Source organism: Alosa sapidissima, chromosome 18, assembly GCF_018492685.1.
Source record: "Alosa sapidissima isolate fAloSap1 chromosome 18, fAloSap1.pri, whole genome shotgun sequence".
Taxonomy (NCBI): Eukaryota; Metazoa; Chordata; class Actinopteri; order Clupeiformes; family Clupeidae; genus Alosa; species Alosa sapidissima.
Window position 1 is genome coordinate 2,628,068 of NC_055974.1, and position 72,089 is coordinate 2,700,156.

The 72,089-nt window shown below is 39.7% G+C and overlaps 2 protein-coding genes and 1 long non-coding RNA gene across 9 annotated transcripts in view; 1 reads left to right on the forward strand and 2 right to left on the reverse strand.

Annotated features, from left to right (window-relative positions):
• Positions 1-16,612: 16,612 nt before the first annotated feature.
• On the reverse strand, positions 16,613-19,369 carry LOC121689606. The gene is made up of 2 exons (XR_006024829.1): positions 17,707-19,369; positions 16,613-17,154 (listed from the first exon to the last, which is right to left on the reverse strand). It is a non-coding gene; the product is annotated as an uncharacterized LOC121689606 (long non-coding RNA).
• A 19,953-nt stretch (positions 19,370-39,322) lies between these two features.
• LOC121690479 (E3 ubiquitin-protein ligase TRIM38-like) lies at positions 39,323-57,226 on the reverse strand. 5 transcript variants are annotated; one of them, XM_042071067.1, is made up of 5 exons: positions 57,155-57,226; positions 42,345-42,577; positions 41,073-41,840; positions 40,399-40,422; positions 39,323-39,936 (listed from the first exon to the last, which is right to left on the reverse strand). In XM_042071067.1, the coding sequence occupies exons 2-5, from the start codon at positions 42,496-42,498 to the stop codon at positions 39,407-39,409; spliced, it is 1,476 nt and encodes a 491-aa protein (XP_041927001.1). In that variant the 5' UTR covers positions 42,499-42,577; positions 57,155-57,226; the 3' UTR covers positions 39,323-39,406. The 5 variants fall into 5 exon arrangements, with proteins under 5 accessions (XP_041927001.1, XP_041927000.1, XP_041926999.1 ...); XM_042071066.1 differs by having other exon boundaries at positions 42,345-42,592; positions 57,155-57,221; XM_042071065.1 differs by having other exon boundaries at positions 42,345-42,619; positions 57,155-57,167.
• A 3,862-nt stretch (positions 57,227-61,088) lies between these two features.
• LOC121689969 overlaps positions 61,089-72,089 on the forward strand; it is a 16,439-nt gene continuing 5,438 nt past the window's right edge. Inside the window, exons 1-10 of one of the 3 annotated variants that reach the window (XR_006024950.1) lie at positions 61,089-61,507; positions 62,384-62,630; positions 63,893-63,932; positions 64,045-64,314; positions 65,202-65,489; positions 66,152-66,217; positions 68,746-68,931; positions 69,649-69,853; positions 69,996-70,081; positions 70,565-70,633. Coding sequence is in view for 1 of the 3 variants with exons in the window: in XM_042070229.1 (XP_041926163.1) it covers positions 61,464-61,507; positions 62,384-62,630; positions 63,893-63,932; positions 64,045-64,314; positions 65,223-65,489; positions 66,152-66,217; positions 68,746-68,931; positions 69,649-69,849; positions 69,996-70,081 (1,407 nt within the window). In the remaining 2 variants the exon portion in view is untranslated. Of the gene's footprint in view, positions 61,508-62,383; positions 62,631-63,892; positions 63,933-64,044; positions 64,315-65,201; positions 65,490-66,151; positions 66,218-68,745; positions 68,932-69,648; positions 69,854-69,995; positions 70,082-70,564; positions 70,634-72,089 lie in introns of those variants that run through there. The other 2 variants (XR_006024949.1, XM_042070229.1) reach the window with 2 other exon arrangements.

A 72,089-nucleotide genomic window follows, 5' to 3' on the forward strand; every position in this document is an offset into this window, starting at 1 on the left:
AGTAACAGTTACAATGGCTGAACAGTTAAAAAGTTCAGTAGTTTAAAGGGTTAAATTGTTTAACAGTGAAATATTGTAGTGAGGACTTTTATTTTGAAACAGTTTTTGGCAGAGGAAGCAGTTGAACTGGATGTGTAGTCTTAATAGGGCCAGTTTGTATGCTTAAAGCCTGAGACTGGCAGTTGGTCCAGGTGGCCCGAACACCTGCCATAGGATTCTAATTGCTTAACGGCTCTATTGTGATGTCATCAGCCCATGTTAAGTCTATGGGGAAATTTTGATTAGTTTTTAATTAATAGTTTAAAAAGTATAAAAGTTACAAAGCTGAAAAATACATAGCACCCATGTCCTAAGTAAGACCTACGTAACATAGTTTGAATGAAGTTTCTACGTTAAACGGTTGAAGCTGCATTAAATGCGTTAGAAGAAGAATAAGAACTAGAAAAGCATTTCCTGAAGGAAATACAGTGCATGAAAATGCAAAAATATGATGTAAAAATATCATACAGAGTAAAAACAAACTATATTGGTTGCTAAGTAGATGAGGTTTAATATAGTTGGAATGACTGAACAGTTAAATAGGTGGATAGTTTAAATGGTTAAATGGTTAAATTATTTAGGTAGATAGTTGACGATAACTGACAGTTGGAATGGCTCTAATGTTTGCTAGCAGTTATGCTAACTATGTTAACAAAGATAATAATGTTAACAAAGTTACTATGCTAACTAGCATGCTAACATGCTAGCATGCTAACTATGCTAACCATGTTACTTAGCTAATCGTTTTTAGTAGTTTTGCTAAAAATGCTAACTAGCATGCTAACATGCTAGCGCTAGCATGCTAACTATGCTAACCACGTTACTTAGCTGACTTAGCTAATCGTTTTTAGCGGTTTTGCTAAAAATGCTAACTAGCATGCTAGCATGCTAACTATGCTAACCACGTTACTTAGCTGACTTAGCTAATCATTTTTAGCAGTTTTGCTAAAAATGCTAACTAGCATGCTAACATGCTAGCATGCTAACTATGCTAACCATGTGACTTAGCTAACTTAGCTAATCATTTTAAGCAGTTTTGCTAAAAATGCTAACTAGCATGCTAACATGCTAGCATGCTAACATGCTAGCATGCTAACTATGCTAACCATGTGACTTAGCTAACTTAGCTAATCATTTTAAGCAGTTTTGCTAAAAATGCTAACTAGCATGCTAACATGCTAGCATGCTAACTATGCTAACCATGTGACTTAGCTAACTTAGCTAATCATTTTAAGCAGTTTTGCTAAAAATGCTAACTAGCATGCTAACATGCTAACTATGCTAACCATGTTACTTAGCTAACTTAGCTAACTAGCTACAGTGGGTAGGAGTCATAGTTGATGACAAGTAACAGTTACAATGGCCGAACAGTTAGTAGTTTAAAGGGTTAAATTGTTTAACAGTAAAATATTATAGAGAGGACTTTTATTTTGAAACAGTTTTTGGCAGAGGAAGCAGTTGAACAGGATGTGTAGTCTTAATAGGGCCAGTTTGTATGCTTAAAGCCTGAGACTGGCAGTTGGTCCAGGTGGCCCGAACACCTGCCATAGGATTCTAATTGCTTAACGGCTCTATTGTGATGTCATCAGCCCATGTTAAGTCTATGGGGAAATTTTGACTAGTTTTTAATTAATAGTTTAAAAAGTATAAAAGTTACAAAGCTGAAAAATACATAGCACCCATGTCCCAAGTAAGACCTACGTAACATAGTTTGAATGAAGTTTCTACGTTAAACGGTTGAAGCTGCATTAAATGCGTTAGAAGAAGAATAAGAATAAGAACTAGAAAAGCATTTCCTGAAGGAAATACAGTGCATGAAAATGCAAAAATATGATGTAAAATATCATACAGAGTAAAAGCAAACTATATTGGTTGCTAGGTAGATGAGGTTTAATATAGTTGGAATGACTGAACAGTTAAATAAGTGGATAGTTTAAATGGTTAAATTATTTAGGTAGATAGTTGACGATAACTGACACTTGGAATGGCTCTAATGTTGGCTAGCAGTTATGCTAACTATGTTAACAAAGATAATAATGTTAACCAAATTACTATGCTAACTAGCATGCTAACAATGTTAAAATGCTAAGTATGTTAACCATGTGACTTAGCTAACTTAGCTAATCATTTTAAGCAGTTTTGCTAAAAATGCTAACTAGCATGCTAACATGCTAACTATGCTAACCATGTGACTTAGCTAACTTAGCTAATCATTTTTAGCAGTTTTGCTAAAAATGCTAACTAGCATGCTAACATGCTAGCATGCTAACTATGCTAACCATGTTACTTAGCTAACTTAGCTAACTAGCTACAGTGGGTAGGAGTCATAGTTGATGACAAGTAACAGTTACAATGGCTGAACAGTTAAAAAGTTCAGTAGTTTAAAGGGTTGAATTGTTTAACAGTGAAATATTGTAGTGAGGACTTTTATTTTGAAACAGTTTTTGGCAGAGGAAGCAGTTGAACAGGATGTGTAGTCTTAATAGGGCCAGTTTGTATGCTTAAAGCCTGAGACTGGCAGTTGGTCCAGGTGGCCCGAACACCTGCCATAGGATTCTAATTGCTGTGATGTCATAAAGGCCCAATGTTAAGTCAATGGGGAAATTTTGAGTAGTTTTTAATTAATAGTTTAAAAAGTATAAAAGTTACAAAGCTGAAAAATACATAGCACCCATGTCCTAAGTAAGACCTACGTAACATAGTTTGAATGAAGTTTCTACGTTAAACGGTTGAAGCTGCATTAAGTGCGTTAGAAGAAGAAGAAGAATAAGAACTAGAAAAGCATTTCCTGAAGGAAATACAGTGCATGAAAATGCAAAAAATATAATTTAAAATATCATACAGAGTAAAAACAAACTATATTGGTTGCTAGGTAGATGAGGTTTAATATAGTTGGCATGACTGAACAGTTAAATAGGTGGATAGTTTATATAGGTAAATGATTTACTTGGTAGATAAGGTTTAATATAGTTGGAATGATTGAACGGTTAAATAAGTGGATAGTTTAAATGGTTAAATTATTTAGGTAGATAGTTGACGATAACTGACACTTGGAATGGCTCTAATGTTTGCTAGCAGTTATGCTAACTATGTTAACAAAGATAATAATGTTAACCAAGTTACTATGCTAACTAGCATGCTAACAATGTTAAAATGCTAAGTATGTTAACCATGTTACTTAGCTGACTTAGCTCATCATTTTAAGCAGTTTTGCTAAAACTGTTAACTAGCATGCTAACATGGGACTTAGCTAACTTAGCTAATCATTTTAAGCAGTTTTGCTAAAAATGTTAACTAGCATGCTAATATATTAGCATGCTAACTATGCTAACCATGTGACTTAGCTAACTTAACTAATCATTTTAAGCAGTTTTGCTAAAAATGTTAACTAGCATGCTAATATGTTAGCATGCTAACTATGCTAACCATGTGACTTAGCTAACTTAGCTAATCATTTTAAGCAGTTTTGCTAAAAATGCTAACTAGCATGCTAACATGCTAGCATGATAACTATGCTAACCATGTGACTTAGCTAACTAGCTACAGTAGGTAGGAGTCATAGTTGATGACAAGTAACAGTTACAATGGCTAAACAGTTAAAAAGTTCAGTAGTTTAAAGGGTTAAATTGTTTAACAGTAAAATATTATAGTGAGGACTTTTATTTTGAAACAGTTTTTGGCAGAGGAAGCAGTTGAACAGGATGTGTAGTCTTAATAGGGCCAGTTTGTATGCTTAAAGCCTGAGACTGGCAGTTGGTCCAGGTGGCCCGAACACCTGCCATAGGATTCTAATTGCTTAACGGCCGTATTGTGATGTCATAATCATAATGTTAAGTCAATGGGGAAATTTTGATAGTTTTTAATTAATAGTTTAAAAAGTATAAAAGTTACAAAGATGAAAAATACAAAGCCCACATGTCCTAATTAAGACCTACGCGTCAATGTTTGAATGAAGTTTCTACGTTAAACGGTTGAAGCTGCATTAGCTGCGTTAGAAGAAGAATAATAATAACTAGAAAAGCATTTCCTGAAGGAAATACAGTGCATGAAAATGCAAAAATATGATGTAAAATATCATACAGAGTAAAAACAAACTATATTGGTTGCTAAGTAGATGAGGTTTAATATAGTTGGAATGACTGAACAGTTAAATAGGTGGATAGTTTAAATGGTTAAATTATTTAGGTAGATAGTTGACGATAACTGACAGTTGGAATGGCTCTAATGTTTGCTAGCAGTTATGCTAACTATGTTAACAAAGATAATAATGTTAACAAAGTTACTATGCTAACTAGCATGCTAGCATGCTAACTATGCTAACCATGTTACTTAGCTAACTTAGCTAATTGTTTTTAGTAGTTTTGCTAAAAATGCTAACTAGCATGCTAACATGCTAGCGCTAGCATGCTAACTATGCTAACCACGTTACTTAGTTAACATAGCTAATCATTTTTAGCAGTTTTGCTAAAATTGCTAACTAGCATGCTAACATGCTAACTATGCTAACAATATGACTTAGCTAACTTAGCTAATCATTTTAAGCAGTTTTGCTAAAAATGCTAACTAGCATGCTAACATGCTAGCATGCTAACTATGCTAACCATATGACTTAGCTAACTTAGCTAATCATTTTAAGAGGTTTTGCTAAAAATGCTAACTAGCATGCTAACATGCTAGCATGCTAACTACGCTAACCATGTGACTTAGCTAACTTAGCTAATCATTTTAAGCAGTTTTGCTAAAAATGCTAACTAACATGCTAACATGCTAGCATGCTAACTATGCTAACCATGTTACTTAGCTAACTTAGCTAACTAGCTACAGTGGGTAGGAGTCATAGTTGATGACAAGTAACAGTTACAATGGCTGAACAGTTAAAAAGTTCAGTAGTTTAAAGGGTTAAATTGTTTAACAGTAAAATATTATAGTGAGGACTTTTATTTTGAAACAGTTTTTGGCAGAGGAAGCAGTTGAACAGGATGTGTAGTCTTAATAGGGCCAGTTTGTATGCTTAAAGCCTGAGACTGGCAGTTGGTCCAGGTGGCCCGAACACCTGCCATAGGATTCTAATTGCTTAACGGCTCTATTGTGATGTCATCAGCCCATGTTAAGTCTATGGGGAAATTTTGACTAGTTTTTAATTAATAGTTTAAAAAGTATAAAAGTTACAAAGTTGAAAAATACAAAGCCCACATGTCCTAAGTAAGACCTACGTAACATAGTTTGAATGAAGTTTCTACGTTAAACGGTTTAAGCTGCATTAACTGCGTTAGAAGAAGAAGAATAAGAAGAAGAAAAAGCCTTGGAAGAACAGTACAGTGCATTTTCATGCACTGTAATAATAAAATGCCTTGGAATAACAGTACAGTGCATTTTCATGCACTGTAATAAGAAGAAGCCTAGGAAGAACAGTACAGTGCATTTTCATGCACTGTAATAAGAAGCCTAGGAAGAACAGTACAGTGCATTTTCATGCACTGTAATAAGAAGCCTAGGAAGAACAGTACAGTGCATTTTCATGCACTGTAACTAGAAAAGCATTTCCTGAAGGAAATACAGTGCATGAAAATGCAAAAATATGATGTAAAATATCATACAGAGTAAAAACAAACTATATTGGTTGCTAAGTAGATGAGGTTTAATATAGTTGGAATGACTGAACAGTTAAATAGGTGGATAGTTTAAATGGTTAAATGGTTAAATTATTTAGGTAGATAGTTGACGATAACTGACAGTTGGAATGGCTCTAATGTTTGCTAGCAGTTATGCTAACTATGTTAACAAAGATAATAATGTTAACAAAGTTACTATGCTAACTAGCATGCTAGCATGCTAACTATGCTAACCATGTTACTTAGCTAATCGTTTTTAGTAGTTTTGCTAAAAATGCTAACTAGCATGCTAACATGCTAGCATGCTAACTATGCTAACCATGTGACTTAGCTAACTTAGCTAATCATTTTAAGCAGTTTTGCTAAAAATGCTAACTAGCATGCTAACATGCTAGCATGCTAACTATGCTAACCATGTGACTTAGCTAACTTAGCTAATCATTTTAAGCAGTTTTGCTAAAAATGCTAACTAGCATGCTAACATGCTAGCATGCTAACCATGTTACTTAGCTAACTTAGCTAACTAGCTACAGTGGGTAGGAGTCATAGTTGATGACAAGTAACAGTTACAATGGCTGAACAGTTAAAAAGTTCAGTAGTTTAAAGGGTTAAATTGTTTAACAGTGAAATATTGTAGTGAGGACTTTTATTTTGAAACAGTTTTTGGCAGAGGAAGCAGTTGAACAGGATGTGTAGTCTTAATAGGGCCAGTTTGTATGCTTAAAGCCTGAGACTGGCAGTTGGTCCAGGTGGCCCGAACACCTGCCATAGGATTCTAATTGCTTAACGGCTCTATTGTGATGTCATCAGCCCATGTTAAGTCTATGGGGAAATTTTGACTAGTTTTTAATTAATAGTTTAAAAAGTATAAAAGTTACAAAGTTGAAAAATACAAAGCCCACATGTCCTAAGTAAGACCTACGTAACATAGTTTGAATGAAATTTCTACGTTAAACGGTTTAAGCTGCATTAACTGCGTTAGAAGAAGAAGAATAAGAAGAAGAAGAAAAAGCCTTGGAAGAACAGTACAGTGCATTTTCATGCACTGTAATAAGAAGAAGCCTAGGAAGAACAGTACAGTGCATTTTCATGCACTGTAATAAGAAGAAGAAGCCTAGGAAGAACAGTACAGTGCATTTTCATGCACTGTAATAAGAAGAAGCCTAGGAAGAACAGTACAGTGCATTTTCATGCACTGTAACTAGAAAAGCATTTCCTGAAGGAAATACAGTGCATGAAAATGCAAAAATGCAAAGATGTGAAATTGAATTCAGATGTAAAGTAAGAGATTCAATTTATAATATAGTTCATGCACCACAATGAGGGAGTAAGAGAGAGAGAGAAATTTAGTTTTAACATCCAATGTCATTTTCCTTCATATGGTATCAAATGAGATCAGTAAAAAATATATGGATTGTTTGTTTAATTGATTAATGCAATATATAATTTTAAAGGTTATGATTTGTAGACAAACTTCTATTTCAAATTGTCAGCGTGTCAGCTAGTTGGGGTTGATTGGACAGCCCTTAAAAGATGGGGTTAGTTCAGTGCCTTTTGAGCCCGCCAGCATTGGTTGTGTGAGAGCCATGGATGGCTGTGTGTAGTGTGTACAGTATGTTTTATATTGGGTCTTGTCCTCAGCTGCTGTCATGCTGTGAGATCTTGACCTGCTCATTTTAAAGGTACTACAGTGGTAGTGTGTGCTGAGTGCCGCAACTACTCTCCCAGTGGGGAGATTGAGTGACTATGATGTAGCACATCCTGGCCTAGTGTGGCAAAAAAGCTCCTCGCGGGGAGTTTGTGTGGCCATTTTATAGCCTGGATGGCTTGTTTGTTTGTTTGTTGATTGTTACGGTATGTGTACATTGTCATGGGCCAAGCCTACAATTACCTTAGCTTTGTTATTGTCCGTTTGAACTTTTATTTTGGTAATAAACCGGTCAATTAATTCATTTACTTCCTTGTTTGTGTTTTCTACTTACAAGGTTGGTAGTTTGGTAGGTCAAATGTTCCAAACAGTCTTCTTTTGCTTTATTCATTATTTGCTGACACGTTTTCATGCATTGTTGGTGTTTCTGGATTGAACTTTTAGTTCAAATCAGCAGAATTCTTCATTTTGGACTTCAGTAGATGTTTGTCCCACTACATTATCAACATGATTACATTAAATTGGTTGTTCATACAGTGTTCTATTAGCATACTGCATATTTACCATTATGTTGTATTGCACCTCTGGACTGTCATCTAGTTGGAAAGTTTCATTGCAATTAAATGCTATGCCGATTCTAAAAAAACAAGAATTGCCCTTAATAATGCTGAAAAGCAAAAGTTACTTTATTAGTTTCCCCAGGGAGAAATTTGACCTGGTCACCAGGAAAATTGCTGCAATAAATGCTAAACAGATACACAACCAGCACAAAAAAAGAAAAAGAAAAAAAAAAACGTTAAAGGGAAAATGTTCAGTAAACATTTGGGCTACTCAAAATGTGCTGTGTAAATTGCCATCCTTCATGTATTCTTCTATTCTACCATATACGTTACAAACTTTCATAAACATCCATGCATTCAGTCTTACAAATACCTTAATTTATCCATTCATAAATATTCATATATTCAATCATAGATATGCATTAATTCCTGTATTCATAACCATACATACATTGTCAGTCATAAACATACATTCATTCATACATTCATTGACATACATTCACCGAAAGGGAGAAATGTGTGTTTATACCTATTATATTTGCACAAAGGAACCCTGTAATGTCTAACAATCAATCTTTAGTAGTGAGTCTGAGACACTCAAGAAGATATTTGCAAGTAAAAAGGCTTTATTGAGCTTGACTATCAATTAAAATTGTGACAGTATGTTTTGGTCAAAGAACAATCAATCTAGCAATCAATATTCAAATTTATTTTATTTTAGTTAACTCTGCATAATATACTTTGTGTAACTTGTTTAATGTTGATCTGTATTTGTCAGCTCCACTATAAAGGCACAACTCTTCCATGAATACCTCCTCTCCTTGTGCTTTTGACAACCTCACACACCGTAGTCTTCTCTTCATTGTAGTTTAAATTTTGTTTTAATGCTGTAGTTATAACTGCTGTTTAAAAGTTTAAATGTTACAATTCTTGAATGTTAATAGCTTAAATGTAATTATATTGTTGTAGTTATAGCTCTGTATCTTAAATGTTTAAATGCTTCAATGTTAATAGCTTAAATGTTATTCTATTGCTATAAGTCGCTTTGGACAAATGCATCTGCCAAATTAATGAATGTTATCATACTTCTTGACACACCATGCACATCGATATTTCATACATTGTGTCTAACCTAATTCTGAAGCTGATATAATGGATTGGAGGAATGTAAAATTAGCTGATGTATTTAAATTAATGAAGAATACAGAAAACAGGATCATGATAACTGTAATATGTTTGTAGAACACCTGAATGGGCACAGTGCTGAGGATCAGAGATGAAGATGTTATCCAACAACGTGTTCTTCTCAGTGGTGGAGGTAGTAATGAGATTTGTGAATCCTTTTGACTGGAACAACTCATAGATTGGCTTCCTTCCATTGGTCAACATGTCCTCATTAAAATCCCCACAGACTATAACTGGACTATCAGCAATAACATGTAAAGACTCCAGTAGATGGCAGAGATTTGGCAAAAATAGATTTGTATTGTAATCCGGCGGTCTGTAAATCACTGCAATTAATAGTGGAACTGGAGCAACAACTTTCAATACCAGGAATTCGAGATCAGTCACACCCTGTATGTATGGAATGTGATGGGCTAGAACATGGCTTTTTACAAACATAGCAACTCCCCCACCATTTTTCTGTACAAAATGTGAAAGAGTAGTGTATGACACATGTCTATTGCGCTTATACATTTGATAGTTCTCCAACTGGATATTTTCTGGGACAAATGTGCCAAAAAGGTGTGTTTCAGTAAAGCACAAAATATCTGCGAGGCACAGTTCATGATGTCTCTTCACGTCATCGATGTGGGCTGACAGTCCTTCAGTGTTGTGATGGACCAGTGTTAAAGATGGTGATCTCAGAGTGGGGAGGCAGTGAAGAAGGGGCATGGTGTTTCCAAATTCAACTTTTTGCATACTGTCCACAGAAACCGTGACTTCTGGATCAGCATATATTTGGTTTTCATCAAAATCAACTATGCGTAGACCATGTAGTGAGGTCGTTCTGCTGAGAGCAACGTATGCCATACCAGGTTCAAATATGCGCTGCAACGAGACCACTGCAGAAACTGTCGTCATGCCTTGACATTTGTGTATGGTACAACCAAAGGCTAGAGTCATTGGAAATTGGTGACAAACCACTCCCTTTTTACTAAGAGGTTCCTCTACTCTTTCAATGTACACCAAATTGTCCGGTCCTTCTGGTCCTTTATTGCGATGTCTTTGCCCTGCATTGGGACTGTCCAATTCAACACCAAGCATTTTTACAAGTGATCTGCCATCTTGGTCGTGATAAACAATTTTACCAATCTTTCCAAATGAACCATTCACAAGTCCATCTTCTACATTTATGTTTCTCATGAGCATCACACGGGCACCGTTAGCAACTTGTAGTCTGTCTGGTAAATCCCCTTTACGTCCTTCAAAAGGTGCTCTCTGCCTTTCCATCCGACCAGTTTGTAGATCTTTCTTATAGTCATGTGCATCAATGTTGACCAGTTCAGAGTATAGATATAGATATAGATATAGATATAGATATAGATATAGATATTGTGTTTGCATTGTGTTGGTTTACTTGTTTATTTGTAGCAAAAACATGCAGAATGTCTTTGGGACAGTCATCAGCTTGACATATGGCCTGGCCAAGTAGAGCTCTGTCTGCTTCAGATAATGCCTCTCCTTTGCGTTTCACCCTTATCCTGTTGAGCAGCTCAGCAAATGGCACATCATCTTTCTGGCGCATGATTTCTGTGAGAGTGACTACTTGGAATCGATCTTTCCAGATATCAAGAACATGATCCTCAAACACACAGAGAGGTTTGGCTTTACCAGGGGGACTTATCTGGTTGAAATCACCACAGGCCAGGATTGAGACTCCGCCAAAGGGTTTCTTGCTGCCTTTGATTTCTTGCAATCTCCAATTGACATATGCAAAGAGTGATTTTGATATCATGGACACTTCATCAATGACAATTATTTCAACATTGGACAAGGTTGCTCTCACTTCATCTAGACGGTTTCCAAGGCACTGATAAGGTGGTTTAAGGCTTCTTGGCAGTTTCAGGACAGAATGCAGTGTCTTGCCAGATATGTTAAAAGCTGCTGTGCCGGTAAATGCTGTGAGAAGGACAGTGGGCATGGACATGTCTCTTTCCTCTGTGATGCGGGGTAACTTGCGGAGTATCTTTGATGCCTCTGAGTAGATGCATTTGATAAGGTGAGATTTGCCAGTTCCAGCTCCACCAGTGACAAAGTAAAAAAACTGATCGGCACTCTGTCCACACACTCGTCTCATGCACCACTTACGCACTGTATAGAATATAGATGCCTGCGTTTGATTTAGATTTTGATACATGTTACGGACTACAGTAGGGTCTATTTGAGGAGCCTCAAACATTGGTGCTGCACTTCCTCTGTCTGTGGTACTTGAGCTATATTCAGGAATGTCATCCCGTTCATTCATTTCGTCTGGATTTATTTCCTCACGCTCAGAAATGCACTCAAGCCGAAGAAGCTCTGTCTCAGGTGCAAGTGTTGTCCATGCATCCTCCATAGGTCCATTTTCTTCTATGTTCTCAATAGCTTTCTCTATTGCATCACTGTTCTTTTCAAATTGTGACCTGTTCTCCTTGACAACAGAAACTACTCTCTCATTATAGTCTCTTCCAGGAAGACGTATAGAACCTGATGTGTAAAATGACTCATATGTTGGAAAACCTCTGGGTTTCAGCTGTGAATCTGAACGATAAGGGAGGTACAGTTTGAGCAATGTGCCATAGAATTTCTCTGGAGCTTTTTGCTCAGAAAATCGGGCATATCTGATAATGGCAGGCTTTCCTTTCGTTCGCTTCTGAATGAAGCCCATTTCATTTTGAAGTGGCAAAACCTTTTTTCCTTCTTTCTGCCTTCCATACACAACTCTATAAGTGGAAGCAAACTCTGCCATAAACATTGTCGCAAACTCTGGTGTATCTGGTCTGTTTTTGTATTTATCTGCCATTCCGGACATCCAAACATTCTCTGAATCAGGGATTCTGTCATTCAGGTACCTTAAAGGGACGCTCATTTTCAAAGCATTGTCATCAGTGGGTATAAATATCACGTTTCGAGAGCAAGACTTCAGTTTCAAGCTACAGACTCGTGCAACAGCCTCTTGAACACTAACCTCTCTGTTTTTGGAGTATGCTTGCATGATTTGTTTCATTTCCTCACAGTCAGAGGTATTTGATTGAGAAGCATCAGAGACAACTCTTTTCAAATACTCACTCATCTCATGTTCAGCTTTGGAAATGTATGACAAGATGTACATCAGACAGGAATAAGGGTTCAGGATGAACTGAATATCAATGTTTGCATTCCAGGCCCTTAACAAATGTTCATTATAGCCATTAATCCAGCAGTCCTTTGGTTGACGTTTCATTACTAGCACACTGGACGTTGTTAATGAACTGACACAGTTTAGGTATTCCTCATAGCCTAAGTTGCATTGGGCAAGTAGCTGTGGGATGCTTTCAAATGATGTTGTTGGATTATTCAGCAATTCCCATAAAGGCCTCAGCTTAGTTTTGGCGTCTTCAGGAGACATGGAAGAGCGGTCATGATCAGATTCATCGTCAGATTCGTCCATGAGCTCTGCTGGCATTGGGCGTGTTATAAATGTGCTCTCGACAGGCTGTTTCGGAAATCCAAACCGACAGTGCTTATTTCCTTTCTTACATGACTTGGAGTGCCTTTTGCTGTGGGTTTGCACCTCTGTCACTATTTTGAAAAGCTCAGGGTCTGTATTTGGGTCAGGCAGCTGACATGTTATGTACTTGTCCACAAATTCACACACTTTCTCATCTGGGTCCTCCTCAAATACAGGTGCGTTGTTACACCAAACCAACATATGTATATGAGGCGAACCTCTAGCTTGATACTCCACTCGAAAAAAGTAGTCAATGACCTCACCGATGGGCTGTGCTGGTGACAAAAGTAGGTGTCTGAGAAGTGCATCAACACGCTTGTCAAACATGCGCATGGTGGTGACAGGGTTGCTACGTAGAATCTCACATTTTGATGCCCAGTCGAGCTCAGAAAAGTCAACCTGCTCTCCTTGCTGTGCCTTTATTGTTTGTATGACCTCTGGCCATCTCATTTCGGCAGCACTAAATGTACAGAAGAATGTTGGGGTACCCAGCTGGCGAAGCATTGCAAAGAGGTCTCTGAGGGTTTTTTCCCAGTAGGCAGGTGTTCCTCTCAAAGGCTGCATGAATCGAGTGGCATCTCTGTTGTGTACCAGTTTTTCCACTTCACGTTTGTCTTGTAGCATTCTTGCAGTGATTTTGCGTCCATCTCTGGTCATAGGTTTTCCTTTACGCAGTTGAATAGACATAGAAGACTTTGCCAAATGCATTTCTGTGATAAATTGTGCGAAAAAAATATAATTGGAGTCGAGAGCAAATCGATTGTCAACACAAAAGAGACGTGCATTGAAATATCTGCTTGGCGATAATTTCATTGGTCTTTGTGTTTCATCCAAAGTGTTCATTCCAGTGGGAAACTGCACAGGGAAAGCCATTGCCTCTAGTTTAGGAACTCTGAAAAAACTCACTGGTCTGTTTCCTTCAGCTGGTGCCACAGTGAATATACCTTCACCAAATGTTATCATTTCCTGTGCAATATCAGCTGGCTGTAAGCATGAATCTATAGAGCATCCACCATTTTGCTGACTTGTGTCCTGCTCAGTGTCAAGTGAATCTTGGTTATCATGTAACTCATGGGTTTCATTATTAGGCTGATTGTCTTCACTATTTATTTCTGAATGTCCTGGGTCAGTAATGTCAAACTCATCCACTGCATCAGTCTCCATTAGATCAACCTCCCCTGCAGCACTGACATCGTTTTCATTTGCCAAGCTATTTATTCCATCCCCAAAAGCTTGTGTTTCATTAGTTATGGTTATGTCCTTGTACTCTGAATGCATCTCTTTCAGTTTTGATAAGGCACGTAATACTTTGGTCATGTCTACAGTTTGGAACTGGTAATGCCCTGTATAGTTCATTCTTCTTTTCAACTTCACTTTCAAAAGCTGTGACTGGCTGCTGGGTCTAGGCAAAGCATTGACTGTTGCCTCAATCTCTGAAGCTACACAGACAATTCCACCATGTATTAATTTCTGCTGGCCTTTAGGAAGACTAATTATTTTTGCAAATGGTATGTACCGTGCTATGATGTGCCTTTCAAGTATATTAAGATTACTGAGCTCTGGAGGAATTGGTGATAGCTCTAACATATTGTTTACAGCAATGGCCGGCATTTTCCCCATCTTCAAGTTTTCATCACAGCTGTAACAAATCCACTCTGTTTTTTCATCTGGTGCACAACATGATTCAAGTGCACTGCACTGCTCGCTGCATGTATGTACATATTTGCCTGTTAAGCATTGATCAACCATGGCTCGATTCTTTTTATAACATTCATGATTGCACTCTTTTACCTGATTATAAAACAAAGCTCTGTGACACACTGTGCAAACAAAAGTAGGGCCGTTCTGTACATCCATTCGAAAAGATGCAATGGCATCATGCAAAATGGTGCTTTCTGTTGGTGTTGACTGTTGTTCAACCTCATGCTCTGATTGATGTCCAGACAGGCGTGTAAGATTCCGATATTTACGCTGTATATGTAAAGCACAACGCATTTTGTGAATAATTCTCTGAAAACTGTTATTTATGCCCACACCTGCATTCTTCTTTTTTTGTAGAGAACGATAATGCCTGAATAAAGGGTCATTTCTGTATCTGTCAGTGAAAGTTTCCTTTTTTTTCTGCCTGTATGTTGGATCATTTGCATAGTGATGTTTTATGGTCAACTTCTTTCTTGAACGATAGGTTGGATCATTTGCATAGTGATGTTTCATGGTCAACTTCTTTCTTGAACGATAGGTTGGATCATTTGCATAGTGATGTTTCATGGTCAACTTCTGTCTTGAACGATAGGTCGGATCATTTGCATAGTGATGTTTTATGGTCAACTTCTTTCTTGAACAATAGGTCGGGTCATTTGCATACTTATGTTTTATGGTCAACTTCTTTCTTGAACGATAGGTTGGATCATTTGCATAATGTTTCTTCATGTAAGCCTGTTTCCTCAATCTAAAACTCTCATTCATGTAACGGTCTCTGAGGTACGATTTCTTATTGTCTTGAATGCAGTGTGCATACCTCTTTTTTTCATATTCAATTTTTTTCATTCTATTCTGTTCATAATATTTTCGCTGTCTGATTCTGTTGTTCTCACTGCAGGATATATCCTTTTGTGCTTTGGCAGCTTTTCTGCGCCTGCGATCCTTACTATGTTTGGTAGTAGGCCTAAGTGAATTCTCAGAAATGGCTGCTGGGAACTCTGCAGTCTGAGCAGGTTGCACATTGTCAGTGTGGCTTCCTTGTTCATTATTACACTCAGATGTAAATAACACTGGCATTAACTCATAAATCCATGCATCAGATGATTCAAGTAATGTCCAGAATGCAAGCAGATGATCAATCACGTCACTCAAGCTGACAAAGGTCAACATCACAGCAGTGCCATTGTTTGCTGGAAATCCATGAGGTGTTCTTGAATGTGGATCAAAAACTCCATATTTATCATCATCTCTAAACAAAGCTATTGTTGAGCTACCTACAGTTAGCAGTGCAAACTTTACATCATTTGACAAACAATGCAGTCTTTCAGAGAGCTGTAGGAAGTCCACACCATCAGGTCCATCTTGCCTTAGATAACCAAACCGTGACGGGCACTTTTCAATATGATACATCTGTCCATAGATCTCAACACTATCAGGTAATTCATCAAGAGCCAAGTGGTCGGGTGCTTCCTTGCCTCTCGCGCTCAACCTTACCAGTGCTTCACTGTACATCAAGTTACCTTTTTGCAAAACGTAGTCAAGATCATCACTGTTGAGCTCAGTTCTGTAATGGAGAGTTGCCAGAAATACCAGGGAATTGCAGGTGCACTGCTTGTTACTGTTATTCCCATACCTTACATCACGTTGGCTATGAGTTGCTTGAACACATGTGATGGCTCTCTGCTCCATGTTCATGCGGAAAACACTAGTTACCTCATTTACATGTTCTCTCTCATTCAAGTCACTCTGGTCTAATGAAGACTGATGTGGTTCAACTTCAGAGAGGTCCAACTTACGCCAACGTCTCTTTTGAGCCTCTGAGCGACGGCCTTTCCTTGGCATGTTTCAAAATGCTACAATCTTTGCTTAATATAGTCTACTGGTCAAGTTTAGTTAAGTCTAATATGGGTTGTACAAATTATTGTTTATCAGATTATACAATAGCACTTACTGTTCTACTCACAGGTTACTTAATCAACTTAATCTGAGTATACAAAAACAGTTAGATGAGATTGAATGTTAATTAACTCAATATCCAAACACTAGTATTTATTTCAGTGGTTTATTACAATAAATAGTGGGCCCAAAAATGAAATGTTGCTAAGCAAAGAATTAAAACAAAATTATTAGAATATGTTTGACACCCAATAAATAACAAGCTGGCTGTCAAAAGTACAAAATGACAAATTTCACCTTCACACACAATATTTACTTTAATTTAATTATTGATTAAATTCTGAAATTATCCTCAATTTTATCTTAATGCGTATTTTGTTTATCAGTGGCAATTCTGAATATGGCACTGGAATGGCTACGTAGAGGTAACACTTGATGACACTGATGAAGAATGAGAGGAAGCTCTTGAGATGATCAGTTTTATGCAGAACTAGGATGGAATCTCGAAGTCCTCACACAGCTCAGATTCAGTCTTGCAGCACAGCCCAGGTCTAAAAGTAGGTATAACAGCAAAGACAACTTTGACAGGTATTATTGAAATATATAGTAGCAAGGTATGCGTGATCAGAAAGTGGTCAATTCTTGTCAGAAATATGTCTGCAGGTATGTTTAGAGTGGGTTTGCTGGTTCAGAGTGATATTCAGAGTCTCAATATGATGCAGAGTAGTATTCAGAAAAGGATTCAGTTTCAAAGGCGGTTTCAATTTCAAAGGCGGTTTCAATCTCAAAGGCGGTTTCAATCAAAAGGGTTCAGAGTACAGTATGTGCAGTCAGATATGTTCTCAGCAAGTGTTTGGTTCTTGTCGTAGATATGTTTGCAGGTAGGCGTTAGTGGGTTCTGTTGTATGAGTGCAGTGCAGTGTAGTGCAGGGTGTGCAGACGATGATAGGCAGCGTCACAAGTGACACGCAGACACCACTCGGACAGGGCTGGTCTGGAACAAGCCTAAAAGGCAAACAAAGAAGGAAAAAGTTACACACTTCCAAAAATAAGCAGCAACACACACGGCAACATTGTTGCTTTCTCGGTTCTATCAATTTCAGCAACAGGTCGGTTTTAGTGATGTAGGATGAATTAAGTGAAGTGAGCAAAGAAAACTAATACAAAATTCAGCACAGCAGTATATTATGCAGAGCAGGAGCAGATTTTGTAGGCAGCTGAACATTAGATTATGTGATGGTTGATTGTTATGGTTATGTGATATGATGGTTACTTTTAATAAAAAGAAAAAGTTTGGACACATTTGTAGTTGTCAATGCCGATATGGTAGGTATTCTGCCATCAAGACAAGCAACCTGCAAGTCAACTAGTTTAACTAGCTTGCTAGTTCTGTCAGTCACATTGCCTCCATAACTTACAGTAAGTCTACACCAAATCAGTGAAGTAGCTATTTTTCTTCAACGTCAATAAAAACACAATTTACATGTTTGTGTAACCAAAAAAGTGTAAGCAAGCAGCATAGCTGGTCTATCAGTAAAAATAATTAAAATGACATACCTTAAAAGTCTGCAGCACAGCAAGGGAAGACAGGATGGGAGATGGGAATCTTGAGATGCAGTATTTCTTTGGCAAAGACTGCCGTAGCACAAGGGAAGGTGGAGATGGAGGAAGTCTTTAAAAAGACAATTGCTTTCTGTTGTGAATAAAGAAAATTGTGTGAAACCGTGACCACTGCTATAACATTACAATGCAACACAATTATGTTAAATTAACAAAATGCGGCACAACCTCTTATCTGTGTGACCAAGTAGTACCTTTAGGTTAAATAACATGACATGTACTCGACACAAATATTAGGGGCACACTTAGAAATATGTTTGTTTGCTGTAACATTATAATCAGAAAAGAATTGGGCCAGTATGTTGATAGGCTGAGATATTCTAGATAAGTCTATTATTTTTCCGCCACCATAAAGTTAGAAAATATGTGATAGCATTGGATTCAGGGTAGATTTTTGTGTTATATCACCCTGTTGTTCATTACCCATATGCCTATGGAGGTTCATATTACAGGCATGTTGGCAACATCTAGCAGGCCTTAGGTCATGCAACGTTAACGTCCTAGTTCAAGGCATACTGTCAAACGCTTCCGCGTTGGCCAATTGTTTTTCTATGGAGAGGCGTTAACGTTAACGCCTTAATTTCGTTTGCGGTTTTGCGTTGTGGCCCTGACCTTTCGGTGTTGCTGCAGTGTTTTAGCATAAACTATTGATAGTTTCCAAATGTCAGTCTTCACGAGTCAACTATACTACTACCTGACCAACTGTGGGGCATAGTTAATATAAGTTGTTTTTCACAACACATACGTCGAATAAAAGTGATAATGAATGTCACAAAGTACATGTCTAGTTAAAGTAGGCTAGATAATGGCTAGACCTGTTAGTTGGCCACGTTAGCTGTCAACTTCTAACTTGCTAACTTCATTCCAAGACAACGTAACGTTAGCGAGCAATGTAGGCTATTCTAACTACGTTGTTTATGTGATAATGAATGTCACAAAGTACATGTCTATTTAAAGTAAATGATAGCTAGGCACAACGTTAGTTAGCCACGTTAGCAGCCAAACTTTACCTCAGATAGCGAGCAATGTAACTTATAACGTTAGAAGTCCTACGTTTCAATAATTTCCAAATGACAGACTTTGAGTCAGCTAACGTTATGGTACTACCCTACGAATTGTCGGAAACAATTCGTAAACATTGGTTTTGACAACATAAGTCGAATAAAAGTGATATGATTAGAGTAATTTACGTGGTCGTTAGCGTTAACCAGTAGTGCTAGCTCGAAAGTTAAAGTTAACGTTAACGTTAGCTAGCCGCTTAGGTACCAGGCTCATTTAAGATAGCTATCGATACAAAGAACGCTGTTAACCTTACCAAAATACATCTAGTGTTAACGTTAAGAAAATAAAACTTACTTTTGTGGTAATGTGAAAAGTCCCAGTAACTTCAGGGCGAAGTTTTTGAAGGCTCCAAACTTGACAGAGGCGACGAGACCACTCAGCCAGCTCAGGTAGAACGACAGTGAAGCTAGTGGAGTAGACGAGGGATTGATTCCGAATCAAAGTAAAGGTGTCAAGCGCGAGACTAAGCGACGTCATTGACTGAAGAGCATGGAGAGGTGTGGTCAAGTCAGGTCACTTAATGCAGTGTTTCTCAAACTTTTTCAGACCAAGGACCACTTAACCAATAAAAAAAAAAAAAAATCACGCCTAGCTAAAATAAAAACCAGTAGACCTACTTCAGCAGTATATTACACAATAGGCCTACTCGCTGAACCACCTTGTTTATTGTCTTTGAACCTTGCTTATTGTGTCAGAGGATTAATATGATTTAAACTGGCGTAGCTTACATAGACAGTGTTGCAGAACTGTTTGGATACAAGTTGGTTCAATATGGCAAACAACTCATCTATATTATATTTTACCACATCTGCTTGCGGACCACTTGGGATAGCTTGCGGACCACCAGTGGTCCCCGGACCACACTTTGAGAAACACTGACTTAATGCACAACAGAGTTGATCCAAAGTGCTTAAAAATAAACAAAATAGTAAAAATAAACAAAATAATAAACAACAATAATAATATCAATAATAATGGGATTAAAAAAAGTAAAACAAAATAAAACAATTGTCAGCAATCAAAATGATGGTGGTTTAAATAGACAAAAAGAAAATGATATAGGCCTAGTGTATTAATCAAATCAAATTGAAGGCTGGGCAGTGAAAATAAACGAGGAACATTATCAGAGAATATTAAAGGCTAAGGAAAAAGTGTAATCACACTTCTTAGTTCCAGTGAGTAATCTAGCAGCAGCATTCTAGATCTAGAGTTGAGCAAACCAAAATAAAGTGAGGTACAATACACGGGTTTCCCATTTACCAACAAAACTAGGTGGCCGCACAGCCTTGGGGCAGAAGACGCTTGGTGGCCGTCCACAACGTTATAAACTTAACCTAAATAGTCAGCTGCTGTAAACTACAATCGGATATTTTTGTATACCCCTGTTGTCTCAATGATAATAACATCTCATTTCAGACTATATTTCAAAGTTTGCCGTTCATTTGCATTATTAATATAACATCGTATTTTGTCATTTTTGGCGAAGACATGCATTCCGTTATTGAACATATTTAACATTCTCTAACCATCGTGATATCGAATTGGTGCAGTTTTCAGCACAAAACCTCATCTTATTCTTTTGCTCTTTTGCATTGCTCTATGCTGTTCTATGGTACTTTCTGCCTCTTGGTTGCGCACGCATGTTTTCGTGACGTTGCATAGAAATCCATGTATAGTCAGTCTTGATGTAATAAATGCATGTAATGAATGCGACCAGAGAGAGTTGAAGCAGAGCAAAATATTGCACTTGATGCAAACACTCCAGCAGACAGTTTGGAAGGGAACATATACTTATGAAAGTGTTGTTTAAGAGTTGTAGGGGTAGATTAGAGTCTCGACACAACCGTCATGATGTCACATACTGTGATTTCTGACACAAATCGTACTGAAAGATGTGTTCAACTTCTTCTGCTGTGGTCTTATGCTCCTTCAATTTGAACCGGCAGATCTTGTCAGTCAGATGGACTCAGTCAGAGTTCATCTTGAATGCGCCTATTGATACTATGTTCCAACAAGCAGAAGACAAAAATAAAATAGTAAAAGATCAAATTATGTTTCAGCATTTCAAACGACTATCTTCTCCAATTTCACCAGTGCTACAATTTATTTTTTCCTTTCCTATTTCACTTAAAATGCTGCAGATGGTGTGTAAATTGAAGTTTCATTCTTTTAATTTTACCTTAATTTTACAACAGTAAATCAGGTCTTCCTAAATCACCTATACAGTTCTACTGTTGAACTCATGCACGAGCAGATATTCCAGCTGATTTAATTATTACATTACATTTGGCAGACACTTCTTGACCAAAGTGACTTACATATGTCAGCTATATTACAAGGGATCACATTGTCCCCGGAGCAACTTGGGGTTAAGTGCCTTGCTCAAGGGCACAACGGTGGAAGCTGGGAATTGAACCGACAACTTTCAGGCTATTGCACGCTAGCCCAGCTCCTTAACCACTAATCTACCACCTGATTTAAGTCAGGTTTAAGTGAGGCCATCCTTAAAAATATTTTCGTTTGCCGTAACCCGACCGACCCTGTCAATTTAGAACCGACCCAAATATTTTTTTTTTTTCCCCTTTTAGTCCGACCGACTTGCCGGTTGTAAACTTGCGTTAATACCGACCGATTGTTTTTTTTTTTACTCTAAACAACCAATACAAATGCAATAAAATAATATTTCTTTTAGTAGGCCCAAGTATTGTGAATATAACTTGCCTGCATGCAAACGTGGCTCACTTAAAAAAAACCTGTGGCGTCATCTCTACACCATTGGTTTGACGCATGTCACACTATGGCCTACGCTTCGTTTCATTCACACAAACTGATAACGCTTTTACTTGGCACGAAGTTCTGGAAGAACTGTGGGCAGATCTTTTCTCATCCCTTCTCCCCCTAGTCTAGCGGTGACCGTGTCGGAGTATTGAAATTGGTTGTGGTCTATTCAGCATTTCTCAAAATATGGGTCCGCAACATGGAGACTGCTGGTCCGCGGAGTCGTGGAGTGAAATTAGGCCCGGTGCTTCATCTGATAATTTGCTGCGCAGTTGATCAAGAAACCGCGGATCGACGAAAAAAGAAAACAAACGTTTCTGCTATCGATGTCATTAAACATGGAGCCCTACAATTAAGTGGTGGTATGAGCATTCATTCAATGCGCGTCTGCGCGAGGGAAACTGAAACTAATCGATAACGTTGGTATCAAAGCTCCGCTTCAACCTGTTGGAAGGCTATTTATTTATTTAACGAAACTTAATAGAACGATGTTGTTTTTTGGAACTTCCTTAGAAACAGAGCAGAGACTGTATATACTGTATAGCATTGAGTATTGTATAGTCAAATTTCAAAATAACGTGGCCAAGAGCTATTGTAGCCTTCTTTCTGGGTACATGTAGATGAGCCCTATGACCCAAAAGTCTGCCATGACCGGGCCTCAGGTCAAAGAAGTTTGAGAAAGGCTGGTCTATATAACCTGCATCAGAATGAGGTTTGCAATGGTGCGCCTGAAGGCACGGGTTGAAGACCCAGTCAGTTACGTCACAATATGCACATTTGTGTAAATTCATTCCTACGTAATCACCATGACCAAAATTGAACTTTTTTTTTTACTTTGAATCTTGAAAAAAAAAATATTGACCTACCTACCGACCCATTTTTATTTTTTTTTGGCTGTTACTGCAAACAAAAATATTTTTAAGGATGGCCTGAACAAGAAGCAGATGCGGCTAACTCGGGTTAGTAGAATAGCTTCAGCCTCATGTTAAAGTTGATGCTACTTCAGACAGGCTTAATCATGTTGGTTGTTATGTTGGTTGCTAGGTTGTCATTTTGAGAATGGTTGCTAGGCTTTTGCTTGGGTACTTTAGGTGGTTGCTAGGTTATATTGGTTGCTAGTTTGTAACTGTGGAAGTGGTTGCTAGGCTGTTGCTAGGGTATTTGACATGGTTGCTAGTCTGTTGCTATGGTACTTGAGGTGGTTGCTAGGCTGTTGCTAGGTTAGTTGTGGTGGTTGCTATGCTGGTTGCTAGGTTAAACTCATTGGTTGCTGTATTGGTTGCTAGGTTGTAACTGTGGAAGTGGTTGCTAGGCTGTTGCTTGGGTATTTGACATGGTTACTAGGCTGTTGCTAGGGTTCTTTAAATGGTTGCTAGGCTGTTGCTAGGTTAGTTGTGGTGGTTGCTATGCTGGTTGCTAGGTTAAACTCATTGGTTGCTTTATTGGTTGCTAGGTTGTAACTGTGGAAGTGGTTGCTAGGCTGTTGCTAGGGTACTTGAGGGGGTTGCTGTATTGGTTGCGAGGTAGATGAGGTTTAATAGTTGGAATGACTGAACAGTTAAATAGGTGGGTAGTTTAAATCGTTAAATTATTCGAGAGGTAGATGAAATTTAATATAGTTAGAATGACTGAACAGTTAAAATAGGTGGATACCTTAAATGGTTAAATTATTTGCTAGGTAGATGAGGTTTAATATAGAATGACTGAACAGTTAAATAGGTGGATAATTTAAATGGTTAAATTATTTAGGTAGATAATTGACGATAACTGACAGTTGGAATGGCTCTAATGTTTGCTAGCAGTTATGCTAACTACGTTATCAAAGATAATCATGTTAACCAAGTTACTTAACTTTGTTAACTTAGCTAATGGTTTCATTTTTAGTAGTTATGCTAACTAGCATGTTAGCAATGCTAACATGTTAACTATGTTAACCATGTGACTTAGCTAACCTAGCTAATCACTTTTTGTTAGGTATGCTAACTATGCTAACTAGCATGCTAACATGTTAAGTATGCTTACCATGTGACTTAGCTAACTTAGCTAATCATTTTTAGTAGGCATGCTAACTATGTTAGTTAACCTAGCTAATCATTTTTAGCAGTTATGCTAACTATGCTAACTAGCATAGTAGCATGCTAACTATGCTAACCATGTTACTTAGCTAATCATTTTTAACAGTTTTGCTAAAAATGCTAACTAGCATGCTAACATGCTAGCATGCTAACCATGTTACTTAGCTAACTTAGCTAATCATTTTTAGTAGTTATGCTAACTATGCTAACTAGCATGTTAACATGTTAGCATGCTAACTATGCTAACCATGTGACTTAGCTAACTAGCTACAGTGGGTAGGAGTCATAGTTGATGACAAGTAACAGTTACAATGGCTGAACAGTTAAAAAGTTCAGTAGTTTAAAGGGTTAAATTGTTTAACAGTAAAATATTGTAGTGAGGACTTTTATTTTGAAACAGATTTTGGCAGAGGAAGCAGTTGAACAGGATGTGTAGTCTTAATAGGGCCAGTTTGTATGCTTAAAGCCTGAGACTGGCAGTTGGTCCAGGTGGCCCGAACACCTGCCATAGGATTCTAATTGCTTAACGGCCGTATTGTGATGTCATAATCATAATGTTAAGTCAATGGGGAAATTTTGATTAGTTTTTAATCGTTAATAGTTGGAATGACTGAACAGTTAAATAGGTGGGTAGTTTAAATCGTTAAATTATTCGAGAGGTAGATGAAATTTAATATAGTTAGAATGACTGAACAGTTAAAATAGGTGGATACCTTAAATGGTTAAATTATTTGCTAGGTAGATGAGGTTTAATATAGAATGACTGAACAGTTATATAGGTGGATAATTTAAATGGTTAAATTATTTAGGTAGATAATTGACGATAACTGACAGTTGGAATGGCTCTAATGTTTGCTAGCAGTTATGCTAACTACGTTATCAAAGATAATCATGTTAACCAAGTTACTTAACTTAGTTAACTTAGCTAATGGTTTCATTTTTAGTAGTTATGCTAACTAGCATGTTAGCAATGCTAACATGTTAACTATGTTAACCATGTGACTTAGCTAACTTAGCTAATCATTTTTAACAGTTTTGCTAAAAATGCTAACTAGCATGCTAACATGCTAGCATGCTAACCATGTTACTTAGCTAACTTAGCTAATCATTTTTAGTAGCTATGCTAACTATGCTAACTAACATGCTAACTATGTTAACCATGTTACTTAGCTAACTTAGCTAACTAGCTACAGTGGGTAGGAGTCATAGTTGATGACAAGTAACAGTTACAATGGCTGAACAGTTAAAAAGTTCAGTAGTTTAAAGGGTTAAATTGTTTAACAGTAAAATATTGTAGTGAGGACTTTTATTTTGAAACAGATTTTGGCAGAGGAAGCAGTTGAACAGGATGTGTAGTCTTAATAGGGCCAGTTTGTATGCTTAAAGCCTGAGACTGGCAGTTGGTCCAGGTGGCCCGAACACCTGCCATAGGATTCTAATTGCTTAACGGCCGTATTGTGATGTCATAATCATAATGTTAAGTCAATGGGGAAATTTTGATTAGTTTTTAATTAATAGTTTAAAAAGTATAAAAGTTACAAAGCTGAAAAATACATAGCACCCATGTCCTAAGTAAGACCTACGTGACATAGTTTGAATGAAGTTTCTACGTTAAACGGTTGAAAAAGAAAAATAATTAGACGGAAAGAAAAATAAGAAGAATAATAAGAAGAAGCCTAGGAAGAACAGTACAGTGCATTTCCATACACTGTAATAAGAATAAGAGGCCTAGGAAGAACAGTACAGTGCATTTTCATGCACTGTAATAAATCGGATAACAGTAGAGTGCATTTTCATGCACTCTAATAAGAATAAATCGGATAACAGTAGAGTGCATTTTCATGCACTCTAATAAGAAGAAGCCTAGGAAGAACAGTACAGTGCATTTTCATGCACTGTAAAAAGCCTTGGAATAACAGTACAGTGCATTTTCATGCACTGTAATAATAATAATAAGAAGCCAGGAGATTTCAAGATAGTGGATTCCATCCACTATAATAATAATAATAAGAAGAAGCCAGGAGATTTCAAGATAGTGGATTCCATCCAGTATAATTATTCAATAGGCTACAATTGACAGCAGCACCAAAAATTACTGAAGACATTAATGTAATTTATACCAGTTATCACTGTAGGACTGAAAAAACACAAACAGGGCTGTTGCTGGAAATATTTTATTCCTGTAGGCTATACTACCTACCTACATTGCTGGTACATTTTGGAACAGTACAGGTACATGAACTAACTAGATGTACCGCATAGCGGTACAAAATATGACCGCCGCTCAGTCCTGTACATCCGTTCCGCGAAAATAAATCACACTTCAATTTGTCTCCATATTTTACTCCATCCCCCACTCTTGAAACTTTTGTGTATGCTTGTTTGGCATGCCTGAGTGTGTGTGTGTGCGGCTGCACAGAAAGTAGCCTACTGGTGCTGAAAAGGTGAATAGATTGTAGAATAGCCAAAGAAGATGTAGCATTGTTATAAAACCTTTAAAATCTCTAAACAATCACAAGTAGGGCAGTTCATCACAGTTCATCCATTGCAACTGGATTGATGAAAGGTCACTTACACCTGTAGGCTACATTGTATTTGGGAAAAGCAAAAGGTATCAGCATAATGTTTTTTTTTTTTTTGTTTGTTTTTATGTATTTATAAACAAAAACATCTCTGTCAGTTCCATGCCGTTTTCAACAGCTATCAAAAACAAAGGTCATTTTTGGATGGATGGATTTTTTGTGAATGTTTCTTCTTCTACATAAGATTTTAGTCATCTTTAGTTCATGTAATACTTTATTGTCAATGCACAAATTAAGTAACAGTAGTCTGAAACGTTATTGTTAATGCACAAATTAAGTAACAGTAGTCTGAAACGAAATGCTGTTTTACATCTAACCAGTGGTGCAAATAACTGACATGTCCAAATGGGCCTTGATGAAATGCGTCGCTAGACTGTTCATACACATTTTAACGGGCCAAAGTTGAAGAGCTTTTGTCCGTTATTGTTCGTGCAAATATAGGCTGATTCATGTTCCCTTGCATTGTGTAACTGAGGTCCATGGCTAGTCTGGCTTTCATCAGACCAAGCTCAATCTTTTAAGAAATCAAAAAATAAATAGCGGGCAGATCAGGCTGGGTTCACCCAGCCTAGTCCATAGGCACCCGATATTGTTTAATTTTCCGATTGAGATATACACGATCTGGCTATTCTAAATGCAAAAATGCATCAGGGAGTTATGACAAAACTGTAACTAACAAACTAGATCCTAATAGAAAGCTGTTAGCTTCCCTAAGCTACAGGTAGGATTATAAGGTAGGCCTATTTACAACATAAATTGTCAATAGGCTATGCTGGCGACACAAATAAAATCTCCTTTGGAAACCAATGGCTTACGCCTTACAGTATCAAGCGGACTTAAACTGCTCCATGAGTCAAGGAAAGCGCGAATGAAGTAGCCACTTCTAAATGGGACCCACTACACAGTAGCTTAAGGTGTGTTGCTAAAGCAGCCATAATGAAATGAAGGTGTCATTGTTTGGATACTTCACACACACATGCTTTTTAATTTCACAGACTACAACTACCAAGCTGGAATCAAAGCACATCGATTCCCCTCTCACACCCTGCACGCACTTAAAACAAAATAAACAGGCGTCTTAGTCTCACGCATGTATAGGCAAAACTGTATCAGACCGGTGTAACGTTGGTAAATCTTCCATTGCACAGAATGATTTTGTAGCACGTGCAATAAATGACAGTCGAAAGATACAAACAGTGTTGCTATCAATTTGCTTGGTATAACTGCATTTATAGTTTTCTACAAATGCAATCAATCAAATTGGCCTCCATCACTCAACCAACGCTAACGGTAACATTACCTAGGTCCTTATTGTCCTTCAGGGAGGGGAGTGAAGCACCAATGATCCTTCCAGCTGTGTTCACTATGCGCTGCAGGGCTTTCCTGTTGTATTCAGTGCAGCTTCCGCCCCACACAGTGAGAGCATCCTCTCCAGCTGTATCGCTGTGTGGGGCGGAAGCTGCACTGAATACAACAGGAAAGCCCTGCAGCGCATAGTGAACACAGCTGGAAGGATCATTGGTGCTTCACTCCCCTCCCTGAAGGACATTTACACCACCCACCTCACCCGCAAGGCGACCAAAATTGTGAGTGATGCAAGTCACCCCGCTCACAATCTGTTTGATCTACTGCCCTCTGGGAAGAGGTACAGAAGCCTGCGCTCCCGCACTACCAGACTCACCAACAGCTTCATACACCAAGCTGTAAGGATGCTGAACTCTCTCCCTCCTCTCCCCCCTCCACCCTCAGCTACATAACATCCTGGACATTGGACCCACAATGGCCGCCTGCACTACTCCACTTGCACACTTGTACACTTTACAACTTGGTGTTGTTGTCCTGAAAACACAACACTTCTGCTGCTCTTACATAACTTGCAACACTATGCCACTTTCTTTATTACTTAGGTCAAACAGAACTACCCAAGCCTTTTATTGGCCTGACTTAGCACTAGTATTTTATTGACTGTCTACGCACAATTTCAACCAAATTTTGCTGCTCTTATTTTTTCATTATTATATGTGCCCTCTTATTTACTTATTTACTTACTTTTTTGTTTACTTGAATGTTATGTTTGTCTGTGGACTTACATTGGAAAAATATGTCTTGTCTTCACCGTGGGATAGTGAGAAACGTAATTTCGATCTCTTTGTATGTCTGGAACATGTGAAGAAATTGACAATAAAGCTGACTTTGACTTTGATTGATATTACAAGATTAACGTACCTGCAGTAAAAACCAAGCATGTCCGATAAACATCCTCAGATTTATTTCAGCTTCAAGAAGAAATGGGAATTACACTTCATGTAAACATCGTCCTACCCTTATTAGATGTTCGCTGCGGTAAATTACAGTCCTTGTAGGAAGCGTCCATTGTTTTTCCAACCCACTTTTAACTTCCAACAAAATTACGTCTCACTGCAACGATGCGCCATCTAGTGGACAAACGACTACTTATCGCCAATACTGAAAATGCAGCCATGATGATGATGATGAATATTTATTTTGGCTTTCTTTTAATCCTACTGAATTTGTAATTATGTATCGGCCGTTCTAATACCGATAGTATGTGGGTGCCTGTGTGTGTGTGCATGTGTATATGTGTGCACCGCCATCTACAGGCCAATGAGTGTACAGTCACTAAATGTACACATAACCTAATTTTTTTAGACCACCCCATGGATGAAATTCTACGAAACTTGGCATACCCCCAGAGAATGCCAGGTCAATCATACACATAAAATTTGGTGCAGTTCTGAACATCTTAACTGAAGATAGGGGCGATTAAAGCAGAATAATATTGCATTTTCATTTTTTATTTTTTACCGGGGGGGGGGGGGGGTGCAAATCACAAATGAGTGATTATGGGCCAGGTTGATGTGGGTTCAGGTAGGGGGGGGGGGGTGGTGTTTATGCACATGTGTGCACATGGAATGGGTTAACATGACCCCTGGAGGCAAACATACGGAAAAAAATGGTCATCCTAGGCCCTACGGTTCTCAAGATATTCACAGAAAACTGTGTCTGCCCTACCCTCCTTTCGGGGGGTCCAGTACAGCGGGGGGGCTACAGATCAAAACGAAAAACAACGGTTCCATGCTATACATGTGGGGTTACATGCCCACCAAGTTTCGTGTACCCCGGTCTTTCAGTGTCCCGGGAATCCTTGTTGGTGTACGGTCACTAAATGTACACATAAATTATTTTATTCTAAGGCCCCCCATGAACGAAAGTTCACAAAACTTGGCATGCATTCGGAGGGTGTCATAATGATCCTACACTTTCAATTTCGTGCAGTTTTGACCATGTCAGCCAGAGATATTGTGATGAAAACACCTAATTTTTTGCTTTTTAATTTTTAACTAGGTGGCGCTATACATGAAATAAGTGGTAATGGGATGGGTTGACATGCCCCCTTAAGACCAACATACAAAAAAAAGGTGGACCTCCTAGGCCCTACGGTTCTCGAGATATTCACAGAAAACTGTCTCCGGCCACCTACAGGCCAGTTGGTGTATAGTAACATAAATTAATTTATTGTGTGGCCCCCCATGAACGGAATTCTACGAAACTTGGCGTGCATTCAGAGGGTGTCATAATGATCCTACACTTCCAATTTCGTGCAGTTTTGACTATGTTAGGTTACAGATACCTGCGATTACAACACCTCATTTTTACTTTTTTGTGTTTAACTAGGTGGCGCTATACATGAAATGAGTGGTTATGGAATGGGTTGACATGGCCCCTTGAGATCAACATACAAAAAAAAATGGTCCTCCTAAACCTTACGGTTCTCGAGATATTCACAGAAAACTGTGTCTGCCCTACCCTCCTTTCGGGGGGTGCAGTCCAGCGGGGGGGGCTACAGATCAAAACGAAAAACGATGGTTCCATGCAATCCATATGGGGTTACATGCCCACCAAGTTTCGTCTACCCCGGTCTTTCAGTGTCCCGGGAATCATTGACGGAAATTTGGACATGCTGCGCGGCGGTCATAATAACAAATGTAAATCAGGTTTATAGCCCAAGTATACTTGCATATACAAGGAATTTGATCTCGGCATTTATCCCATCCATGAATTAGTGAACACACAGTGAGGTGAAGCACACAATGAGCACACACTAGTGAGGTGAAGCACACACTAGTGTTCACTTGCTACAGTGGCGCTCGGGGAGCAGTGAGGGGTCAGGTGCACGGGTCTTGCTCAAGGGCACTTCAACCGTGGTTGTGGGCATGGGAGAGCAGTGCTCTTCAACCACTCCCCCCCTCCCCAACATTTCTCCTACTGGTCAGGGATCAAACTGGCAAGCCTTTGGTTTCAAGCCCGAAGCCCTAACCAGTAGGCCACGGCTGCCCAAGTATACTTACATATACCAGTATGGGAGCATGCCTATGTTGCCACAGCCCTATGTCCCCTAACCCTAATCCTAGAAATGTGGGACACCGATACCGATAATGAATATGTGCTCTGCTTTTTACCCATTCGGGGGTAGTGTACAACACACCCACACAAACAGTGTACACCCATTCAAACACACACCCTAGAGCAGTGAGCACACTAGGAGTACACATACACACCCTAGAGCAGTGAGCACACTAGGAGTACACATACACACCCGGAGCAGTGAGCACACTAGGAGTACACATACACACCCGGAGCAGTGAGCACACTAGGAGTACACATACACACCCGGAGCAGTGGGCAGCCCTTGATCCGGCGCCCGGGGAGCAGGGCTGAAGGGCACCTCATCCATAGATATGGATGTGGGAGAGCGCTGTTAAGTCACTCCCCCCATCTTCATTTTTCCTACCAGTCGGGGATCAAACTGGCCACCCTTCAGTCACAAGTCCGATTCCCTAACCAGTAGGCCATGGATGCCCAATGTAATTAGGAGACAAATGTTATGATTTGTTGGCTGTTCATGTATTGTTTGGTTGTGACAGTGTGTCATATCCATATGGCAAAGGGAAAACCTCAGCAATCAATTTGATGCTCGAGAGGAATCTTGATTTGAAACATTTTACAGGTGTACTGTAGAAGCTGATGAGCATGAAGGCAGGAATGGATTTCCTTTCTTGCCTCTACTATGGAAAGACTGTTGAAAGCCTCAGTAACTTGAGATACATGCTATTCACCAAGAAAAGAGACCCTCCTAAAATAAAGAGTCTTCCTCCAACAAGAGAATATGCAGCGGAACACATCAAGCATGCATGGCTGCAAGTCTTTCTGTGGAGAGCAGCTGACAACAAAAAACACCTCCTGTGCCTGTTCATGGCAACACTGACATGGCACCCAAAACAGTTCTACAGCTTGTTGCTTGTGGATGCAAGGCAGTGCCAGCATGCTCCAGGGCCTCTTGCTGCTGTCAGTCAGATGGACTACCATGCACCATTAGCAAAGGTGGTGAACAGTGTGCAAAAAAAATTTGAAGATGGCTACACTTTCAGTGGAGGATACTGATGACATCGAGGGAGAATGTCTGATTGAATGAATGTTTTTTGGAGGAGACATTTGATGTTTGTGATGTGTACAAGGCCAGCCTGGCAACATGTTCTGTATATAGTTACTTTCAGAATCTGTGAGAAAGTTCTACTTTGTTCCTTATAACTTTGTCTATTTGACTAATTGTTGAGGGTTGATACAATTTGTTGCTCAGCCTACCATTTCAGCGGTGTGACCTTACCAGGCTTTACAGTTATTATGTTCTCTGGAGGGACTTGAAATCATTTTTAGCATGTTTTTATTGACATAATTGATTTCTGTTTGAGAAGAGCTTTCATTTGATACCATACATGATAGGTTTATACAGTAATGTGCATCTAGTTATTTTTTTTAATGGTCAAAAAAGGGGGCGTGGCAAATTATGTCATTAAAAAAAATGCTCAAGGGTGCCAGAGCGGCACCCGTCAGATTCTGAGTCTACACCCCCTAAACTATCAATTTATGCAAAAAAATTGCATTAGTACCTTATGTCACACCTATCCTGGGGTTCTACCTGACTAGATTGTTCACATGCAGATGTACCTGACCCAATAGAAATGTATGTGTTCTCATATTTCAACACTCACATGCTCTACAGAGTCTCCTCATTATGTACTTCTTCTCAGCATTCATCGAGTTAAATCTTTCCTGCAACTGAGATTTCTCGCTGTGCAGATGATTATATCTGTCCTGTAATTTAGATTTTTCTGAATTCAGGCTGTTGTATGTCATTTGCAATTTAGATTTCTCTGAATTCAGATTGTTGTAACTGATTTGAGATTTCTCTGTATTGAGTTTATTATAACTGTCCTGCAATTTAGATTTCTCTGAATTCAGGTTGTTGTAATTGGTCTGTAACCAGGGCTGTAGTACTCGAGTCCGGTCTTGGACTCGAGACCGTTTTTCTATGGTCTCGGACTCGCTAGTATTTGGACTTGGTCTTGTCTCGGTCTCGGCCACTGGTCTTGCCAAATATGGCTTTTGGTCTCGACCGAGTCCAGGTGTCTTTAGGGCCATCAAAATTAACGTGTTAATCGCCGCGATGCATTTTGAAATACATAATGCGTTACAAAATATTAACTCAATAGTGTTTACCTTTGTGGGGGGCTGATGTCACGTAACGGAAGCCGCAAAACCTAAAACCGCAAGCCTGAGAGTTTATTTTACTGTCTGTGGAGTTAGCTGAAGATAAAGAGGAACCAACATTTAGCCAAATAGTAGCTTTACTGCAAACTGCTTTTCACTCTTGTTAGATAACGTTTACAATGTCAAAATGCACCAACTGCAACAGTTACATAAAGATGATACTTTTCGGCTCCTCTCCATTAAGATCCAACTTGAACGTACTCCATTTAATTGAGAGCGCGTCTGAACGCACACGAGGAGAGAAAACGTTTGGCAGGCTCCAGCTGGCTTGGCGTTGTTGATGATAATTGATATCTCCTTTTTAATATAAGAAACTTATAAAAGGAAGGCAACAAAGACGAGGTTAGAGGAGATTGCGGATTTATCCGATTTCCACTACTGACCAGTTATAAACATGTATGTAGGCTGCACTCACTGTGATTTGAAAAATGGACAAAAATATGAAGAGTTGTCTTTGCCTTTGTGTAATGGAACTGGTGAGTCTTGAAGTCTTCAATAATTTGTTTACATGAAGCACATATTATGCCGATTGAAACACATTCCATTCAGATAGCTAGGTGACTGGCTCAGGCTCATCATTCACTTTTAATTGCAAACAGAAAATGTCTAGCTAGCATCATGTCATTACATGCTTCTATTTCCAAAGGAATGAAAACTGTTTATACCAACTTAATATCATGCTTATCATTGTTAATATTGTACAATACATGTGGTACAAACAATATTAGAGCTTGTGGACTAGCTATAGGCTATATTTCAATGGAGCTGGTAAAAAAAAGATCATTATGAGAACGTGGCCACAATGGGCTTAAAGTAACAGTGCACCATTTACAAATGAGTTAAACAGCATCATGTGTAGTATTTCTTAAGAAATGAATACTTTAAAACACAATTGCTGTGTCAGTATTATCATTTAAATAATATAAAAGTGTTTTACTTTTACCTTTGTGGTTACTCATTCATTTTGTGATTTATGTTGAAGCTTTAGTCTTTAGGAACTTTTTAATTGCGGTTAATGGAGATTAATTCATTTCAAAATATATATTTTGAATCGTTTGACAGCCCTATAATAATATTGGAGAAGGGGAATGGCTACACTTACAAATCCTGGGTGTGTTCACACTGTTTTTGCTTTTAGATAATAATAATAATAACCCAAAATGATTGTCTTGATACTGTCATGCACAAGACTTTTTTTCCTATCCTGGACTCGGTCTTGACTCGGACCCGAACCTCTTTGGACTCGGTCTTGACTTGGTCTCGACTAGTCCTGGTCTTGGACTTGTCTTGGACTCGACAAAGGTGGTCTTAACTACAGCCCTGTCTGTAACCGAGATTTCTCTGAATTGAGTGTATTATAACTCTCCTGTAATTTAGATTTCTCTAAATTCAAACTGTTGTATCTAGTCTGTAACTGTGATTTCTCTTTATTAAGACCGTTGTATTTGTCCTGTAATTTAGATTTTTCTGAATTCAGGCTGTTGTATGTCATTTGCAACTTGGATTTCTCTGAATTCAGATCATTGTAACTGGTCTGTAGCTGAGATTTCTCTGTATTGATCTTATTATAACTGTCCTGTAATTTAGATTTCTCTGAATTCAGGTTGTTGTAATTGGTCTGTAACTGAGTTTTCTCTTCATTAAGACTGTTGTATTTGTCCTGTAATTTCAATTTTTCTGAATTGAGACTATTGTATATCCTATATAACCTGGATATCTCTAGCTGCTGACACGGATCTGTAGCTTATAATTTTCGTTATTCAGTTTGTTATAACAGTCATTTCAAATTTTCTGAATTCAGGTTGTTGTAATTAGTCTCTAACTGTCTTTTCTCTTTAACAAAGTTGTTGTATTTTTCTTGTAAAGTAGATTTCTCTAAATTCAGTTTGCTGTAACTGGTTTGTAATTGAGTCTTCTCTGTATTAAGATTGTTGTATCGGTCTTGTAATTTAGATGTTTCTGAATTGAGGTTGTTGTAAGAGCTTTGTAACTGAGTTATCTCTTTCGTAAGATTGTTGTATTTTTTCTGCAATTTCGCATTCTCTGAATTCAGAATGTTTCATGTGATTTCCTGCTTGGATTTCCCTGAATTCAGGTTGTCGTATCTGGTTTGTAACTGAGATTTCTCTTTAATAACATTATTATATTTTTCTTGTAATTTAGATTTCAGTCTGTTGTAACTAGCAGAGATTGTACTGTGCTTAAGTTGTTACATTTATTCTGTAAAGAGAAATGTTTTGAATTCAGGTTGTTATAAGTGGTCTGTAACTGAGAATGTTCTCTACTTGCGTTATTATATTTGTCCTGTAATTTAGATTTTTCTAAATTGAGGTTGTTGTAGCTAATCTGTAACTGGGATTTCTCTAAATTCAGGATGTTATAAATATCCTGTAATGTAGATTTTTCTAAATCCATTTTGTTGTAATTGGTCTGTAGCTGATCATTACTTTTCAACAGATTTGTGTAGCTTATCTGCAACTGGGACTTCTCTCTAACCAAACTGCTAAAATTGCCTTGTAGAATAACGTTCTCTCTACTAAGACTATCATAACTGTCCTGCTCTTTTGAGCACATTTTTCCTTATCTGTAATTGCTGTTTTTCTTTTGTTATGTCATCTCTCTCCTTCGACAAATCAAGATATCCTGTTTGTAACTTTGAAGTCTCTCTGGTCAGATTGTTCTTCATGTCCGTTAACTGGGACTTCTCACGTTTGATGGTGTTGTATCTTATCTGCAGCTGTTGGCATTCTGTGGTCTTGTTATCATACTCTGACAGCAGCTGCAGTTTCTGTTGGCATCTGGTCTGTAACTGTTTGGTCTCCATCAGTTTGATACTGACAACTGCCATGCCACAGAGCAGGAGATCACACAGCAGCCGTCTTCCAGGGATCTGAGAATGAGAGATAATACAGCAATATTAAGTAGAACCTTGACAACAGCATATCATGTAAACATCTCTGTTGTTGTTTGTGTTGGTAGACTTTACAATTCATTTTACAAATGTAATAAACCAATTTCCTCATTGTTTTCAATGTCAGACTCAAAGATCACCAAAAGATTATTTTTATTCCAGTTTTCCAATTCCAAGTGGCATTCTGCCCATGCTATGTGGGCATGTGCTCGTCCAGATTTTTAAATCTGGATCTTTTAAGTTTTAAAATAATACTTCCAAAAAGTCTCTGAATATGCCCAATTTAAGATAACTGTATTTTTCTATGGGAAGACTTAACCCCCCCCCCCCCCCCCCCCCCCCCCTAACTGTGCCCACCCAAACTTTTTGCTTTCAAAACATGCCTGACTAGACCACTCTCAAAGCCTGTTCTTAGTTATTTACAGTTACAGCTTTTCACAATATATTGTCTTGTATTCTTTCATCAAAAGGCTTCTTTACAGTACAGTATAGTTACCATCATACAACTTAAAAGTATCTTTTCTGCTAATTTACTTCGGCCTCATCAACAATATTTTATAATATTATAAGTGCTCACACATAGCAAACAAACAACAAAAAATAGCAAACAAATAGCACACACAATATTTACAATATCACAATCAGTATTACAAGGCCTGTGTCATATCATTTGTAAGCTTTATAAAGAAGAGTGATATAATTACAATTTATACAATACAATAACACAATAATAACAAATAACAATTTCATATCCACCTGAACATTGAGGAATTATACATTCCTGGTTACCTTTGGAGTTTGAAGACTTGCTAAGAGCCTCTCTGTCTGCTTTACATTTGCCCATAGAGGGTCTGTCGACTTCATTGGAATCGGCATGTGGATAGATGCCCTCTGTCATTTCCATTCTGCCCTCCTCCTCTTTACGGATCGCTCAATCTCCACTCTGTTGTGTGGAGTCAGTCGGCTTGTTAAGAGCAGAGCTGCAGTTTTTGGCACGTTTTATGCTCTTAGAAACAGAAATGGAGGAAGTTACAGCAGCTGAGAACATCAGGAAAACAGTGATCGTTCCCCCATTGGGCAAGAATTTGTACACAGTGGAGAGTTCATTAAAGGAGCACTGGACATGGGTCAAGTTCCTGAGGTAAAGGAAACCCTGACACTATGAAACGCTATTATGACATCATGAAATCTAAGAGGAGTCTGTCGGTAACACATTGGTTGATAGTGGATATCCTGTTGCACATCTCAAAGGTATTCACAAATGTATATCAAATTTGTACTCCGTTTCAGTTCCATGAGTGATAATCTGAATACTCCAGCAAGTCATCATCATTCAAAGTTGTTTGAAAATCAGCGTTCTTGTGTGAAAATAGCTATAATATAGTACAAAGTGAAATGTGAATGGAAGTAAACTAATTAAAAACAATGTAACATTGTGATTGTACATATAAATGCAATTGAAAAACCCTTGTAGAGCATATAGAGATGGGTAAATCTGCATTAGGAAATGTGCAAAATTATATATTGCTATTTTATATTTCCATTGTGCTACAATTACTCAGCAATTACTCTGCATCAGATTTGTGTGTGTGTGTGTGTGTGTGAGTGAGAGAGAGAGTGAGAGAGAGAGAATGCGAAGGAGAAGGAGAATGCTTGAATATACTGTACCAACCAACCGTCCTCCTCGAGAGACCATATTCAATCTTGAATGCTTGAATGTCATGTCACTTGCTTACTGATCAATATGTTTTGTATAGACTTACCACAGGTTACTCTATACAACCACAGGTGGCACTGTGGTAACTCTACACAAAACATATTGATCTCAATGGTTTATTTTGCCTATGTTCAGGGTGGAAAATAAAAAAGAAAGATTTGCATAAGACAAGTCAAATTGGTATCTTTAAACAAACAAATATGTCTTCTGAAGGCCAGCCAAAAACTCCAATAAAATTTTGATCAACTTTGAGGGACAGCTATGACCATGCAGGATCATCCAGACCAAATGTGATAATTTTGCTACCTACTATTCCTATTTATGTACCAGCATGCCACATTTGAGCCTCCTACATGGTTTAGTTCTTGCGCTATGGGCTTGTGAACTTTGACAAAAAAAAGAGGCTGAACAAAATCGACACCCCCCTCCCCCTGTATAACTGGCTGTATCTTGGAAAGTATTGATCTTAAAAGTCATTTTACAGTGTGTCTCCTGGATAACAAAGGTACACCTGGTAATTTTTTCAGAATTTTTTGAGACGTAAGTGTGTGGGCCCTGGTTGAATTGACGTGGAATAACCCACATCTATTGTATCATGGTCCCCCTCATTAACTGTCTCTTATCCAGCATGCCATTTCAGTGCAATTGATCAGGAGAAAACAGGAACAGGACGTCTGACAAAAGCTCTGCTGTAAACGATGTGCCACGTCACACCTCACACCAATGCTGTGCTCATTGCCGGTTAGGACATGATGTGATAACTTGACCAAATGTCATAACTTTCACTTTATTGAGTAATAACCCCAACATTCTGTAGTAGCGGAAGTTAGCTAACATCCCTTTCTAGAAACAACCCCCTGAATGCAATATGTAATACAGTTCCACATGTTTTGTAATAAGATAATATGATGGTATCTGGTACTCTGGGATGAATCCGGTTTTGGGGCCTTATTGAGAGCCATCAGTTGCCATGGTGGGGGTCGCACCTTAGGCCACTAGGTATTCTTTAAGTAGTCAAAAGTCTTCCCTTGGATTGGTGGAGCTATGTTTTGCCCCTCCTCTTTACCCCTTCCCCATTGGTTTTGCATGCTAACCCAGTTTAGATTATTATCAAAGCAATGACACTACAGGATGAGCTAGATACTATAAATACTCTACAGTATATCAAGCGCTTGTCACCTTCAGATAACATTAATTAAAGTGAAAAGAATTGAAGTGAGTTAGGCTGCTTGCTCTGTGTATGGTTGCTACGATCTACTGTCTTGTTATATCAAATTCATATTGAGAGAACCTTGGTGTTACTGATAGAATATAAATGATATATTGTCGCAATAGGGTTGTTACCATGAAGTGTCGGTCAATTAAAATTAGACATCACTATTCACTGACACTACTACTGACAATGTTCATTTGAATATGTTTTTAAGGTGTGAAAGACAGTTTGCAGCATTGTAATATTTCCCTATGATATTTTCCGCAATGGTTAACAACTTGTTATTAATAGGTGAACGATTAAAACATTACACATTAAAAAAAAACTTGTGAGTAAGGTTTAAACTTTCCTTTAATGATGATAGTGAATCATCTTTCTTTATAACATTTTTAGTGTATTTCAGAATAGATGAACATTACCTCTAGATGAACATTACCTCTAATTAAAGAAAGAGGGTCATATTTCGGTGCAGCAAAATACAATGAGGACAATTGTATTGTGGATACAATGAGAACAATACAAACAACAACTTCATAAATGTTTTGTTGTATTGACTGATAGACACTTTTCTAGAGGACACAAGAGGGAGTAAATGTGTTGTAATAGGAAGTAGATAGATACTTTATTGATCCCAAGGGGAAATTCAAGTCACAACATTACTAATATGAATTATAAAACACAAGAGACTGGGGTGACAACGCTCAGTGGAAAAGAATCGCCAGCATACAAGTAGGGATACATTTTCTTCCTGAAGGAGACTCCTTTGAAAGAGTAGACCAGAGCCCACATGTCTGCATCGTAGAATGAGACCAAACCTGCGTCATAATCCACAAACACCCCCACCCTTTCTGGGTCCTCTTTCAGGGAGAGGAGAACAGAGGGTGCAGCACCTGCCCTGTATGAACTGCCAGACCTCTTTATTATCCAGTAGCCATTGTTTGGATTCCTGCCTGAGGCTACTGCCCTCCTGTTGCAGGACTCTCTGACCACTCCCAGTTCCCAGCTCCTGCTCACATTGACCTGCACCTCATAATAAGATCTACCTGAGGAGAACCCCTGTGTTCCCTGGACAGCGTAATAAAGAAACCGCTTTGCGCTGTAGGGGAGATGCTGTCTCGTGTTTTCACGAATCACTTGTTTCCCATCAGCAGACAGGGTGAGATGGTCATCAGCAGTATCAGGATCCAGAGCCATTTCCACTGCAGGAGATGAAAGGCACATGCAGTGAGGGATGAATACCAACATAGGGCTTCATCTATACCCATGGACACCATCATCATAACACCATTTGACACAACTGCATAATCAATCAGACTGCATTCTGGGGAGCTGGCAGAAGCAGCATCATCTTGACCACATATGGGTCCTAGATCCAACTTGGGACCCCGGTCCGAATCTGACTGATGGTCATTTCCTGACCCCACTCCCATATGTCTTTCTCCCACTCATTTCCTGTTAATTTCAACCGTCTCAGTTTATGGTCATACTGGACTATTTGTTGAGTAACCCTAAATTAATGAATACATTGTTTTTTTTTCCCTTTCCTGAAGTAATGTTAACTTAATTCATGATAAGTTTAAAACTTAAGCACTTATTCATTGGTTAACAATGGTTAACAGATAACTGTTATCATAAATACACAAGTTGAGTGAAAAGAATACCTGCATACTGAGTAACATCCATCTCTGTGTGAAAAAGCAAGAAAAGATCCTAGATCACCACTGATGACATTGAGAAAATATTAAGATGTTTAAGCACAGAAACATATCAAATCAACATCACCACAGTCACTTGGAAGAAATTAGTGAAAATAATCTTTCATCTTTGCATTGGTAAAAATACTGACTTGGTATCTTGTAATGTATACTTGATAAATGGAACTATTGGCGTTGGTCCACAGACTGGATCCATGTTAAAATAGTAGACTAAAAGTATGTAATGACCCCAAGCCTAGGCCTATATCAGATCTTGCAGCAACACCAACCTAACCAACATTCCTTCAACAAAAGACTTTGAATTCTCCTTTGAATTGGTGAAACGGAACAATTTTAAATATGATTAATGCTGTTAATTATTCTCACTAAGAAATAATGTGCATACTTTATAATTGTCTCTAGACATATTCTGCAAAACTTTCTAAGAGTCCTCGTGAAAATGTTATTATTGATTGAATTATTATATATAAAGATATAAATTATTATTTATTGATTAAATGTTATTATCTCAATGTGAAGCACACACATACTGTACATATCTGTTGAAATGGAATTGATGCTCAGAAAAGACTGGTCTGATACAAATATGTGTGAAAATATTGCCGTATGCAAACACTCACTTGCTTCACAAAATCTCCTCAGTAGTTCGTCCTTCTCAGCAGCCGTGGTTAGTTCGTCCTTCTTAGCAGCCGTGGTGTTGAGTCTGCCCTGTAACTGGGACTTCTCTGAATTCAGGTCATTATAACGGTCTTGTAGCTGTGATTTCTCTGAATTCAGGTTGTTGTAACTGATCTGTAACCTAGATTTCTCACTACTCAGGTCATTATAACGTTCTTGTAGCTGTGATTTCCCTGAATTCAGGTTGTTGTAACTGGTCTGTAACCTAGATTTCTCACTACTCAGGTCATTATAACGGTCTTGTAGCTGTGATTTCTCTGAATTCAGGTTGTTGTAACTGGTCTGTAACCTAGATTTCTCACTACTCAGGTCATTATAACGGTCTTGTAGCTGTGATTTTTCTGAATTCAGGTTGCTGTAATTGGCCTGTAGCTGGGACTTCTCTCTATTCAAGTTGTTATATTTGTACTGTAACTGTGATTTTTCTCTAACCAGATTATTGTTACTAATTTGTAAATTAGATTTTTCTGTCTTCAGATTGCTGTAATCTCTCTGTAATTGCATCATGTCTGTCTCACTCAAGTGCTTATGACTATCTTGTAGCTGTGCTGTCTCATTTCTCAGGTCGCTGCTACTCGCCTGCACCTGAGAAGTTCCTTTCATCTGATTGTTGTGGCTGATTTTGGTCACTTCGAAACTGAGAACCGTGATGCCAGACAGCAGGACAGCACACAGTAAACCCAGACACATGGCTATGGTTTTCCAGGGTCCTAAAAATGAAAGAAAAAAGAATCTTAGAATTATCACAATGTTTTATTCTCTGAGTTGGAAACAAATAATGAAAATAATCTTTCATCTTTGCATTGGTAAATATACAGACTTGTTTAAGAAGTCAGTGCATTATTTTAACTCATCTTCTGATCATTGCCATGTTGAATTATTGCCACTAACTTGTACAGACTTAGTCAAGATGGCGGTGACCGCAACCAAACACAAGTTTTGAAGCTTCGGGTTCAAGAGTAACACCAGTAGTTCTCACTCTCCTAATTTCTTTCTGCCCCATTGAGAGTCATTTATTGTATAGCAATGGCACTCACACAAAGTAGATTTAGGCTTTATCAAGATTTACAATACATCAAAAACCGTAGAGTTAGTAGAGCTGCTAATCACTGAAAGAAGATCTGTCCAAATAACATTTATAAACTTTATAACAATAGCCAATCATTTCTTTGTTCCATTGACAAAAAAAGACATTATTAGCATTTTATATTTACCAGAATGTTGAGGATTTGGGCCTTCCTTCCTCTGTCCAGAGTATGGAGTCTTGATGTCAACCTCAGTGGCGTCTGCTTCTTCATATTGGTCTGAAGAGGGTCTGTTGACTCCACCAGAGTCTAAAAGTCGATAGACACTCTGGGTCATCTCCATTCTGCCCTGATCTTCCCTACCGGCTGCTCAGATTATCATGGGATCTTCTTCTCCAGTCTGTCATGTGGAGTGTGTTGGCCTATGAAGATCAGAGCTGCAGTGATTTGGCACATTTTATACTCTAAGAGACGGGGATGGAGGAAGTTGCAGCAACTAATATGAAAACATCAGCAAAAACACACTGACACTTAATAAACCCCCAAACCTTCCCTCCTGCTCTGCTGAGGGAGAATCAGCACATATAGTTCATGGTAAAATACAAAATGGGTTACACCACTGCCCTGTGTGTGTGTGTGTGTTGAGTTATTTCATGCATTTTCAGAGCCGTCTTTTCTACCAAATACTGTCGGAATGGAAAAAAAAAAAAAAAAAAAAGGTGTTATCCTCCTAGTGATAGCGCAGCCAGCCAGGGTGCTACAAAGATATTGTGATACTCCGGACACTCTTGTCACATTCGAGGGAAACTTCCTGTACTTTATTGAAGCCAAGTAAACTCTGTATAACAAAACGAGTTGCTGTTTTAGCCACAACTCACACATGCAACAAGGCATTCACAACCAACTCTCTCGAACCCACACCACACACGCACCTGCGCACACACACCAATACCCACACGCACGCACACACCTGTAAACTCCACCCCCCAATTCCCCTAAAAGACACACAACAATTTAAGAACTGAACAGGTAACAGAACAATTATCACACACAACTCGCAATGGGAGCAGCATTTAAACTGTGTCTGTGCTTTTCAAAATGTCATTACAGGTGTTGTGCAACATGAACAGGATCCTTATGAGACACCACTGTGGGCCCTATTGTCGCGACTCAAAACCCGGCGCAAAACGTATTATTATACCAACGCAAAGGGTATTCCTATCGTACACTCGAGTTTTTCGCCATGCCCTTCTCTTTTATAACACAATGCGCTCTAGGGTGTGGCAATTAACAACCTTACACTATCTAAAAAGCATTACGCCACTGACCAAGAAAAACCTGGTCAATAGCTAATTAAGCAATATAGCACGTGAGAGTGGGATTGGTCATGGATATTCCCACGGGTGTTGTTCGGCCGTAGCCACGAGGAATATCCATGACCAATCCCACGATCACGAGTGCTATATTGCTTTTACACAACAATTCCACCACAAACTAAATAATCTGAAAACACCCCATTATTATTTAAAAATGTTTATTTCGACATCGTTCTTACGCATCAAAAAATAGTTCCCTTTCAATAGACAGTGTCTTGGTTGCTAGGTAACCAACATTCCAGATCCCTCCCCAGATAGCAATTTCCTTTGGGCCGGATCCGCATAAAAGCCTTTAGATCCGCCTGTAGCGGACATACGGTATCTGACTGTGGGCCAGGTCTACTCCTGATACAGGTTTCAGCTCTGCTAGCAATGCTGTTTTATCACCGGTTTACAGATTTGTCCCAGGTCCAATTTCCGCAACTCAACTGGAAGTCAGGAGATGCGTTTAAAATACAAAACACCGATTTGGCCCAAACCTGTGATACGGATATGAGCCGAAGGACCGTTTTTTCACAGCAGACCCAGGTGGTAATGATATTAATTAAGGTAAATTGCTAAATTAAGCAGACCCAGGTGGTAATGATATCAATTAAGCTAAATTGACTGTCCTTTCCCTACTTCATTGTCAACTGGCTGCTAAAGAAAGGTATTTTGGAATGGCACAAATTTAGAAACCATGGGGGTGCACTATGTTCCCATGGCCACTTCATTTCTACAGTAAGGCTGGAAAAGAAGATATAGTTGGCTCAATATTGATCATATGTTCGTTTCATTATTTTTATTATTACCTAGCAGTGGTAAAAGTAGTCAATTGTTGTTTGTGTCAGATCTAACAGTGCTATGAAACAACCCCATATTCTTGCCACGCATGCAGAAGTCCAAGCAGTAATGTTAATCAAGGATCTTTGGTTTGCTCACTATCAATCTTTTGATATGATTTGCCAGCCTGGGGTTGACTAGGACAGCCCAACTTTTCAAGGTAGTATCTGCTTTTTATCTCTGTTGGTTTATTCAGAGACAACAACAAGCAACCGAGCGATTGATAACTTTACTATTATTTTCCAACAACAACAACTAGCTTAACTTAAACAAAACAGCCATCATAACTATTTTGGAAAAAACAGTGATAACGCTAACAGGATCACTGATGATAAAAAAACGAGTGTAATTGTGACTTAGGCTATTTGCAAAAAGGAATAAATGGCTAATGTTTATTTTGTGTTGTTTCAGATTGACTATGGAGATGACTGAGGAAGACAGCCTGAATATCGATGGGAACAGTGGAATTAACACGACTTAAACTTTGTCTGGGATGGCACTTCTACAGGCAGGTTGTTGAATAAAAAAAATAATAAGACACTTATGTGTAACGTTTTTTTACCCCCCTTGTGTTTGTAGCCTAGCTTATGTTTATCAGTTGAGCTGTTGGGAAAACGTTACGAACTTTAGCCTGGGTGAACCTATAACGAACCTGTTAGCAAATGTGTAGCAAACAGATTTTTCAGGATAATTAGCCCTAATTACCAATCACATTTCACATGTCAAATAAAGCCGGCTGATGTCTGATAAACGGGTCCGTACCACACACAATAAGCATATGATAAACAGATCTGGAACACGTCAGTAACACAGACTACCATACGGAACTGGGCCAGTCTTAGCCCTTATTGGTACCAGATCCGTCAAACGGATCCAGACCAATTTTGGACCGATGTGCGTTTGGACGCCGGATCAGGTCCATTATGCAGATCCGTGCCGGACGTTGTGGTAGGTGTGGCCCAGTTCCGTCCCAGTGTATGTTTGCTATCTGGGTCATTACAGGTCTTTGTGGTTTTTCGTGTCTTCGTTGAAATCAAAGATTCTAGAGCGCTCTGCTCTAGAATATTTGGTTGAAAGAAATGTTGAAAGTCGGGCTGAAAGCACATTCATATCTAGCTTTGCTGCATGCATGTTACAAGGACGCTGGGCCATGTCATGTAAGGCAAAAAAACGAAAAACATACTGTAGCCTACATTGCAGAACCACTCAACTTTATTAATTTATGGTGAATAAATGTTACACTACTGTGCACAGGCCCATATGCTTTTCTGACGTGACGATGCTAGGACGTTAGCAGCGGTTAGCTAACTATGCTAACATTAGTTATCTACAAGTCTCCTCCAAGTGACAATCATATACACAATGCTGGCAATGCTGAGAACAATTAGCATCCTCGTTTATCTGACTTACATTGAGTTGACTGTGTGGCTTAATCCACAGATGTGGTGAAGCACTGTTTCGTTATGGTTTGCTAAGGAGTAACCCATTGCTTAAAATAGTGGAGAGCTGGGATATGAGAACACATTGTCGAATCTTCGCATTGTATTGTGGAGTGATGTATTATTAGCTGTGCAAAGTCTGAGTTGAAATGCCCAGGGATATTCCAACTCATGGAACGTCTCTCGACCAATCAGAAACAAATAAATAGTTCCATAGAAACAGGGGCGCAGCTACCCATTTTTTGAGGGGTATGCAACAACAAATTGGCGCCCCTACCCCCACCCCCCCCCTCCCAAAAAAAAAAAAAAAAACACTATTAGTGTAAATTATTATTTTTTAAGAAATTCTGCCAATTTGAACTTGAAGTATTGTTAAATGGTGCTTTGTCAGAGAGTCTAAACGGTTCTCATAACGTCCTTTTGCCAGCTGTTGCTCACAAAGGATAAGGCTGATCCAACTCTAGCCTTTGTTTGCCACATTATCAGCACAATATTAAGCTATTAATATGCCATCTCATTTTCCCTCTTTTTTTATGTTTAGTCCCCGACAGCTTTTTTTGCTGTATCCATCTTTTTCCATAGACGAGTACCTGCTCACTCAGCGCTCACGGCGCCCCCACTCCCTTTTCTATGTCAAAATTCTATGATGGAATCTTATGAGATAGGGCGCCTAGCCTGTCCTCTAAAATTTTATTTAACATTGAGGAAATGCAGAAATGATTTAGAAACTTACAACATAATAATAATATAATATAATATATAATATAATAATAATAATACATTTGGTATATTCTATATGTAGCTAACATATAGAATATACCAAATGTATTATTATTATTATTATTATTATTATTTTACCATCGCTTTGGTGCCCCCACGGTGCTGCGCCGCATATAGCACATACCCACTTTTTGCGCCACTGCATAGAACCCAATTGTTGTATAAAGGCGCATATGAAGCACACCTGAAGACGCACTGTCACGAGATGTAAGCAGCAACTCCTCTGCAGGGTAAATGTCTGATTTTTATTTAGTCATTCGAACATTATTGGGGTGTGGTGTTTTTTCAGTGTCGCTTTTTTCAGGCTACGTTTTCGGTAATCCATTGTCAGTCAATAGTGAAAGTAATTAACTGTTTTATCAATGACTATTGACACCACAGTGAAGTTAGTTTATATATATTAACTTTGCCAATGAGTTCAAATAATAGACGAGTGCAGATGCGTGTAGACCAGTGTTTCCCAAACTTTTTTTCTGGGGACGCACTTTTTAAAAACGGCAGACCATCGCGACCCAATTCACTTCAGATCTAACATGCAACCACCAAATACTGCCCAAATTGTTGATGTTTTAGGCCATGGCTTCTCAAACTTTTCTATGTTGGGCCCCTTCAAACCATTCTACAATGGATTAGTAAAGATCAGAAAAGAGTTTTAGGGGCCGTTTACACGACGCCGGTTTTTGTGAAACCGGTGAGGTTTAGTTAACGGTTCCGCCTTGCGTGTACACAACGCCAGCAGTTTTGGAGACTGAAACCGATAAGTTTTTGAAACCGGCTTCCGAAGTGGGAATTTTTGAAACCGCCGGCTAACTTGCTGTGTAGACGCATGTAGGTGCAAAGCCGACAATTTTATGACGACATAGCCCCACCTCTCAACTCAGCCACTGCACTCAACCTGACACGCTGCTTGTCAAAACATATTAAAATGTTTTTTCTTTCCCCTGTCATGATTTATGTGCACAATAGCCTATCAGCCTTTTGTGGCTAAGTTAGAAGCACACGTTAGGTTAACTTAGTTAAACATTAGCTTACTGCATGTTAGTGTTTTCTCCAGTGGTGCTCAGACCTAATGCAATGCGTAGGCTAGGCATTTGAAATTTCACATAGCAGTCACATACCTTGAAAATGAACTTTATTAGTTTAACAGTTGAATTGAAAACCGAATTGTCTGTAGTCTCCTTATTTCATGCGACTGCTTAACCCATTCGCGCTGGATGCTGCATGACGCAACATTCTATCTCCTGCCTGATGCTGCATAGCGCAACATTGAATCTCCCGCTGGATGCTGCGTAGCGCAGCATGCTTTTTATTTCATGTTTCTAGGTGCTACAGAGGCTTAGATATTAAATGTTGGTAGACGTTGACAATTTTTAGTATGTTTTCAGAAAACCCTCAGGAAATAAGGTTATTTAGTCTAGAATGCCAAAGGATTCTATAGGCGTTTTTAGCAGGCATTTTAAGAGTAAATGGGTTAACAAACTGTTTCAACAATGTTTTCTTCTACACGATTCACGCGAATTAAACGTGAGCTTCTGCACGGCCGGCGCCATCGACCATCACCTGACATCACCATCAAATCAGAGGATATTTCAGAACTATTAACGTGGACAGCTCCCCTTAACCCTTTAGGCGCCAGAGGTTTTTTTCCGAAACGTTCGATTTTGACATCTTCATTTCAAAAGGCTATATCTTAAAAGTGATCAGAGATAGAGACTTTCTATAAATTAGAGAAATATTAAGGATGACCCAAAGTTTATGTAGAGATTAAATGTTTATATTTAATTTGCATATTATGACGTCATATGGTGGCGGCCATCTTGGATTATAGAATTTTCATGAAAAGTTGCATGTTTGAATGATAAAATGCACCATTTTCCCCCCCCAAAATGTCCCTCACCTTCTGTATGCTATATTGGACAATACTGAATGCTCAGGTAAATAGTAAGTAGTAAACAAACTGTGTAAATCATTACTAATAAATGGCAGAAACAAACCAAATGCATGTAGCGGTAGGCTGGCCTTTTGCTGTAGAAATTTTCAATTTTCTACATACAGTAGGCACTCTGATTCCATGTATGGGGCACATATATATTATTCAGATGACACACAAACACAAGTAGACAAGACCTGTTTAGTTCAAAAGCTCACTTGCCACGGCAAGGCACAGATCAGGAGTGAGATGACGAGACAAGACAAGAGACAATGTTTGAGACAATTTTTGTTGTTTTTGTTTTTTTTTGTTGTTGTTTTTTTCTTAGCTGACAAAGACACACACATCACAAGGACATGAACACACAAAAAAGAACACATAGTGTATGTCCTAAATGGTCAGGGAAATAGATAGCAAATCAACAGTGTAAATCATTACTAATAGGCTAAATGGCTGACATTTTTTTTTTATGTAGCAGGCTGTAGAGATAATGACTCCCTATCCATACCGGGCCGGCATTCCCATCATCTTGTGATAGACTATGCATGGCCTAATGGCTCCCCTGCCCCCACCTCTGCTCCTGCTGCGAGCAGCATGGCCAGATCTGCCTCCCACGTGCGCCGAGTGGAGAGAATTTGCGCAGCTCGGACTAGGCCTACTGTCATTCTCATTGCGACTCCCCACACTGCCTCTACGTTCCCCCCCTAACTGTCCTATGAGCACTTCGACCTCGTCTAACATACCCAGTGGCATTAGACAAAGGCTCCACCACGTTACTGTCGCCGCGATTGTGGAGAGGCACACAGTCAGAAGACAGAAGCTAGCGCTACATGGACATTACCTCCAGCCTCGTTCGCCACACCACTAACACCCTGCTAACTTCCCGATGAACACTCCGACCCTGTGAAACATTATTCCCACCACTGACATTGGGCAAACGATTCAATGTTTGTGCTTGGTGTAAGCTAAACTCTCACTTTGTCCAGCTGCATCATTGCAAGGCAGGGACGCATCTGAAGCCTCACTAAACGAATAACCGTCATTTTCTGAAGGCAGATATTCCCCTTCAGAATCAGGGTCCGCGAATAGAAGACCCAACACTTCATTTGGGGTAAACGTTTTTGATGCCATTAGAGTTAATACGACGATAATCTAATGCAAATACTCGCTGACGTTGACAATATCGCTCTGATAAAGTAGCTCACACGCACACTAGCTCCGGTATTGCACGCACTGATTCTATGCAGCTGTAGCGCGAAAGTTTTGTTTAAAGCATGACCTTTTTTGGACTCGGGGATGACGTATGACATGTCTGCCATCTAGTGGAGTGGAGGTCGAACGAAATATGGCACCCTATTTGACTAAATCGGCCGTTTTATTCAGTACCGCATCTTGTCGAGTAAACTCGACCGTGGCGCCTAGAGGGTTAAGAGCAGCTTAAGAGCAGTGCATGCGCGTTCACGCTACGAGCATGTTCGGGAAACAGTCGGAAAAACCAAACGAACGATCGTAAGATGAATCGTAGAAAACCCTCTTAAGACCGTGTCTCCGTCGTTATCGGGAAACTGGGCCCTGGGCGCATTGTTCAATAAAAGAGAAGGGCATGGTGAACATTTTGATAGATAGGAATATGTTTTGCGTTGTGATAAGAATATGCTATGCGCTACGTTTTAGATCACCAAGATAGGGCCCAAAGTATTTTGTGTCAATTTCAACACACAATTGGGTGGCTGACCCAAGTTTAAAAAAAAAACAAAAACAATATGTACCTGCAAAAAATGTTGTTTGTTTGCCTTTTTTGTTAAATAGCTGAAATCTCTCTTTCACCTTTCACCCTACACAATTGCTGCCTTGTAATTCTTGACACAAAATTGTGTTGTCTCCATCATTTTTTAGAGTGAATGACAAATAGAGTGAATGACAAAATAAAGGACTAATACATCACCATGTGATGAAACAAACTGATTTCATGTAATTTACTATGAAGCTGGCGATCAATCGGTTCTACCTAGCTCGAGTTGCTGCGGCCAACAGTTGAAAATGAAAATGAAATGAAGTTGAAAATGAGGGCTCAAAAACATGCCCCCAGAGTGTAGCATTGTAGCTGCCTGTAAGCTCTAGCTGTTGGCCACAGCAACACCAGCTAGGTAGAACCTATTAATTTCAATTTTTCCATAAACCGACAGTAGCATGTGACCTTGAGAAACAGAGATCTATGTGAAAAATCGCCAGATTTCTCCTTTAAATTAGCCTGGCTAACGTCAGACCTCATCTCATTGAGATGGGGTCTGGGACATTCATTTTCTCGTATTTGAAATGTGGTTTACGAATGCCCAGAGCCGTTTATTGGGCGCTACGAATGTCTATGAAATGCGTCTGTACGTAGCACATAGCGGCTTCGGTGTGTCGTCATCGTCTTGCTGCCCTCCCTCCGTATGGGATTGGCTCCTTCGTTGAGGTGAAAACGAAGTCCATAGAATCCAGGCTGCCTATCAGCGTGAATAAAATTGCGCGCAAGGCAGCATGGGAAAACCCAGGCTACCTTTAAATGGCCATTACTTCCTGAACAGCCAGCTTTATTCTCTCACCTAAATACCTTGTGATAATAAAATGGTTATCAGAGACAGGCAAAGGTCAATTTGCACCCCATGGATCAAACTGAACATGCATGCCGCAGCCTACAGCCTACTCTACAAGTACAATCATACAGTAGCCTACATTATTTGAAGGGGGTCATCTCGACAACCTTTCTGCACAGAAAAAATATAATCTAAGTGTAATTAATCTTATATCAATATCAAAAAATATAATCTATACTATTGTTTTTACTATGAAGAGACTTAATTAGTGCTCTTGAAAGATCATTTTGACTTAATTTAAGAGTTAAAATAAGAGTTTGTTGATAAGATGTTTTTGAACAGTGGACATGGGGCTGTGGGACCATTGGGCTGTAGGAACATAGGCACGCTCCCGTGAACATGACAGTTGCATGGGATGATTATTTCTCAACATTGAACTCATAGAACAACGTTGTAGAATAAAAATCTACTATCAGTTATGCTGTGGATAATTCAGAAAGTTGTGGGACAGAGAGTTGTTCACATCACCTTTTGGTTGATTTTGTTTACAACAAAAAGGCTGTTTGTTTAGATGTCAATCAGAGCAGAGTTCAGCCATTAAGGAGCAAAGTTAAATGCTTTTAGGTAAATCTCTTCACCAGACACCAGGCAACGTTTTCGTGTTAATTAATCATCTTCGTAAGTCGGTATGGTTAAATGACTCATTACAGGGCGAATGAAGACTCTCTCGCCCGCCCCTACTGCCTGTAGGAAGAATATCCCGCTTGCAACTTCGGTGTATCCTACCTGCGACCTTCAGTCTCACAAAGTCTCAGACATCGCAAGAAGCAAGATTAGTATATACTCTTTTGATCCCGTGAGGGACATTTTGGTCTCTGCATTTATCCCAATCTGTGAATTAGTGAAACACACTCAGCCAGGGGCGGACCTGCCATTAGGCATGGTAAGGCAATTGCCTGGGGCCTCGGCCACCAGGGGGCCTCGTCATCCCCATATCGTTTTTTTTTTTTTTTTTAATAAATGATCACTGCATCCAAACAATATATTCTAATCCATAATAAAGATTAGAAAAAATATTTTGCCTCATGATTGCTCATAAACTCATCATAAAGTCAAATGACTGCAGTGCAGGTCCGCTTCCTGTCACCATAGCAGCAACTAGCTAGTTTGAACGAGGTCTTGGTGAGGTGTGGAGTTGAGCGATTGACAGCAGCCATGAAACGTTTCCAGAGTGGAAGTGATAAACGAAAAAGAAAAAGGGAGGAGGAAGAATTTAGAAAGAATTTGGCTAAATTAACCAACTTCTTCCAGTCGAAGAATTCTTCCACGGAAGAAAGTAATTTGGACAGTGATGCAACAACATCTGCAACATCTGTTGAGCTGGGTGGTGTAGCTAATGCTAGCTGCAGCAGCTGTGGCACTGATGCACCACCACCAGCAACTTGCACTACATATTCTTCTACTGATGATGATTATGATGTTGATCTAAGTGAAACAGTCGTGAGGGACAAGATCACTGTCACTGCCGAAGTCCGCACAGGTGCTGTTGGTGCTGCTACGGACACAGTAGCAGAAGCTTTGGGTGCAACGAAACCAGTAACGTGAAAAGCCCTAACACGATACCTAGCACTACAGTTATCAGTGACGACCCTGCATTATGGCAAGACACCGTAAGAGATGCAGAGCGAGTTGAAATCGTTAAAAAAGGCCCCGTGTAAATTAATAACTTTGAATTCCCCAAAAATGCAGATAAACCACCCAGAAGATTTACGATTGAACATTATTACATGACCATGAAAAATGGAGAAAAAATAAACAGAAAATGGCTAGTTTATTCGGTCAGTGCATACGCTTATTGTTTTGGATGTCGGCTTTTTGGAAGATCGAACACCTCATTTAGTTTGCACTCACACACTCACTCTCTCTCTCTCCCTCTCTTCTACACATAGCCTACATGGACAGACTCTCATACAGTACATAGCTACATAGAGTATATTCACACACAGAGACGCCAAACCCCTAGCCTACACTTTCTCTGTCTCTCTCTCTCTCTTTCACACACACACAGACAGACACACACCATTCATAGTAATACTTTCAAAGGTTTTTACTACTGTTCTTGATTGTCATCAAAAAATATTTGTTGTATTTGAGTATGCCTCAGCGTCCCATTATTACAGAATAAAGTGTGTTTTAGTTTTAGGGTTGTGGTGTGTGTGTGTGTGTGTGTGTGGGGGGGGGGGGGGGGGGGCGGGCTTGGAGGGGGTCTCTGAATCCTTTCCCTTGGGCCTCAAAGTGTCCAGGTCCGCCCCTGCACTCAGCACACAGTGAACACACAGGGCCAGATGTACGTACATTTGCAAACGTAGCGGTATCAGCGTCATGGACACGCCGCAGACTGCGAACGTTGTCAGACCCAAGTTTCAGTCGTATTTATCAATAGTTTAATCCTTAGTGTAAACTGCGCCTTTCTCTGCCTTTCTCCGCCCATAAACGCAATTTACGAACATCCACAACTGAATGGCAGCGCCTATACAAGCCCAGTTGAATGAAGTAAACTGATGACAACATTAAAAAGAATCAAATACGTTTAGCGATCATGAAATAATATTATACATGATAACAGGGGCGGACTGGGACCAAAAATCGGCCCTGGCATATTTGGCCCAAGCGGCCCTCAAATCGGTCGCGCACACCTAATTAAATACAAAATCTTTGCATTAGGCCTACCCTTAAATATGCATATATTTCCAACTGTCATGGAGCACTGAAAGTGATGTAGCCTAGGCCTCATTGACTGATCAGAGGTAGCTATGGAGCACATGATCTCCATATTCAAGTAGCCTAGGCTATACAAGCAATTATTAAAGAGTTTCTGCTTGAATTCAAAGTATCATTTCAAATTATTCAATAGGCTACATTTAAACTATACAATGCTCAACTGACAGCAGCACCAAACAGTTACTGAAGCCTATAGGTGTAAAGAGCTAAATTACCTAGATTGTCGTAGACGTGAATCACTGTAGGACAACTGAAACAACACGAAATAAACAGGGCTGTTTCTGGAAATATTTTATTCCTGTAGGCTATACTACATTGCTGGTACATTTTGGAACATTATAGCTACATTAACTAATTATCTTTAATGTCTTCCAGTAGCCTATCGTATAGGTTACTGTATAGCTTAGTTGGCTTGTGCATGAATATGACTGATGTTTTGTAGCCTACATTTCCGTCAGTCTACAGTCTTTTAGGCCATCTTTACCATGATAACCCTTCCAAGATAGAACCCTTTCGACGCTCTACTTTGAGAGACCAACCACCACTCATGTCATCGATGTTGAATTTTGGGCGTCTGACGGAAACTGATCAATCTGACCAACAATTAACATCGATGTGACACTCTTTTGCTATCCGGGTTTGCAAATCATTCATTTAGAACATTTAAGTTGCGCTATTTGTTATTATAATCACAGCACGGCCGTACGTTATCATTACCATATCATTACATTTATGCAATTTATAAGTCATCATAATCATCATCGTCAGCATGGCATATCACACATAGCCTACCTGCTCCACCACTGAGTTCTTATCATGTAGCCTCAACTAGGCTCCACCACCTGCTCACTGTCCCTCTGCTCTGTAGCCTACTGTATGCTTGCTTACATCCTCGTTCAAACTCAATGAACTTCAACATGTTGCTGACATGCTAGCCTACTTGCAATATTGTATTTTTGAAGCTTCTACATTAGTGTTACTTGCACTATCGTCACTACCGGCACCCGCCGCAATTTCGTGTAGGCAACTTCGACTAACTTTTGATGCGCTCACAGAATCCTGGCTCTGAGCCAAAATGCGAGGGGTGGCGCCTGACCAGGGCTTGAAAACGAAATTATTTTTCAAACGTTCCGTTCCGAACGGTTAAGGTAGGCCTATGTTTAACGTTTTCGTTCTTGCATGCGTTCCGCCACCAACATATCGGTCCTGAACCAGTTCGGAACGCAAAATATCGTTTGTTCTTAAAGTTCCGGCAGTGTTTGGCGGGCCTATCAAGTCTATTTTTGTGGACTTTACCTTAGAATAGACGTAGGCTACTCATTATTTCCCCTTGATTTAGCCTATACCGTAGCTATGCCCAAAAATAATAAATCACAGGCGGCATCCAAAAACATTTAGATGGGCTATCCATCCCATAGCCTACAGACTTACTGTAGGCCTAACCTATGCCTATAAATAATTTCTTATCAAAAATATTTCTGGATACGTGCTAAACTCCTTACCTGGTTGTAGCCTAAGTTTTATCCATATGGAGATCTTCAAAGGCTTGCGCTATAATTCCAACCCTGTTTATAAACGAACCTGTCTGTTGCTGACAAGGCCTATCTCAAATTTCCCGTTTAACTCTTCTACATAGAATAGGCTATAATTGCGCAAACATTTCAAATCCCGACTTTAAAACGACAAGGCGTGGACAGGCAAAATAGGCTATTACGCATAGGCTACAAACAATTTCCAAATCAGTTTCAGTAACCTACGCTACGAGCTGGCCTAAGATCCGAAGTGGCAGACGGATAGGTTACATTACAACAGCAAGACAAAATATACACATTTGGACCAAAGGTCTATTTATTTGTTTTTTGTTTTGTTCAAACTGCAGAAATCAAATTATTAGGCTGTTATTTAGAGAACGAAAAAAAAAACGTTATTAACCGGTTTTGTGGATTTCAGAATAACGTTTCTGTTCCGGAACAGTTGAAGACCATTTTGTTTTCGTTTCCGTTTCCGCTCCTCGTAAAATTCCGTAAAATTCCGTTCGTTTTCGGTTTTCGTTTTCGTTCCTTGAACCGGTTCGGAGCCCTGCTCCTGACGTGAGCTGTTATTGGATCAGTCAAGTGTCAATATGGAAATGTAACCAATGGGCCGCTGATTGTGCATCCTTTGGGCCGATCGTTTGCCAAAATGATTAAATTATATATAGCCTATTCTATCGGCCCAAAAGGTGCGTCGGCCCACCGGGAAAATGCCCGGTATGCCAGATGGCCAGTCCGCCCATGCATGATAAGATGTAAACAAGCAGGGAGATAATGAAGATCAGTAGTTCTACTCAAACTACGTGTGCACGTAGGCTATGGAAGATTGGTCAAATCTAGCAAGTAGGAAAGTTTAAGTGAATGACGTGAAAGTGAAAGTAAGACATTTGAATACAAGAATACATAACTAGGCGCTATTTACTCTTCCCCTCCCATCTTTTTACGCTAAACTCCCACTTTCCCCTGGATCCTCCCAAGAATGCATATGCATAACATGACAAACGCAATCTGCCACTCTCAGCTCCCGCGACAGGCAGTTTGCGCTTTTACATCATTGCGGCCTGTTTGTACATACCTCGCAATGATTTTACTGTACACGCACATTGCGAAACAAATACGCCTGAAGTGGGCGCAAAAGCGTTAGTACATCTGGCCCACAGTGAGGTGAAGCAGTGAGCTGCCTGCTACAGCGGCGCTCAGGGAACAGTGAGGGGTTAGGTGCCTTGCTCAAGGGCACTTCAGCCATTCCTGCTGGTCGGGGTTCAAACCGGCAACCCTCCGGTAGTCTGAAGCGCTAACCAGTAGGCCACGGCTGTGACGGCTACCATAGTTCTCAACAAGGCAGCGCTTGAGACATTGGTTGCTCAACTCCTAACCACTAGATGGGAGAATTTCTTACACAGGGGGGCTTTAACATGCCAAAAAGTCAGACTTTTAAACGTTTTGTGTTTTTGCTACGATAACAGCATTTCAGACTCTTGGCACTAGATCCTTCAAAATAGCTCCCATTTGTGATTTGTGCATTATTGGCATAATCCTAACCGGCTTCATGAAATAGTCACCTAGAATGCTGCTAGATTAATGTTAGTGAGCAAAAAGCAGTGAAGAAGTGCTCGACATGTAACTCCCTGCCGGACAGCATACCACTTATCTGTACTCATATGTGATATCACTGCTATATCCTTCCTGTAAATACATTGCAGTGTGCTACACCCCTGAGAATATTACATGTCAATTTCCTGCAGCATATAAAAGCTTACCTCAGGGCTCTCACGTTTTGAAGTTTTGAAGTTTTGGAGTGAGGCATTGGCACAGTGCCACGCCCCCTCCCCCCTGATCGAAGTACATGAAAGTCCTACGTCTGCTTGAACTACTCGTGGCACCACGCCACCTCCCCCCGATCAACAGACCCACCCTCCCCATGTCCCATCGACCCAGCTTCATGAGAGAGCACAAATTCCATTATTTCAAACACACTGTTTTATTTATTCTAGAACCCTATAGTAAATAATAATAAATAATAATAACATAAATTATAATAATAATAATTTCACACAAATGGGCCCTTTGAACAGCAGTGGCTCATTATGCTCTAAACAAACAGAAAACAACCAAATGAGAAAAAGCACATTTAGCCCCAAAATGGTCTCTTGAACAGTGGTGGTTCTGTCCGTGTGTGTGTGTGTGTGTGTGTGTGTGTGTGTGTGTGTGTGTGTGTTTATGAGTGATGTTGTGTGTTGTAAGTGTTTCTGCAGATTTAGATGCCTTGATGACTGATACTGGGGGCTCCCATTTAAAGCACCGTGGTTCAATGTCAGCCATTTTCACAGTCATGAGGCCATCCTTAAAAATATTCTTGTTTGCAGTAATAGCCAAAAAATAAAAAAAAATGGGTCGGTAGGTAGGTCAATGTTTTTTTTTTTCAAGATTCAAAGTAAAAAAAAAAGTAAAATTTTAGTCATGGTGATTACGTAGGTATGAATTTAAACAAATGTGCATATACAAGGATACAAGGATACAAGGAAGTTTATTGTCACATGCATATAGTTACTGGAAGTAAGAAATGCAGTGAAATTATGTCTGGTGTCAGCCTATTTGTGCATTAATGGGGGGGGTAAAAAGTGCAGTAGAAGAGGGGTTTAGTAGATTAAGTGGCAAGGGCTGCATAAAAAAGGTGGGGGAGGATTGGGATTGGGTGGGGGGCACCAACAAGGAGCACCCAAGAGCAATATTGTGACGTAACTGACTGGGTCCTCAACCCGTGCCTTCAGGCGCATCACTGCAAACCTCAATCTGATGCAGGTTATGTAGACCAGCCTTTCTCAAACTTCTTTGACCTGAGGCCCAGTCATGGCAGACTTTGGGGTCATAGGGCTCATCTACGTACCCAACCCAACCAAATTGTCATTATCATTATCACAATCATTATTATGCCTATGACTAAGATATAATTAGTTTCATTGCTTTTGCATGGTTGCATGATGCTTGCATAAGAAAATAAATACTTCTCAAAACAGCAACAATTATATGGGTGCTATTGTTTTGGGATGTTTCCCTCATGCAAGCATCATGCATTGGTAGGAAATGGAGAAAATAAATACATGTTTTTTAATGAAGTTTAATTTGAATGCCTGAATGTAAGGATTCAGGAAACACAATACCAGCTTTTTTGGATCTTTAACAGATAGAAAGAAGGCTACAATAGCTTTTAGCCACGTTATATTCAAATTTGACTATACAATACTCAGTGCTATACAGTGTATTATACAACAATTGGGTTCTATGGAACTATTTATTTGTTTCTGATTGGCCGAGAGACGTTCCATGAGTTGGAATATCCCTGGACATTTCAACTCAGACTCAGCACAGCTAATAATAAATCACTCCGCGACACAATGTGAAGATTTAACACCCAGCTCTCCACTATTTCAAGCAATGGGTTACTCCTTAGCAAACCATAACGAAACAGTGCTTCACCACATCTGTGGATTAAGCCACACAGTCAACTCAATGTAAGTAAGATAAACGAGGATGCTAATTGTTCTCAGCATTGCCAGCATTGTGTATAATATGATTGTCACTTGGAGGAGACTTGTAGATAACGTTAGCATAATTAGCTAACCGCTGCTAACGTGCTAGCATCGTCACGTCAGGCTGTGCACAGTAGTGTAACATTTATTCACTATACATTAATAAAGTTGAGTGGTTCTGCAATGTAGATTATGTTTCCGTTTTTTTGCAGTACCATGTCCCTTACTAGCCTGGGTGTTCCCATGCTGCCTTGCGCGCGATTTGATTCACGCTGCTAAGGCAGCCTGGAGACCATGGAGCAAATTTTCGCCTGAGATAGGGAACCAATCACAGAACAGGGGGGAAAGCAAGACGATGATGAGCTATGCACAGACGCATTTGATAGACATCCGTGGCACCCAATAAACGGATCTGGGCATTTTTTTCAAATACGAGAAAATGAACGTTTGGTTCCCAGACCACGTCTCATTGAGAAGTGGTGGCGCTAGCCAGGCTAGTCCCTTACATGACATGGCCCAGTGTCCTTGTAACATGCATGCAGCAAACCTAGATATGAATGTGATTTTCACATTTCTTTCAAGAAGACATGTAAACCACAAAGACCCGTAACGAGGGGTCTGGAATGTTGGTTACCTAGCAACCAAGACGCTGTCTATTGAAAAGGGAACTATTTTTTGATGCGTAAGAACGATGTCGAAATGAACATTTTTAAACAATAATGGGGTGTTTTCAGATTATTTAATTTGTGGTAGAATTGTTGTATAAAAGCAATATAGCACTCGTGATCGTGGGATTGGTCATGGATATTCCCACGGCTGTTGTTGCCTGCGCCACTCGGCCTCCGGCCTCGTGGCTACGGCCGAACAACACCCGTGGAAATATCCATGACCAACCCCACTCTCACTCGTGCTATATTGCTTAATTATACAGTCTCTGCTCTGTTTCTATGGAAGTTCCAAAGATCAACGTTGTTCTATTAAGTGTCGTTAAACAATTAATTATACAACAATTGGGTTCTATGGAACTATTTATTTGTTTCTGATTGGCCGAGAGACGTTCCATGAGTTGGAATATCCCTGGACATTTCAACTCAGACTTTGCACAGCTAATAATAAATCACTCCGCGATACAATGTGAAGATTTGACACAATGTTCTCATCCCAGCTCTCCACTATTTCAAGCAATGGGTCCCTATCTTTTACTGTCTATGGTTACTCCTTAGCAAACCATAACGAAACAGTGCTTCACCACATCTGTGGATTAAGCCACACAGTCAACTCAATGTAAGTAACATAAACGAGGATGCTAATTGCTCTCAGCATTGCCAGCATTGTGTATAATATGATTGTCACTTGGAGGAGACTTGTAGATAACTAACGTTAGCATAGTTAGCTAACCGCTGCTAACCTGCTAGCATCGTCACGTCAGGCTGTGCACAGTAGTGTAACATTTATTCACCATAAATTAATAAAGTTGAGTGGTTCTGCAATGTAGACTACGTTTTTTTGCAGTACCATGTCCCTTACATGACATGGCCCATCCTTGTAACATGCATGCAGCAAACCTAGATATGAATGTGTTTTCAGCCCAACTTCCAACATTTCAACATTGCGCCACTCGGCCTCCTGCCTCGTGGCTACGGCCGAACAACACCCGTGGGAATATCCATGACCAACCCCACTCTCACTCGTGCTATATTGCTTAAATAGCATTCAACAGGTTGAAGCGGAGCTTTGATACCAACGTTATCGATTAGTTTCAGTTTCTCTGGCGCAGACGCCTGCATTGAATGAACGCTCATACCACCACTTTATTGTATGGCTCCATGTTTAATGACATCGATAGCAGAAATGTTTATTTTCTTTTTTTGTCGGTCCGCGGTATCTAGATCTGCGCAGCAAATTATCAGACGAAGCACCGGGGCTAATTTCACTCCACGACTCCGCGCACCAGCAGTCTCCACGTTGCGGACCCACATCAAAACAAAACTATTTCCTGATTGGTTGAGAAATCCTATTTTCTGATTGGCCGATAGGTTAGTAACTGAACAGCAGCTCTCTGAGCTGAATGAGCGCACAGACAGCAACGTTTGTAAACGTTTGTGTGACACGTTTGTAAAATATAGCTCTTAGAAATTTCTGTGCGGGCAAGTTAATAATTTCTCGGAGTGAGAAATGCCATGTGTGGCGTGTGAGTGTGTGAAGCCATTGAAATGCGTGAGACTTGAGAGGTCTGCTTACCTTCTCTGGTACCAAGGGTCATTTGTCATTTGTCAAGTGACTGTTCAGTGAACGAAACATTTTTTTCGGTTGAGGAAGTTACGCAAAACACAAGGTAGGCCTATTCATTCAACATATTTTGTATACAGATGTTGTTACAGATTCTTTGAATGTGGAGTTGCTTGTCTTCAATATCTAGTTATTGTTGTATTCTAAGAAAGCCAGTGATTGTCAGGAACATTTGGTTGAAGATAGAATTTATGATGAAAGAATTTTCTCTGATCCCAAGTGTGACCTCCATGAACAGTGAGGTTTAAAGATGGATCAAAATAATTTTACAAAGGAACATACTCAAAGCTCAAGGTATGTATAAATGCATTGTTTATTATATGATATTTAAACAGTTGAATTGTCTTTCTGTCACAATTTGCTGAATCTTAATGTGAGGTTGCTGCCTGTTTCCAAATGATCCTGATGGGATAAATAGGATAGGATAGGATCAGCTTGAAACTTTTCAGATGAGGTCAATCTAAAAAGAGGGAAGATATTGTTTAAAACATTTAGTTCACACTATGCATACTTTTGATTTGTTGCCAAAACATATTCAAATCTGTCTGTTTTTTTATTATTGTAATGTCTCGATCGAGGCTTGATTCAAAACATGCAGCTTTATTGCTGGTCAGGAGCAAGGACACAGACACAGAAAATAGCACATGCTAGGGAAGTCAAAAGCACTCATCCATTACACACACAGGGTTGGACACAGTCACGCCCTCTTGAACTCTCTCTTCAAAGTTCTTTTCAACTTTCCCTTACGGTACTTGTTGACTATCGGTCTCGTGCCGGTATTTAGCCTTAGATGGAGTTTACCACCCGCTTTGGGCTGCATTCCCAAGCAACCCGACTCCGGGAAGAGCGGACCCCGGCGGGGCGGGGGCCGTTACCGGCCTGCCACCGTCCCTGGGCTGAGCCTCCATCAGAAGGACTCAGGCCCCCGGCACACGCTACACTAAAACACGTACATTAACAGTAATTAGAGATAAAACACACACAATAACAACCCCAGAGTTCTCCCAGAATCCCCAGCGCGAAACATCGTGGGAGCCGTAGCACAGTCTCCTACGCCAACGCTACATTATTATTATCAGTTTTTTTCCTGACATTTTTATTGGGACCATGCTGTGAATATGTCACACATTGATACATTGTAATTGATGAATTTATTTTATGGATTTTCAGCAACAATGCCACTGGCTGCACGGCCCAAGACAAAGCATCTGAGTCACATCAACTCAGTCCTGCCCCAGTCCCTCAAAAGAGGCAGGCACCAGGGAGGCCGGCCCCACCCCACCAACACACTGGACAAGCCCCACCACGCCAACACACTGAACAAGCCCCACCCCGCCAACAGACTGGACAAGCCCCACCCCACCAACACACTGGACAAGCGGATGTAGATGGCAAAGCTCCTCACAAGTTGAAACAGGTAAAGAAACCCAGGTGCTGCTTGGGCTCTTGCCTGCCATCTGAAAATGCACTTAACCATCCATATTATTAACATTGGTTGTTTTGCCGCAATGCTATGGCATAAAACCTAAGCATCTTAAATGACAGTAAAACAGCCTGGTGCAATCATCCTAAATTTATTTTGTGATTGGCGACCTAGGGGAAGAAGCACTCACACATATCCCGCATGCACTTTCAGATCTGATTCAGATTCTGATTTCAGATCTTTCTGATCAGATAACAGTTTTGAATTTTACAGAAAAGATTAGTCCTGGTCACAAAGTTGCAAAGCTGTGCATGCCATATCAAAGGAGCCATGAATGTAGGACTTAGGACAAGACTTTTTCACCAAAATGCTTAAAATTACTTAAAACTTTAAAGGGCCGTAATTTCAAAATGGTTTGCCAAATAGGACCTGATTTTCTGAGAGGGTGGCCTGTGAGCCTCTGGGTAATTTGACATGGAAAGACCACACATTAGAAGACTTAGACGGTGCATAAAGAAAACGGCTGGGTTATGTTATTTCAATGCTTTTGCATTGGTAGCCAAGTTATTTGCCTTAATGTAACAGCTTCAAAGTCATTTTGATGGTAAACTAACTTGCAATAGGCAGAATGCTGCGCCTTCCCATTTGTTGCCTACATGTTCCAGAGACCCAGCCTTGCAACTTCGCTGTCCTCCAACAGGGAGAATTTTGCAGTACAATTGTGCAATTGTGCAGTAGCCTTCTATTTGTATGAAATCGTATAACATTACCTTGTCAGTCAACATGGCTTTTTGGAGATTATTTTTTGCCAGTTTGTAAACAAACCCACATGTACTGTGTCTAGGGGGACAAGTGCAAACCATGACAATTGTGTAAAATACAAATACTCTTTATGCTTTACGGGGAACCAGTAGCAAAACAAAAACGGCATTGGATTGCTTTAAATCACTGAACAAATGTAAATGTCACAAATATAACCGCAAACATTGATGAGTCAGCTTAGTGCTCCCACCTGCCACCCCATAAAGTTCATGTACAGGAAATGTGCTCATTGAGAAACATTTTGCCCTCCATTTACATTAGAGTCATTACATTTTTGGTGAAAATAAAGATTACAGTCGTTTTCCAAGGCACTGTAAAAGTCATTATCATCTTTTTGTTATGAAATATGAAAACAAGTGTAAAATTGAAGATGTGCCTTTACTGTAAGGTCATCAGAACACTACTTTCATAATGACATTACGTGCCTTGTCCAGGATTATCAGCCACATCCATGGGAACCATCAATTACTAAAGGTAATGTGAAATCACATTTTGAAACCTACAAAGAACAAACATCTCTCAGTATTATTAATTGCTTAATTAATATCTTAACCAACATGTTAACTTGTATTATTGTTATTCCTAGATTTACCCTCTCCTCATACACTTAAGTTATCTTTAGTGAAACCAGACACTGTGTGCGTAACCTGGAAACACAATGAAGAAGTGACTGATGATACAAAATTCAGAATCACCTGGACAAGTAAAAGTAATAACCAGGAATACCATGAGGTGCAAGTTCCAAAAGTAACTATTAAGGATCTTGTAGCAACAGAGGAGTATGAATTTAAAGTTGCCTATCTGAGTGCTGACAGAAGACGGTGCAGTCCAAATGTGTCTAAAACTATATCAACAGGTATGGTTAAGCTGATGTGTATGAAAATGCTTTTGAAATAAACAGGTATTCAATAGATGCTATTCTTATGCAAACTGACATGAAAAAGTGAGCATATTGATACTGTTCTATATAACATGACATTAGCATTACAATAGTATGAATATACCGAATACAATAAATGTGTGTTGTTATTAGTGTTCTGTGGGTGTGTTTGACCCATGACACCATATGACATTATAGATTCAGTAGTACAGTGTGCAACAATTTTGCAGCTTTTCATTGTATATGGACATGCGAAGAGCTAATGGTCTAAATGTCAGTCCAATTAGCCTGCTACTATGCACTATGCTATTCTGTGTCTGGGGCGGGCCAAACAAATTCAGTTCATCACCACCAAAAGGCTAGCCTGGAAAATCCAGACCCTGATAATCTAGAAAGATTAAGGGTCTGGCAAAGAACAATGTAATGGCCCAACTCGAGGGGCGGCAACAAGCATGCATTTAAAAATCTCACTGCACGCAATTGGATAACATTAGACCATGTTTACTCTGACTGATTTCGGACTTCGACGCAGTCGGATAACACTACGACCAATGTGCACTGTCCTCCAATGTTGCAGCGCTGTCTTCATCAGTTTAGCTGGTTCCCCGGAATGTTGGGGTAAAAGTAACGTGCATCATTGCTCTTTGCCAGAGTGTCTCGCAGAGACAATTCCATTGTGCTCTCGCGAGAACTCTGGATTTCCAGGGTACCAAAAGGCATGAGTGGCCTTTATCTTTTGCAGTAGTTACATTACTATAGTTTTCAACCAAAAGCCCTTACTGCTGCTTTTAATAGGCCACACATGTTCAAAATGAGGTAAATGCCACTGAGTTACTTTTGGTAACATTGTTATTGTTATTTAGCTTGTGTACATTTGGCTACAGGTGTCCCAGCACCTGAAAAGTTATTGGTGGATTCAGTGACTGCTACATCTGCTAATGTTAGCTGGAGTCTGGCTGACAAAATGAGGCAAAGACCACACCGATTTCTCATCTATTATTGGAGTGAAGACGATGATCCAGAGTCCATCTCTACAGAATCATACACCACAGACATCACAGGCTTGACTCCAGAAACTGAATACCATCTCAGTATATCCACAGTGCTTCATGGAGAACCAAGCAAGGCTGTTGAAACTCATTTTTTCACAGGTGAGAAACAATTGCCTGTCTTTTTTTGCCAGTGGCCACTCGAGGTGCTGGCATTTTAATAATCCATATACGGGTGGGCCAGTGGTGAGTTACGGACAGACTCTTGACAGTTTTGCCACTTGTGATTCTAAAACTTAAAGGAGAATTCCAACGATTTTTCACATAGATATCTGTTTCTCAAGGTCACCAAGTACTCTTGGTACAAAAAAAAACCGAAACAATCGGTTTTACCTAACTCGAGTTGCTGCAGCCAACAGCTAGAGCTACCAGACAGCTAGTGCTACACTCTGGGGGCATGAACATGGGGGCTCATGAACATGCCCCCAGAGTGTAGCTCTGTAGCTGCCTGTTAGCTCTAGCTGTTCGCTGCAGCAACTGATTGTTTCTGGGGGATTTCGTAGCGCCAGTACTCGGTGGTCTATGTGCAAAATCGCTGGAGAATGGAATTCTCCTTTAATTGATTGATTTTAATATGATTTCATGTTATTTTATTAATATTCTAGAGACGTTAAACTAAAGATGATGGTGGTCCAACAGCTGACCAGAAGTAACACAGCAACCAAAAGTCACCAGTGGTGCGATATCTGTGAATCTGTGTTATGTTTTTGTTTGATGCCTCAAATAGCCTAGTTTACAGCATATTCGTAATACTATTTCCATAGATGATGTTAGTAACAGTCAACTGACGGGAGCATTACCAGAGAGCAAGCAAACTACTCTCTCTAGAGGTAGGTATTACTCAGTAATGTGTCATATAACATGTGAGATGTGCCCTTGCGATATGGGGATTTCGCCTTATTCACTCGGCGGCCAGAACGAGGCTACAGGGTACACTTGCCATTACACCTCAGTCCAGCAGATGGTGGTAATGCACTTAATTTGCAAACTGCCAAAAAAAAGCTCACCGAACCAGAGAGACGTAGCCTGGGTGCCAGCCGAACTTAGTCCTGCCCACAACATTTGAGGTCGGGAAGTTCGGTCTGGCATTGCTCCGTTGTGGAGCCGGGCGGACCAATCAAATCGGGCTTTACGATGATGGACAGGTGAGCAACAGCGCCTCATCTATCACGTCATCTGAGCACGCTTAGGTTGATTATGTTTGCAACAAAAACGCTGTGGCTAGAAGGAGACAGATGGCTTCTAAGACCCCATATGGAAAATGCTTATTATTTCAATGAGGTTTTATTACTGAAAACGATTGTTTCTGAAAACTTTGGCCAAAGTTGAGATGTAGGAAAACTCATGGTTTCACTTTCATTTAGGGAAAACAGCGTTTTGCATTGTGACATCCCTCTTTCATTTGAAATCTCTGATTGACCTGTTCGAGGGATTTGCGACAGCCTTTCCCAGCTGTTTATAACATGTTTGTAGCATATCAGTGTTCAACGGAATTATTTTTAAAAACGGAGGGGATATAGGGCCCTATCATGACACTCTAAAGCGCAACGTCACTTGTCAAAAGTTCATTCAAATTTAGTAGGATGTCCAGTTCACATTGGGAGGGGTTTCGTTATCAAACGTGGAGCATGGCGCAACAAGGTGTTCCTAGGTTTTTTAATTAGTCATATGGCTGTGTTTGGGGCGTAACATCATTTAAACCAATGAGAATGACATCTGTCATTCCCTTTAACGGCGCAAAGCGCGATATGTCAAATAAATGCATCGGTATTTTGGCATTCAACGGTGCATTTGAAGGAGGCTGCTTGCGAGACCGTATGAAATAGTCATTCTTAAACCATGCTTTACTAAAACCTAGTATAGCCTTCACGCATTTGCACTCGTCTATTATTTGAACTCATTGGCAAAGTGAAACTAACTTCACCAAGGTGTCAGTCAACGAAGACAGTTATATGCAGTTACTTTCACTATTGACTGACAATGGGTTACCATCGAAAACATAGGCTGGAAAAAGCAACACTTACCCTAATATTGCTCAAATGACTGAATAAAACAACATTTATCCTGCAGAGGAGTTGCTTATATCTCGTGACAGTGCGTCTTCAGCTGTGCTCCATACGTGTCTCTCGCCTCTCCCTATAATCACTCTTAACCGTCATTACCAATTTGCAAATGATGGTGAATAACTACTCATCATGAGTACAGTATTTCGTAATATCTTTATTCTAATTATGTTTCCCATTGTAATCGTGCAATTTGTAATGCTTTGCATGGACGTGCGCTGGTGTGCGTTCATGAATGATAGAAGGATGGTGCGTGCACCTGCCAATATGACTGTTGACATGCGCTCTTAAAATAGCATATGAACAACTCGCCATTGACTTCTGACCAGGTTAGGTGGTGTACAATAGCGATTTTTAGACAACACGCCAGGCCCCTCCCTAGGTTGTTAATTGCCACACCCCTGGGCGCAATGTTTAAAAAATAAACGTGCAAAATACCGAATTAAACTTTGCGCGGGTGAAAAACGAGTTTTACGCCATGCGCTGGTGTGCAAAATACAGCCCATAGGCTATCAGTTTTTTCCTAATAGCCTACCCTACTACGTATCTCTTAGATTTCGCTAATGAGTGTTGTAGGAGATATTGATGGCACAATAACTTTTACAAAAGACCAGAAAACAATGTTAAGGCATTTGTGGAGAAGAAGGATGGTTCGTGTGTTCTTCCTACATTTCACAGTAAGCTATTTCGTTTTGATCTGATTGGTTAGGTCTATCCAATTGAGTGCAGAGGCATTCTCCCCCCCCCCCCCCCGTATCGGTTGAAACGCGCCCCATAAGTCCAATGGAGTAGTATCAGACTCATATTCTGACTAGAATTTGAGTATGACAACATCAGGCTAAGAGAGAAGGGTTCGACGGCCTGTTCTTCCTTCTTCTTCAGTGAGTTTTCTTGGCAGTTTGCAAACGGAGTGCATTACCACCACCATCTGCTGGACAGGTGTAATGGCAAGAGTACCTGTAGCCTAGTTCTGGCCGCCAGGTGAATAAGGCGAATAAAAAATGAAAACCGGGGAGTTGCCAACAGTTGATGTATATAACAATAACTACTATTAGTAGTAGTAGTAGTAGTAGTAGCGGTAGTAGTAGTATGGTACAAATAAATAAGTTCAGAGTTGTAGCATTTTGGGAAGTCCCCATCAATGGTCTTTTGCCAGCATGCTAAAAGGGACTTGGATTAGAGAAAGGAATTTATTTACATTATTAAAGTGCATATAATGTAGGATGATACAGGCTGACAGACTGAAATGCAAGTGTGTTTATTGAAAAGATGGATGGTCTGCCCTTCAACCTTAGTGTGGACATTTTACACTGTGGCTCCTGGAAAGGCACAGAATATTGTTCAGCATATCAGCAAGTGGCTGAAAGAGAGACATATGAAAGAAGAAGAGTCGCCTGAGGAATGTGACTTCATCCTGGCTGTCTGTCCAATTGTATCCCGTCTTGCCACAGACTTTGAGGCAATTCTGAAAATGATTCCTGGTAACTCTCAGAAACGTACTGTGTTGTGCTGATGGCCTCTGCCCCTGACATATACATAACATTTATTCAATTAAATAATGCCTTTATCCATACACTTCAAACAGCAGCAGTATAGTCACTAACACCAGTGTTACATATTGTATCAAATCCACCAAGAGTGCCTTTTCATCTCCACACCTTCTACTGTATATCGACCACTTTTGCACTTAGTGAGCACCTCTTCTACCTGCTGTCTGCACTTTGTCAGACAGTCTAGCAGCACTTAGTACTTAGTAAATGTGCAGAATTTCACTGTTATTTTGAGCAGCTTGTGATCTGCCTTGTGGCAAGACCTTAGTACCGAGTCCCTCACATGCAAAGGCTGTGCTGATGTGCTTGGATGAATGTCTTTAGGATTTTTTGGGGGTAAACCATAAGTCCTGCGTCACCTTCCTAAAATAATGGCATAAGTTATTTTTAATACAAATACATTTTTGGTTAACTTTTTTTGTGTTTTCTGAAAAACCTGAAAAAAAAATTACGTATGACATTATTTTAAGAAGGTGATGTGCAGCTGTTTATGTGGTGGAGAAACAAGACTGTAGCCCATAAGCATTTATCTGTCAATAAACCTAAAATGTTCACTGTTTTTGTGACAAATAACTTCAATAACAAGTTATGAACTACAGTAATAAAATAAACTTTGCCTTACACAGACAATTTCTTTGTTTTTGTCAGGCTCCCATCCTGCCATCCTGGTGGTGGTACACCACACCTTTAGACCAGATTATGTGGTTCCTGACAGCAAAAAGCTTCTCGGCAGAAGTGACATTCTACTGGTGGACCTCCTTTTTGATGAGGACCAGGGATTTCTGCACTGTAGTCGGAACAACATAGCATTCGACACAATGATGAAATGGATAAGGGACAATATATACAGTAGGCAAGTTTTCACCTACCAATTCATGCACATGTCAGACACTTGATTTTGACAGTGCCTGTATATTGTGTAATGTACATGTGATGAAGAAAACAACGTTTAACTTTTTTTAAATGTAAATTTTGACTATATTGTTTCTCAACAGGGATCAACTTTAAAAGTAGGATCAGGTTGATTTTACAGAGATGGTCTAAAGCTGAGCATTGCATTGAACTTGGAAGAAGTATACAGGTGCATATTCTTTATTCTTTAAATTCTTTATTGTAATGTTGAGATTTTTTATTTTCATGAGCTGTAAACTGTAATGTTGACCTGAGAAGATCTCTAATCAGCTAATTAAGTGTAATTAAAAACACCGGCAATGGCTTCCTGAGCCTTTATTCTCCCAATCAAATGGGGCAATCATGGCCTACTGGTTAGGACTTTGGGCTTAGAACCAAAAGGTTGCCGGTTCGATCCCCGACCAGTGAGAACGGCTGAAGTGCCCTTGAGCAAGGCATCTAACCCCTCACTGCTCCCTGAGCGCTGCTGTAGCAAGGCTGCTCACAGCAAGGCTGCTCCAGGTTAGTGTGTGCTTCACCTCACTGTGTGTTCATTGTGTGCTCTGTGTGTTCACTAATTCATGGATGGGATACATGCAGAGACCAGATTCCTTGTATACGCAAGTATACTTGGCCAAGAAACCTGATTTACAAATTTACATTTACATTTTAGATGCACCTGCATTGTCATGTGTAACACACCGGCACCGAAAGTGAAAATAGGAGAAGGGCAAAGTCTGTTTACGTGGCTGCAGCGCTGCACGTGACCAGCACCTGAGCTGAGCCTGCATAAGCGGCCCTAGAAGGAGATTGTCGCGGTTGTTGGGTCAGGGTGAGACGACTCAACGTTGTGGGAAAAGGTGAGTTTGTGATGTACAAACGAACGATCATCGTCAAGTTTTATGAAATGAATTAGTCTTCATAAATAAAGGCTGAGTTTGCCACGTTTAGCCTAAATAATCAGACAGATAGCTTGCAGACAAGCAGCCCGTAGGCCATCAGAGCTGCCAACTCTCACGCATTGGACGTGAGACACACACATTTGATTAGTCTCACACGCCACACCCCCGATTTCTCACGCTGAAGTGTCAACCCGGGTCGCCAGATGCCTGAAAAATGAGTTTAGCCTATCTATATCTACCTGTTGAGCCACTGATCGACTAGTTATGCTTTCAGAGATGGTGAGAGGGTTCAAGAGCACCCCCTGTCTGTGGAATTTTCTAAATGTTCTCTCATTTGCGATGCTACTTCAGAAGCCATCCCAGGCGCATTTCCCCGGCTTCAGGTATGCTTTGAGTATTATTGAGTATTTTTCACGCTGAAGTGTCAACCTGGTAGGTCAAATACCTGGCAGATGAGGTTCAACTAAACTAAACCTATACACATCACGTATCATGTGAACGAGCGGAATCTAAGCTTTCCAATGATATTAGCGCCAAGTTCATGTGATAAATTAGCCTGGCGGGCCATCCTATATCATTGAAATGTTTAGTCTGGAATCGAACCATTCACCTCGCTTAATCCAAGGGGCGGGCAGAGAATTGTCTTTCAAACTGCCTAGGCATGCAATAGGCCAGTGCTACAACCATATCCGTATCCGGTCGGCAAAACGGCAAATACATCCTTCTTCGAAAGGAATGACTTAAGTGCATTGTGTTGCTCTACTTTCAAAGAAAAGCACAAGTCCAACTCCTCCAAAGTTGACGCCAACGCCGATTCAAACAACCGCTCTTAGTTCGCCATAGCCACCTTCCTTGTTGTTCACCGTCGCAGGACTGTCGTTATCCTGTTAAGCCCGCCTTAAGACTCTCCAACAAAATAGAGCGCTGTGATTGGATGAGGTCCACGGCGTCAGCCAATAGAAATTCCTATGGTTTGATACTAGACGTACAGGCTGAGCAAATTAATTTGCCGCCGCTAGGGTGCGTCTAGATTTCTAGGCTAGTGATAAATGGTTCGCGAGAAAATTAACATTGAACCGACATGCAATTTAGGCTAATCATATTTGCATTTTGCACACAGTGCACATGGGTGCACCCATTACTCTCGGTTAAATATCTCACTAACCCTTCACACAACACGTGGCAAACCCAATATCACAATAAACAGCAAACCGTACTGAATACGAGGATATAAAGCATGCCTCTGTGCAATAAGTGGTTCCTGAGTAATCCGGTTTTGAAATTGTAACACATTTC

Coding starts and splice junctions, on each gene's coding strand:
- LOC121690479 (XM_042071067.1), bottom strand. CDS start 42,498: ATGGAGATGACCCAGAGTGTCTATCGACTTTTAGACTCTGGTGGAGTC. Junction 40,423..41,072: donor GAGGAGATTTTGTGAAGCAA/GTGAGTGTTTGC, acceptor TTTTTCACACAG/AGATGGATGTTACTCAGTAT. Junction 39,937..40,398: donor GGATGTTACTCAGTATGCAG/GTATTCTTTTCA, acceptor CATCTCCTGCAG/TGGAAATGGCTCTGGATCCT.